At 44.5% G+C, this 71,129-nt stretch overlaps 2 protein-coding genes and 1 pseudogene across 6 annotated transcripts; 2 read left to right on the forward strand and 1 right to left on the reverse strand.

The window, feature by feature from the left end:
* Window positions 1–4,153: 4,153 nt before the first annotated feature.
* Window positions 4,154–15,174, forward strand: AEN (apoptosis enhancing nuclease). 4 transcript variants are annotated; one of them, XM_081289107.1, is made up of 5 exons: window positions 4,278–4,458; window positions 4,799–5,010; window positions 7,339–7,945; window positions 12,414–12,614; window positions 13,183–15,174. In XM_081289107.1, the coding sequence occupies exons 3-5, from the start codon at window positions 7,403–7,405 to the stop codon at window positions 13,417–13,419; spliced, it is 981 nt and encodes a 326-aa protein (XP_081145233.1). In that variant the 5' UTR covers window positions 4,278–4,458; window positions 4,799–5,010; window positions 7,339–7,402; the 3' UTR covers window positions 13,420–15,174. The 4 variants fall into 4 exon arrangements, with proteins under 4 accessions (XP_081145234.1, XP_081145233.1, XP_081145232.1 ...); XM_081289108.1 differs by lacking the exons at window positions 4,278–4,458; window positions 4,799–5,010 and adding an exon at window positions 4,154–4,269; XM_081289106.1 differs by lacking the exon at window positions 4,799–5,010 and having other exon boundaries at window positions 4,278–4,542.
* A 5,557-nt stretch (window positions 15,175–20,731) lies between these two features.
* Window positions 20,732–39,699, forward strand: ISG20 (interferon stimulated exonuclease gene 20). The gene is made up of 4 exons (XM_081289109.1): window positions 20,732–21,139; window positions 21,406–21,657; window positions 37,783–37,983; window positions 39,479–39,699. Exons 2-4 carry the CDS (start codon window positions 21,430–21,432, stop codon window positions 39,593–39,595), a joined length of 546 nt encoding a protein of 181 aa, XP_081145235.1. The 5' UTR covers window positions 20,732–21,139; window positions 21,406–21,429; the 3' UTR covers window positions 39,596–39,699.
* Window positions 39,700–51,745: 12,046 nt separating this feature from the next.
* LOC308648558 (heme oxygenase 1-like) lies at window positions 51,746–58,872 on the reverse strand (annotated as a pseudogene). The gene is made up of 2 exons: window positions 58,547–58,872; window positions 51,746–52,180 (listed from the first exon to the last, which is right to left on the reverse strand). The product of its transcript is annotated as a heme oxygenase 1-like (transcript).
* Window positions 58,873–71,129: the final 12,257 nt, after the last annotated feature.

Genomic DNA, 71,129 nt, shown 5'->3' on the forward strand with positions numbered 1-71,129 from the left:
TTCCTTAAATCAGCATCTTGTCCATTTCAAGGTGTTCAATATACAATGAAAGAAGGAAGGGAGGCCAAATCCCTTCCCATCTTAAAAACACAGAAATCAAGGACTAGAGAGGTCTCGACTTGCCTCTCAGTCATTCAGCAAAGTAACTTTCTAGGAGTCCCAGAACACAAAAGGGTCGGGGGACTCCAGGGTCAGGGCAGGAGTTTCTAGCCTTAACCGCAGCGATGCGGCAGCCTGGTCCTTTACTGCAGCTGTCAGGTTTCCCCAGATAAGCATGGACGTGACGCCCTCTGCTGGATTCTCTAGGTAACTTCTTTAGTCGCAGTTCTGTCATCAATGCAACAGAACGGACCAGCTTTGAAAATTTCCCTGTTCAGGCTCCACCCCAAACCGATTAAAACAGAACCTTGGGGTGTGACCCGAGCTCCAGTAATTTTTAAAGCTCCTCACGTTCAGTTGAGACTGAGGACCACTGATTGAAGGAGTAATTTTTATATGTGGGGAAACTAGCATAGAAATTTCCCTGGGTTGAATCTGTCCGATTTCCATTAAAAAATTAACAATTCGAGATTCACCTGGGTCTAAGAATCTTGAGACTTTTCAAGAGTTGAGTGTATAAAAGTGGCACAGTTGTTTTGTTGACAGGTTATGCCCAAAATCTGGCCACTGTTGGGTCAAGAGAGCTAAGAAAGGGGAAATTGCTTGGATAAAATGAGTGCTTTACATTTAGCTCCCGGAGTTTAGTTAGCTTCATACCCTGTAACACAAAGGATCTTTTTCTTTCTTTTTGGGTGGGGAAGATATTAAGGATTAAACTCAGAGGTGCTCTACTACTGAGCCACATCCACAGCCCTTCTTATTTTTTGAGATAGGGTCTCTCTAAGTTGCCCAGGCTGGCCTCAAACTTGAAATCCTCCTACCCCAGCCTCCTGAGTCACTGGCATTACAGGTGTGTGCCACCATGCCTGGCTAACACAATGATCTTAAATGCATCAGAATCAGCTGTTAGATTGATCAAAGACAGATTGCTAGGCCCCACCTCCTGATTTTCCAACGAATTCCCATGTCAAGCCTATGATGTTGGTTTAGGACCACACTTAGAAAACTGTTGCTCTAAAAATACCAGACCACTAGGTATATGTATGAAGACATGAATGGTGTGACTCTACTTTCTGTACAACCAGAGAAATGAAAAATTGTGCTCTGTATATTATGAATCAAAATGCATTCTGCTGTCATGGATAACAAATTAGAATAATTGAATAATTTTTAAAAAAAGAAATTTAAAAAATCAAAAACAAAACAAAAAAGCCCCCAGACTAGATCAACTAATTTCAGGTCTGCATTTGGTCCAGCACCATGGGGATCCCCACAGTGCCCAGAATAGTTCTCACAATAGGTATACATAGCAGCAAGAATAGCAGTTCATGCATAATGTTTTATAAGTAAACAGATCAAGTCTTACCTCTCAAGTGTTTCCAGATTGTAAGGTCCCTAGAGAAGTGGAAGGAAGGGATATTTCCAGTACAGGAGTGGGCATTTGAGATCAGTGGTTTTCCTAAGGAAGCAGGACTAGGAGCACTGCCATCAACAGTCAAGATAACATCCTTATTGAACACCTGAGGTTTCAAACTTTTTGCTTGATAATATTATTATCATAATTGAGTAGTTATGAAGGTGTCATTATTATTACTATTTGCGGCACTGGGAATTGAACCCAAGAACTATATTCCCAGTTCTATTTTATTTTGAGAAAGGATCTAAGTTGCCCAGGCTGGTCTTGAACTTGCACTCCTACTATTTTCTGAGTGGCTGGGATCATAGGCATGTGCCACCACACCCAGTTAAATATTGACCTCTTAAGAAATACATCAAAGGAATGCAACCACCTCTAAATTAGGCAGTGATTTGATACCGCTGGGGTAAACACTAGTCAGTGCCCAAGAAGGTTTGTTGTTTCTGAAGGTGAACTAAGAAGGACCTCCAAGAATGTGTTGTGAGGGGCAAGAAGGAAGGAAGCTGACCGCTTCCTTCATCTCCAGTCTTTAGTGGGGATTGAAGCAGAATGATCTTGGTTATGAAACAGAATCACATACTCATAAAACATATGAAGAAACCCATGTGTGCAGTAGGCATGCAATCTCTCGTGTAGATATATTCTCCTGCTTGTATGTGCAGCCTTCCATTGTATCCAGGCCTTCTACTTCCAAAGAGCACATAAGTAATAAAATGTCCAGAAGTTCTTTCTTTGTGATCAAAAATCATACATTGGGGCCTTTGCAGCCCTAGTTTTGCACATATACTAACATTATCCTTTTTTAAAGTACATGAAATAACTGTTCTTACTGACAATGTTAATTTTACCCAAAGACCTGTGCTCCTCAAAAACAGCAATGGTTAAGAAACCCACCCCTCACCCTTTTGTGTTAGCAATGAATTACTACAAAGAAACACCCTTCTCCAACTAAGATAAAACTCATGGATTCCCCACTGTGTCCTCTGATGATGCTGAGCACATTTCAAGACCTATTTTATTTTGAAACAGGATCTAAGTTGCCCAGGCTGGTCTTGAACTTGCACTCCTACTATTTTCTGAGTGCCTGGGATCCCATTCTTGACTTCATCAGTGATCTCATGAACTGCTTGGCCCACTGAATAACTGAAACAATATGGATGACTAAACTTTAATTAAGCTTTTGGCTCCCTCCCTTCCCCATGTTCCCAATTTTGGCCCTCTCTCAGCCTAAACCACTATACAATCCCTCCTTAACGGCCTCCTAAGAATAGTATGGTCCCAAAATAAAACATTTTCCTGTCTACTATCCCATCATGCCACTTCTATTCATCCCATTTCTAGCTTATGTTTACACTTCCCTAAAAAAAAAGAAATGCTTTTTGTCTAATCCTTGGGAACATGGAGAGGTCATGGCCAGAATGCTCAGCTCACCATTCCCCATTCCATGCCCAAAATAATACTTTCAAATAAATCTGGATTTGTTTCTGACTTGACATTAGATGCAAAATGTTTTTTTTTCTCCTCGAATTTACATTCGACTTCTGTTATGAAGTTTAATCCAACCATAATATATTTTCATGCTTGGCAATATTTTATGATGCATTCACTCATTTCTCCCACAAAATTATGTCAATAAATTTAAATTTGCTAACTGAAAAAAACTTTGTGAACATAAGGTTCGATGTTCATTTTTTTCCCTTCCAGATTGAGATGTATTGCAATTATTAGTGGTAGACAAGATCAAAATAAACATACAGCATTTCATTGTATGAGAGAATTGGGGTGATTGTGGAAATTTGAAAAATTCTGTCACATGAATGTTTGAAAAGCCATCCTTTTGTAAAAGAAATTTACATTTATCAATATTAGTAAATAAGGTATTCAGACGGAGGCATTCCTATCGGATATTCCACTTTCTACCTAGGAGGGATCTTTCCACAGGAAGACTGGGGCAAGGGAAGGGATAGGGGTTAAGCAGGAACTGGTGGCTCTAACCAGTTTTTCTGCATAACAGGAAAACAGTTGCTTGCTGTGCATATCTTTCCTCCCCTGAAACTTTCATACCACCTTCCTTCCCCCTGGTGCACAAACCCTCATCCACAGGAGCGCCACATAGGGTTCAGTCATCTTGTATTTTCAGGATTCCCTGTCTCAGGCAAAAAATACGATTTGTAGGTTCTTCCTGCTGTACCTATTTTCAGTTTTTTTCCACACGTATACTTACTGAAGCTACAGAAGGAAAAGAGTAAATTTAAGTCTTCCCTACACGAGTGAAATTACAAAAGAATAAATGAAAAAGTAGTGCACAGAAACCATCGGTGTACTTTTGTGATCTCACTCAATCTCCGTAATTCTGGAGGAGGCAGTGGCTGCTGCTCTCATTCTGCAGATGTGGGTGTACACTGTAATTTACTCGGCCTTGGGTGGAACGAGGCTGGCTCACAGAAACACCATCTCCACTCTAGCAGCAAGGCGGGTTGGAACCGGGAGCTGAAGCACGCTCCGCCGGGTTCTCTTTAAAACTGCCCTCCCACCCGGCGGCTCGGACACGCCCTCTCCGCGAGCTCCCGCCCTTCGACTCGCGAACACCTACCGCATCTGGGCAGGCTCAACCAATCAGAAGAGGTCTTAGGCGGGCGCTGCGTCCAGCGAGCCAATGGGCGGGCAGCCGTAGCCGGGCTTGCCCGGGCTTGCGGGAGCTGCCAGCTGCCTGGGCGCCACGTGCTCGCCGGAAGAGACGTCTGCGGTTTCAGGTGAGCACTAGGACCCTGGTCAGCGTTGCCGGTTCGGGCGGGCTGGCGCGGCGTGTCCAGGGCCGCTGGCGGTCGCCGTGGGGTAGGGGCGCCTAGCCTCCGCCGACCACACGCTTTGGGCGGGCAGGTACGGGGGCCGGGCCTGGGTACCGCCTCCCTCATCCCGGCTCGGCCTGGACGCCGCGGCCAGTAAGTGCCCAACGCCCGAGCCCTTCCCGGTATGGCCGGGCCTCCCTCGCGTCTTGCCGCGGAGAACGCCCAGCGGGCGGCGAGGTCGTGTGGTGTTTCTTTCGCCTTGTTTTTCTTGATCCCGAGAAGTTTGTAGTAATGCGAGGAACCTTAGTGAGCCAGGCTTTCTCAAATTTGGCGATTTTGGGAATCATAGCTTGGGGGGTGGGGTCAGGCGGTTTTAAAAAACAGATTCTCGGTCCCTGGTCGCCAAAGGGCAGTTCAGACTGGGTGGGAATAGGCCTGAGAATCGGCAGCGTAACAAACCTCATGTTTCGAGTAATTAACTGTCTTTCCGAAGCCTTAACCTAGTAAGAAGCCCTGGGTTTGCCCGAGGTCATGTAGTCCTAGACCCAAGGCAGGGTCTAGGACTGCTCGCTCCTTCCTGATCTGCCCGCTGATGATTCTGACTCTGGTTCCTATGGGGCCTGTACTAAGAGGACTCTGCGCTGAGGCCCTTCCCTTAGACTTGGGACTCCTAATCGGAGAGCCAGGTGTCTGCGCTGGATCCAGGTTGGAAAACGAATTTGTATTTGTCTTTGCTGAAGGATTATTCCATTTGAGCGAAACTTATCCCCAGCTATAAACATCTGGGGTCCCAAGATGTGCCCATGATAATTGTTGGTTGTGACGTGTCATCAAGACCAGGATATATGGAAAAGGACTGTTGTTTTCTCTTGGAACAAGGCCATAGAGACCTTTTCTTAGGGAATCGAATTTTGACTTCTTTAAAACCTTGCCAGCAGGATCAAGAAAGCTACTCACTCTAACCACGGTCTCAGCTCCTGACCCACAGAGCTTTCAACCCCAAGTAGAGGAGGGGAAAGCTCCTCACTTCCACCCAGAAGTCAGTTACTGGTGTAGGTCTCATTAGGCCAGGTTTTCTTGCATTGCCAGGCTAAGGCAAATTGAGGTTCTGAATTCTAAGGTGTGTTTTGTCAGTATGAGGGAGTTGCTTACAGTTAAAAGCCTTTTTTTTTAAAAGGAGAGCGCTTCTTGTGGAAGCCATGAACAGCTGAGGATAGATGAGTCAGGATGGGGTCACCAAGCCTCGCCCTGGCTTAGGTGCCAGGAATCCTCATGCAAATGCAGGCATCAGCAAACTTGGCACTTCACTTCACTTCCTGCCCCCTTCCCATTTCTTTAAACCTTTGCTCTTAATCAATACAGGCTTTTTTTTTCCTGTAAGGCAGGTGTGTTTCTTTCCCCCTCTCTCTAAAACCCTCAGTGGTTCCCCATCAATTTTTTATTAAGCCCAAACTTGTACTCACTCTCCAGGAACAGTTCTCTTGCCATCCCCACTCACTTTTCTCCTGGCTGTCTACCTCCTGGCTTTTTAGTTGTTGCACTGAACCCTTTGCCTTCCCTCAGTGGGTGTGCTTTGGCTCTGGGCTTTGTGCCTGTGATTTCTCTTTCTGAATGTCCTTCCATTCCTGAGTTCCTTGGATGACTTGTCTAAAACACTGCAGAGTGTCCCCTCCACTGCCAGGCATTCCCTACTCCAGGTCTTCTGCTTGTTTTGTGCTTGCCTAAGCTACCAGGTACCCTTCCTTTTCAACTCATCACTCCCATCCTGAGCATGCCCTTATAACTTTTGAACTCTCTATCCCTACCAAGCCACGAATTCCCTAGAGGTGATTGTGTCCTAGGGAACTTAGTCACCTCCAGCTCTCTAGTCTCCACAGTCTGGCTAATAGGCCCAGCTTGAGCTTCCTTCAAGGAAGCTTCTGAAGATGGTGGCCTATAACAAGCCAGGTTTCAGGCTGACTTGTTAGAGAAGGGACAGAGACAAACAGGGCTCTGTCCCTACCTTCAGAGAGCCCTGAGGTAGACCATGTAACTTACTGAGGAGTAAAGTAATTTCCCCATGCAGCCAGCACAGGGCACAGGGTGAATTTTTTTGCTCCTCAACTAGACAGTTAATGCTGTGGGTCAGGGATACTGAGCAACATTTCAGTAACTTTTCTAGGTGCCTCTGGGGCTCTTTCATTCTCTTAACCAGCAGAAAACAGCCTGGGGACACCAGCCTGGCGTAGGGATGCTTTGTGGAAGGGCCACCAAAGTTGGAGGCAGAAGATAAAATGGTAAAAAGGAGTAGTGCACTCAGCTACCACCATTTATGCTTTACACTCCAGTGGCATCAAGTGGCTGGTGGGTCCCTCAGCCTCACCTGTGGGCTACTCCATTGTCAAGCCTTTGCCCTCCACTTAGTCCTCTCCCTTCTACTTGGAGGGTTACTACTGTTCATCACATGGATATAACCTCTTCCAGGAAGCCATCCATGGATCCTCCTTCTGCCTGTTGTCAGTTTTATAAAGATCCAGGTTAAATCCTGTTGTGCCTTATTCACAGTATAATTGTCAGTGATCAAAAAGTTTCAGATTTTGGATTTTGCATTAGGGATGCTCAACTTGAATACTTTTTTATGAATTTTATTTCCCTATAACTGGACCTCTAAAATTCTTGGGTAAAATAATATGGAGGTGAGCTGTGGCTTGAGGTTGAGAATATAGATTTGGGATTCTCATTAGCCTGTATGTCTTACTAAATTCCTTAACCTTTATGCTTCAGATTTTGTTTTTTATTTCCTATAAAACAAGGGTAATAATACTTTGCCCAGTCATTGGAGAGATGGAGCGAGTCCATGCAGTACTTAGAGCAGTGATTTGCACCTGGTATTTGTTTACATAAGAGTACAGTTTTTAATAAAGTAGGTCCTGGACTTGATGAGGTGCCTTGAGCTCTCCACTCTAGGGCAGCTCAGCTATGCAGCACTGCAGGGTAGAGGAAGAACTGCGTGGTACACTCTTCACACACCTCCTCTGCTTATGTGTTCTCCAGGCTGCCACCCGGTTGAAAGATTGCTTCCCAGGCTTCCCTTGCTCTGAGCTCAGAGCTGACTGGCATGGTACCTGAGGAAGCCCCTGAGTCTGCTCAGTGCCCATGCTTGTCCCTTACCAACCCCAGTGCCAGGGATGTGGTTCGAAGAAGGCACAAGAGGAGGAGCCGACAGCACCAACGCTTCATGGCCCGGAAGGCCTTGCTACAGGAGCAGGGGCTGCTGACCATGCCACCGGAACAAGGCTCCTCCCTGCTGCCTGCCCCTTTGGAGGTGCCGTCAGGTGCTGAAGCTGCTGGCAGTGGGAGGCAGCATCCCAGGGCTGAATTTGGCAGTGGTGGCCCATATAGCAAAAGGCTCACCTCCAGGGAAGCTTCAGGGCCCTTGCCCAGCAAGTGTGTAGCTATTGACTGTGAGATGGTGGGCACAGGACCCCGTGGGCGGGTGAGTGAGCTTGCCCGCTGCTCTGTGGTGAGTTACCATGGTGACGTCCTCTATGACAAGTACATTCGGCCTGAGATGCCCATCGTTGACTACCGCACTCGCTGGAGCGGCATCACTCGGCAGCACATGCGCAAGGCCATCCCCTTCCAGGTGGCCCAGAAAGAGGTGAGGACAGGGTTGGGGGTTTGTGGGTCTATGCAAAGAGTTGGGCAGGGCAGCCCTGACTTTGAGTTACCACCTTGCCTCTGTGAGAGACCTTGAAAAAATCACCTCACTTTTCCAAATAGTAGGTTCCTTTTCCATTGAATAGGGTAAGTGAAAAATTCTGACTCTGCCTCCAGAAAGGATTGGGGGTTGGTGTTTGTGGGAGGGCTGTGGGGATGGTGGCTACATAAGCAGCTTCCATGTTGAATTTTGCTGTTATTTTTATTTGTTTATTTATTTGGTATTAGAGATTGAATCCAGAGGTGCTCTACCACTAAGCTATACTATTTTTTATTTCGAGACAGGTCTCTCTAAGTTGCCCAGGCTGGCCTCACCCTTGCTATCCTCTGGCCACAACCTCCCAAGTCACTAGAATTTTAGGTGTGCACCACTGTGCCTTTCTTGAATTCTGTTATGAGAGTGCTATGTGCCTGTGTAAAATTATCAAGGCCCGCAGTTCTATTGCCTTAGGTGTTGATATTCTGACATACTTCCTTATGTTAGTTTTTAAGTGCTTTGAACAGAATTGATTAGTTTTGGGACCACTCTAACAGGAATTATCAGATACCTTTGACCATAGGAAATAGCTAAAGCCTTATTAACAATCTAGATCCTTGCCACCTGGTTCCTCCATGAAGATTCTGATTTAGGATATCTCAAATCTAGGGAGGGCTCCAATGTGCATTTCTACAAACAATCATACTAAGGAAACCTGTGTCGTAAAAATCATAGCATCTCTGGGGAAATGGTGTTGGTATACAATATTCAAAAGAACTGGTCAGCAATATCACAGAAATGTAAGCAAAATCTAATAATAAATGATAACACAGTTTTGCACATGTTAAATGGTTAAGAAATGCATAACGCACCAATAAGTTGGGCACTTTATCTTGACAGAGACCTGAAGTTTTGCTTATGGAAACAGGTGTCAGGAGGGTTGCTGTTTGGGTTAATTGTAAGTTGGTGTGTGGAAGAAGAGTTTTCTCAGAAAGTGCTACAAGAAAGTGAGGCTGGTGGCACACGTCCATAATCCCTGAAACTCTGAAGGCTGAGGTAGGAGGATCAAAAGCTTAAAGCCAGCCTAGGCAACTTAGCAAGACCCTTTCTCATAAAAAGGGCAGGGATGTAGCTCAGTGGTAGAGCACCCCTGGGTTCAGGCTGCAATACCATGCACATACACAAAAAAAAACTGGTACAAATAGAAATAGATTTGAAGAGGTATGGGACATCACACAAGTGAACAAAGTTGCTGATAGCTATTTGAGGTTTGCATATATTGTGCCTTTATACTGATCCAGTTCAGCTGGCTAGTTTTTCCTGCTTATATTTAGTGTTTCTCAAGGATAAAATTATGCATAAGCCAAGGTGAAATTCACATTCTTAGGCTGTGCTCTATTACATCAGTAATATAATTGATATATTTGATAGATTGATCTAATATAAGAACAAATTTAGGCTGCGCAAGGTGGCACTCACCTATAATACCAGCAGCTTGGGAGGCTGAGGCAGGAGAATTTCGAATTCAAAGCCAGCCTCAGCAAAAGTGAGGCACTAAACAACTCAGTGAGACCCTGTCTCTAAATAAAATACAAAATAGGGCTGGGGATGTGGCTTGGTAGTCGAGTGCCCCTGAGTTCAATCCCTGGTATCTCCCCAAAAATAATAAATTTGCATTTTTAAAACAAGCATTACAACTGCTATTTAATGATTCTGGGTTATTTGAATTAGGCAGGTTTGGAAAATATTGGTATACTTCATCTTTGTCTTCCTTTTCCATACATCTATGGCCCAAATGTTTCTTTGAAAAGATTATTATTTATCAATCAGGTGGAGCAGGAATAGAAGCAGTAGGAAGGTAGATTTATGGCCACGGGTGGTGGCACAAACCTGTAATCCCAGTGACTTGGGAGGCTAAGGAATGAGAATTCCAAATTTGAGCTAACAAGTAACTTTATGAGATCCTCAGCAACTTAGTGAGACCCTGTCTCAAAATAAATAAAAAGGGCTAGGGATGTAGCCAGTGGTAAAACTCCTATGGGTTCAGTTCCCAGTACTTTAAAAATAAAAAAGGAAGGTGGACCTGTGATGAGCCTTCAAGCTCCTTGGTCCCTTCCATTTACTCAGGAGCAGAACCACTTTCTGTCCAGACTGAGCTAGCCTGGGGTGGGCTTGATCTCATTTTATGACTGGTGGTTGGGTGGAGGTTATGGTGTGAGACTAGTGTGGTAATGCACCCCACCATAAAGTCTAAGTGTGTCTTATCCATCTGCCACGAAAGTAGTTTATTGCCAGCAGAGTTAGACCTTGGGAGACAAGCAGCTGGTGATAAGGAGAGACCACGCCCATGACCCTGGACACAGCCTCCCTGGGTATGAGGAGATTTTTGACCAGGGAGGAAAGAAGCACACTCTTCCCTTTGCAGGCAGCCAGAGCTGCAAAGAAAAGCAGGTGTAGAGGGTGAGAAGGAAGTTAGTGCACAGAGAGGCAAGGTGACAATATCCTGAAAAAAAGGACTGTGTCCTTTAATACTCACAAGAGTTTCCATTTATGGTATGTCTGCTTGTGCCAGATACTGTTATGTTGAATTCACCCAAATAATGGTATTTTTGTTTTTGTTGTTGTTTTGGGTACCAGGGATTGAACTCAGGCACTCGACCACTGAGCCACATCCCATGCCCTATTTTGTATTCTATTTAGAGACAGGGGTCTCACTGAATTGTTTAGTGCCTCACTTATTGCTGAGACTGGCTTTAAACATCATGATCCTTCTGCCTCAGCCTTCCAAGCTGCTGGGATTACAAGCATGTGCCACCACACCCTGCCAAATAACAGGTCTTTATTGATCAATAATTAATAATAAATAAATGGAATGCTTTCATCAAAGCATTACTAGTCAAATCAAGTAGGGTCCCTGTACTCCTGGGAATTACAGGGAGAAAGAGGTGGTTAGATCATCTTGAGAGCTAAATATGTGATTAGAAAATGTGTCCCCTGAAGGAGAGAATAGTGGTAGTGGGAAATCATGGGAAGGCCTCCTGAGGACGGCATTGAAGCTGAGATTTGCAGCCTGAGAGAAGTTGGGGAGGAGCCAGCTGGGGTGAGAAGGCTGATGGTGAAGTCTTTAGGTGGAGAGCAAAGCCTGTGCCAGTAGTGAAGAGTTGCTTGTAGTTGGAGACTAGAAGACTTGACCCCTCCATGACTCCCCATAATCCTGACAACCACCCCATGGAATGCTATTGGTAGTGTTCCCCTTGTACAGTGCAGAGAACTGAAGTGTACCACTAATTTACTCAGAAGAAGGGCCTGGTTTCAAACTTGGGGTAGCATGGTCTCCCTCTTCTGTACTGCCTCCCTCCAAATGCTGCGGTCCATGCACATGTTGTTTTTTTTTTTTTTTTTTTTTTTTTTTACTTCTTTTTTTTTTTTATTGGTTGTTCACAACATTACAAAGCTCTTGACATATCATACTTCATACATTAGATTGAAGTGGGTTATGAACCCCCAATTTTACCCCAAATGCAGATTGCAGAATCACGTCGGTTACACATCCACAATTTTACATAATGCCCTATTAGTAATTGTTGTATTCTGCTACCTTTCCTATCCCCTACTATCCCCCCTCCCCTCCCCTCCCATCTTCTCTCTCTACCCCATCTACTGTAATTCATTTCTCTCCTTGTTTATTTTCCCATTCCCCTCACAACCTCTTATATGTAATTTTGTATAGCTATGAGGGTCTCCCTTCATTTCCATGCAATTTTCCTCTTCTGTCCCTTTCCCTCCCATTTCATGTCACTGATTAATGTTACTCTTTTCTTCCTGCTCTGTTCATATTTGCTCTCATTATATCAAAGAAGACATTTGGTATTTGTTTTTTAGGGATTGGCTAGCTTCACTAAGCATAATCTGCTCTAGTGCCGTCCATTTCCCTGCAAATTCTATGATTTTGTCATTTTTTATTGCTGCATAGTACTCCATTGTGTATAGATGCCACATTTTTTTTATCCATTCATCTATTGAGGGGCATCTGGGTTGGTTCCACAGTCTAGCAATTGTGAATTGTGCTGCTATGAACATCGATGTGGCAGTATCCCTGTAGCATGCTCTTTTAAGGTCTTCAGGGAATAGTCCGAGAAGGGCAATAGCAGGGTCAAATGGTGGTTCCATTCCCAGCATTCCCAGGAATCTCCAAACTGCTTTCCAAATTGGCCGCACCAATTTGCAGTCCCACCAGCAATGTACAAGTGTACCCTTTTCTCCACATCCTCGCCAGCACTTGTTGTTGTTTGACTTCATAGTGGCTGCCAATCTTACTGGAGTGAAATGGTATCTTAGGGTGGTCCATGCACATGTTGTTGAGGGGCCCTCCAGGGTATGTCTGCTACTAGCCTGACAGTGGGGCCTTCATGCCTCCTCTCTCCATTTACAGATCCTTAAGCTCCTGAAGGGCAAGGTGGTAGTGGGCCACGCTCTGCACAATGACTTCCAGGCCCTCAAGTACGTCCACCCTCGGAGCCAGACCCGTGATACCACTTATGTCCCAAACCTGCTCAGTCAGCCTGACCTCCACACCCGAGCCAGAGTCTCTCTTAAGGACCTGGCCCTGCAGTTGCTGCGTAAGAAGATCCAGGTGTGTGGTACAGGGGTGGTTGGGAGGGAGCAAGGCCCACTTGGCCTCTATGCCTGCTGGGCCACAGGAGTACCTTGCCATTCTTCCTTCTCTGGTCCAGGTCATGTTGCATGAAGCATGGGTCTCCCACTTACACAGGCTGCCCTCGTGTTTCTACAACCTTTCCCAGTGTCACTATGATAGCCACATTCTTCCAGATCTCTTCCAGGTCTGTCCCCTACCCAAGTCCTGGCTCTGTCCTTGTATCCCCATAGGTTGCTCTCTTTTCTCCTACTATCAGACATAGAACCTTTGATCAGGGGTCTGGTAACTCTTGCTCCCACTGTGCTTCATATTCATTATCCATCTGGTCTTATAGCACTTGAATCAGACTTTTTACCATGTCTTATATTCATGGAAAACAGGCTTGGAGAAGCTAGGTGGCCTGTGGTAGGCAGCTAAGGTTCCAACTCTTCTCTGAACACATTCTGGGGTATGTGTTCTTGGATCCCTACAAAAAGCCCTGGGAGTGGGCATTGCTTCTCAGGCCTGTGTCACCATGCATTGATGTAGTGGCTCTCATCCACAGGTGGGCCAGCATGGGCACTCATCCGTGGAAGATGCCACAACAGCCATGGAGCTGTACCGGCTGGTGGAGGCGCAGTGGGAACAGCAGGCGGCCAGTAGCTTCTGGGCCCATCCTGAGGACAGAGAGCCTGATAGCAGCACTGACATGGAGCAGTATATGGAGGACCAATACTGGCCTGATGACCTGGCCCAGGACACCACAGGAGGCACCGGGGGAGTACAGGATGGAAGGGAATGAGACAAAGGAGTGTGGTGGGTGGGAAGTAGGGTTCAGGGCAGCACTGGGCTGTCTATCCTGGGCAGGACTAGCAGGATGCAGCCTACCTGTCCCAAGGTCACAGCAGCTAGGATCTTTGTCCTCTACACCCTCTGCCTACAGAACTGCCCTCTGTCCCTGAGGGCTGTTGTAGTTCTTTCTCCTGACTCCTGTGATTTTGCTGATGGCACTTTATAGATTCCATGGAAATGGCAGGTGGACTGTCACTGGCTTTCTCCATCTCCATGTGTCCTGGACCATGCTGTGCTAGCTACAGGGATAACATCTCCCTGGGGTGGGGGTGGGGTGGGGGGATGGGGTTCAGTCCCCGGAGTTCCCTTATGTTAATTTATGTGACAAAATTTTATTTAGTTTTTGTTGCTGCCCCTTCCTCCATAGTCATGTTCAGATTCAGAATAAATATGTTCTGAAGTTAAAAGAATTAAGGCCTCTAAAGGGGACATTTCTTCTCATCTCTGAGTTGGAACCCTGGTTACAGCCATTGTAAGAAGTTTTATGTCCCATGGTGCCTGTCCCCTGCCTCCTAGGCTGCAGTAGAATAGGAGAGCCCACAGCCTCCCTTGGCCCCTTCACAAGCGTGACATCAGAATCACAGGTCACAGCTCACAAGGGAGAGCAGAGAAGCTTTGGATAAGAATTGGCATATTTATTTATTATCCCAAATCAGGAATTCTTTGCCCATCCAGCACTAGGCTCCTTTACACAAAGCCTGAGAAACAGTATGGTTTAATTTTGCCCCCCCCTACCCCCTGAGGAGTTGTGTCTGCCCTTACATAGAGCAAGTGCCAGCCTTGGAAACAGTCTACATAGTTGCTGGGGCAGGTATGGCAGCTATAAAGTGTCCCTGTACCTGGTGCCTTTCAGCTTTATAATTAACAGTTACACTGTGGTTTGGGAGGGGGGTTAATTCCTATAAAAATGTTTTCTGAGGGGAAATTTGGGGTTACTAGGACAACCAAGGGCTCAGGTGACACAGACCTCCAAACTCCATTTTTATTGCCACTTACAGTCCCCATCTTTACTGCCACTTAGCTTTGAGACTTCAGACAAGTCTGTGACTTTACCCTTGAGCCTGTTTCCTCATCTGTAAAATGGGCAGAGTGATAAAGCCTACGGGTGGTTAGGAGGATTCATTGTTAGGTGCCTTGCACATGTCCTGAGTGAATGGGCTACTTACTGTTCATTCAGGACAATGCCCAGACACTGAATCCTAGATGGAACAGTAGTGGCTCAGAGAGAGCTGTCTTTGCTTGCCTGTTCCAGCAGGTGGGGCCTGGGCCCATGCAGGCTGGGATGAGGGCAGGGCATGGAGCTTCAGTGTATCTTGTCTAATGCTATCAATTGCTGGTTTCTTGTCAGCATCCTGTCACTGTGTGCAGGAAGTGATGACAGAGCAAGGCAACACAGGGTCAGGGAGGAGGGACACTACTGAAACCACACCACCCACTCGTCAGCCGAGGCTCCACTGCACAAACCCAGGTCAGAGACTGTGTGGTCACCAGCTCCTCCCTATCAGCAGAGGAGGAAGCTGGCCAGCCACCTCTAGGACTGACATCTGAATTCTTTGAAAACCTTGCTAAACACATAGCTAAATAGCATTTTTAATTAGTTTGTGGATTGAAGGAAAATGGAGCTATTATAGTGGGGAAATGTATTGTTGAAAATTGTTTTGTTGTAGAACCATTTGTTCTAGAATAAAACACAATTGGAAAAGTGGGTGAAATGGTTCTTTCCATCAGTTCTCAACCTAGGGTGGTTGGGGATTTGGGGTGGGCACTAGACTTTGCTGAGTGCTTGTTCTCAAAGAAGGACATCTTTCAAGATGATGCACTGGAATGTAGCAGAAAATTTTTAGAGCTAAAGAACTTACAATTTTATTTTATAGCTGCCCTGTTTAGAGCACAAGTTTAATTTCTCACTGAAACTATGTACTTACTTTAAAATATTTTTAATTGATAAAATATACTTAAAATTTACTATTTTAACCAGTTTTAAGTGTACAGTTAAATAGTGTTAAATACATACACATTGTTGTGCAGTAGATCTCCAGAACTTTTTTCCTGTTGCAAAACAAAGTCTCCCCATTAAGTAGTTACTCCCATTCCCACCCCCACAACCTCTGGCAACCACCACCCTACATTCTGTTTCTCTGAATTTGACTAGATATTTCTCATAAGGGGAATCATACAATATTTGTCTTTGTCACTGGATTATTTCACTTAGCATAATACTCAAGAAAAGGTTTATCCATGTTATAGCATACATCAGAATTTCTAAGGTTGAATAATTTGCACATACCATGTTAATCCATTTATCTGTCCGTGAGCGACACTTGGGTTGTTTATCCCTCTTGGCTATTATTGTGAAAATGTCAGCTGTGAACATGGGTGTGTAAATATCCCTTTGCTATCCTCTTAAATTTTTTTGAACATACACCCAGTAGGGAAATTGCTGAATCTTGTGGTAATTTTTTAATTCAGTGGCTGAGCCATTTTACATTCTCACCCAACAGGGTTTCATTTCTCTACATGTTAGCACCTGTTGTTTTTGTTTTATTTTTTAAATAATAGTTGTTCTAATGAGTGTGAGATGATAGGGTTTTATATTTTGTGATGTTGAGTGCTTATTTGTACATAGTTCATTTAAAAAATTTTTTTTGATCATAGGTAGACACGATACCTTTATTCTATTTATTTATTTTTATGTGGTGCTGAGGATCGAACCCAGTGCTTCACACATGCTAGGCAAGCGCTCTACCACTGAGCCACAACCATAGCCCCACACAGTTAGTTTTTAAGTCACTTCATCTTTTTTTATGTGTATGGATTAGCGCAGTCTTTTCTTTTTTCATATGGTGCTAGGGGTTGAATTCAGGCCTTGGGCATGCTAGGCAAGCACTCTGCCAACTGAGCTATATTCCCAACCTCTCTGTTTTGGCCCAGTCTTAGATATATTAAGTTGAACCACATGATTTTGATTATTGCTGAAGTTTTCATTTCATGTGACTCAACCTATAATATATAGTTTAGATATCCATGTGTACATTTTAGAGGTACATGTTCAGCCAGGTTGGAGAGGGCAGAGCTACCTCTAGGGAAAAGTGCCTCTGACCCTCCATTGTGTATTTTCTTAGCCTATTTTGTTACTATAACAAAATACCCAAGTCTTTATAAAAAGAGGTTTATTTAGTTGAGTTATGGAGATTCAAGATTTTGTCATTGGCATCTGATTAGCTTTGTGGTGCGCCTCATGACAGATGGTAGCACCATGGCAGGATTGCATGTAGAATGGATCACATGGTAAGACAGGAAGCAGAACAATGAGCTTGAGTTAGGACAGATAAAGCTGGACACCTGTGGGATTTTCAGGAATCAGATATATTTAATCTACAGTGGTCCAAAGGGGCTAATGTCTAAAATTTCTGGACCTTGGGGTCTGGAAATTCTTAGATTTATACTCAGTCGGGTGGTTACATGAGGGTGTGTATGTAACAGCTACACTTTGTCCCATATTTTAGATCAGACAGATTTCACAAGTTTTTACCAAGAAAAACAGTAACTTTTGCACAGCAAACTCTCTTGAGACAGTCTGTCACACCTTTTGTGTGCAAACTTGGCATTTACAAGGGAGAGGAAGCTTCAAACCACAATGAACTCTGCATAAATCCTGTTGACATTCTTTGTAAGAATCTTATTGACTAGGGGAGAAGCTTATATGGTACAATTATGATGGGGGTACCTGGTGGCTGCATCTAACCTAGTCTCACGTGACCTTGAATTCCCTAGAAACATTAATCCATTTGTGAAAGAGGTGCTTGCAAGGCTGTATTACCGCTGGCTAGACTGTACCTCTCTAAGTGCCACCTCAACAGCATTATGCTAGGGACCAAGCTTCCAGCACATGAACTTTTGGGGACACAAACTACTTCCAAACCATAGTACAAACCATTTGCTTGGCTTGTACCCTGGGGATTCTGAGTGGTAGGAATTGCAGAGAGGGCCACGCAGTGACAGCCTTCTACCTGCTACAGTTGTGACAAGTGGGCAGCTGTTCCAAGATGTGTGTTTTGTAAGGCTGACAAGTTTGCTGAGTGACTCACTCTCCTGCTACCTGATCCAACAAGATTTGGGAACATCCACAACAGGGAGCACCCTGACTACTGGGGTTGATGTTTGCCCCTAAAGTGCTGCTAATCACCAGCAGTTGGGTCCAACATCAGAGCACGCAGGACATTTGAACAAAAATTTAGCCTGAGCCAGTTAAAGTTCCAGGTTCTAGGGGCCCAGCAGTGAACCAAAGAGAGGGCAAATGGAATTAAATGAACAAGTAGAATGCATGGTGTTTCTGGGGGGTGCTCATTCTAGTAGAAAAACCAGGAAGAGATTAGGAAGTGCATTTTTTAAAAAATATCTATTTTTTAGTTGTAGTTGGACACAATACCTTTATTTTATTTATTTATATGTGATGCTGAGGATCAAACCCAGGGCCTCACATATGCTAGGCGAGTGCTATACCACGGAGTCACAGCCCCAGCCCCATGGAAGTACATTTTTAAATAAGAGATCAGGGATGGTTCCATGAAGAGACCTGCCAGAGAAGAGGTAAGCTAGGCAGATGACCTGGGGGAGGAACTTTCCAGAAGAGGTGACAGCAAATGCCCAGGCCCTGAGAAAGGAGTGTGCCCAAATGAACACACCCTTCTGAAGCAGACCTGATTTTATTGGTTCTTCTAGCCATTCTCACACTGGGGCAGCGACCAGCATCTTTCAAGGAGGTGACAAGACCTGCATGTGGCTTGGGAGGTGTCAACACTTGTATGAACAGCAACCCTGAGAGTGGGTTTAAACCTAGAGGTTGTAGATCAGAGCCTGGTACAAAACGAGATTGGAAAGGGCTCAAGGGGCACTTGAGACTTGAGGGAGGGCCTGAAAACTGCCTGAGAGTTGAGGTATGAGGGTTTTTGAACAGTAGGAAATTCCTAAATTTTTAAGCAGAAAAGAGCTGTGACACAGTACATGAGATTAGACTTTGGAAAACTTGATCAGGTAGGGCTCAAAGGACAATTTAAAGCAGGACCTGAAGATGGAGAATATCCATTTGCAGCAACATGGGAAGATGAGGACTGATGAGTAAAACAAGCCCAGAGAAAGAGAAAAAGCCAAACCTGGAGGCCATGTGGGAAAGCACTTGAAGATGCAGATCAGGAGCAAGTTGCACAGACCATGTACAGGACCACTGGGAGAAGAATGTGCTCTGGGACCAGGTGAAGCACAGGGTCTGCAGCAGGATGTTGATGTCTAAAGATCACCACTGGCTGCTTGGGGTCCAATGGGAATTTGAAGAAACAAATCTCCAAGAGAATCTTTAGGGGCTTACTGTTTGGGGGAGTTTGGGGGTGTTTTTGTTTTAGGGGGACTCTTATTTTGGTACTGAGGATTAAACCCAGGGCTGCTTTACTGAAAGCAAAATGAAAGAAGAAGAAATGAAGATAGACCTCAACAGATCAGCAATGCTTTATCAAACACTGGAGGGGTACATTTTCAAGGGAGAATATGGCAATGGTTACTGAAAGCACATGAAAATGAATACAAAAAGAAAATAGAGGCAGACCTCAATGGACCAGCAATGCTTTATTCAGCACCCCAGGGGCACATCTTCAGGGGGAAAATGGCAGAAGGCCACCACGTGGGTTTGCGTTTTATAGGGTCTTAGCAGAGCCTGGTCATGGGAGGAGTTAGTTCCTTTTGGTGGCCCTATTTGGCAGCACTGCCAAGTCATGGGAGTTTTTGGTGGTAGGCTTATTTAGGGAGGGGTAGTAGGACAATAAGGGGAACAGTTAGGGAAGTTCCTTGGGGCCTATTGTCCGTGTCCTTCAGTTTCAATAGGGGTCTGAATTTTATAGGGTTTAGTTAGACTGAATCATGAAGAATGCATCTGTTGGGCAGTCAGGGGGAACAATTGTGAAAGTCAGGAGCCCATTGTTTTCCTTCTCTCCCTGGGACTCATTGTTCTTGTCCCCCCCCCCCCCCCCCACACACACACACCCCTGAGGGTTGTTGTTTTTCATATCCTTCATTTATCACTGAGCTACATTCCCAGCCCTTTTTATTTTTTGTTTTGAGAAAGGGTCTCACTAAATTGCCCGGGCTTGAACTTGTGATCCTTCTGCCTCAGCCACAGGAGTCTCTGGGATTACAGGCTGAGCCACAACAGCTGACAGGGGTTACTTTTTAAATGCACATTCTTATAAAGTAACAAGAGTTTTGTCTCCTGTTTATGCCGCTTCACTTCTCCCTAAATCAGCATAACAACCTTTATGCCTTTGAAAAGCAGAAAGTCCCCAAACTGAATCCAAGCAAGAGTTGCTCACTCAGATGGGAACCAAAAGTACTTTTTTTGGTTCAGACTTGAATCAACAACGCAACAAACAGAAACAATGCTGTATCATTGAGACATACTTCCTATTTGGTTTATTTTTGAAGTCAAAGTCAGACATCTGGCTTGGTTTAAAAAAAAAAAAAAAACACCATGAAACTAGGGAAGTCCCCTTACAAATCACAAATCTTTGTTGAAAATGAGGGCAACCAGATCAGACTGATGGGTGTTTATTCTGTATAGATGTGAGGTAGGAGGTGAGCATGGTGGCTCTAATCAGTCAACAGCATAGTGTATGGTGCAATGCATGTGTTTCTCATAGAAAACTGAGTCTGACGTTGGGTGCAGTGGTGCACACCTGTAATCCCAGGCACTCTGGAGGCTGAGGCAAGGAGGCTTGCAAGTTTGAATACAGCCTCAACAATTTAGCAAGACCCTGTCTCAAAATAAAATAAAATAAAGCACCCCTGGGTTCAATCTCCAGTACCGCAAAGAAACAAGCAAAAAAACAAAACAAACTGAGTTTTGGACCCAGTTGTAGCTCATTCATTTATTCAGTAAATACAGAGTGCTCTTTACATGCCAGGCACTCCTGTAAGAATTAGATGTTCTGGCCTGGATGAGTGTGGCTCCAAAGAAGCATGGCTGGGCTGGTGGTACTCCCTGGATGCCTGCTTCTGGTCCTCAAACAACATCAACCCAGCTGAAGACAGAGCCCACGGAGGGTGGACAGAAGCACCCCTGAACCAATGGAGTCCCAATGCTGCTTCCTTGCGTTCCCTGGTGGAGGGTGGGGACTAGCCCCTTTCCACCCCTACCTCCTCCCACCCTTCCCAAGTAGTGGCCTCCACAACTCAAGAACAGTTTGCCCTGCCCTCATAAAAGACCAACAGAATATCATTCTGGTAACGGGCCCCAGAAGTTGCGGGACATTCCCCAGGCTCCAATGCTGGGGATGTTTATTTTCTGGGTGGAGGGTGAGAAAGCAAAGAAAGATGTTGCAATCCACTCCATCCACGTCAGATGCTTCATCTGAGAGGGGGAGGGCAGGGGCAGAGGAGGGACGTCCAGATCGACCAGCCCTGACTCAGTCTGCCAGCTCCCCACCTGTCAGCAGCTGAGGAGAAGGAGCAGCCCAGCCCACATGCTGCCTCCCGCCCCTGACTTCCCTTGATAACACTAGAAACTGAAACGGGTCGGGATGCCCTGCTTGGAGTTGGAGATGAGTCACCGTTCAGAGCAACTGTAGTAGCTGTGAAGTTGCAGCAGAGAGGCAGACGTGAGCGGAGGGTGGAGAGGCAGGCAGGTAAGAAGGGGACACTGAGCGGCCACAGTGGCCTGGGAGGTGGTGAGAGGGGGCCTTCTAGTTCCCAGCCTCTTGGGCAAGATAGGGGCCTGGGACCCGCAGGCCAGGGGAACTGGGCAGGGTGGCAAGAGGCCAGCTTCCTCTGTTGCCAGGTAGCTGTGGAGATAGGGCAGGACAGATGGTGCAGGCAAGCTGGGTGGTGGCCTAGGACACCAAGAGACTTGTTGGCCCCATGTGATAGCTCTTCCATACCCGTGCCCCTGTAGCACATCTGAGAGACCCCACGGAGCATGGCAGGCAGCCCCGAGGTCGTGGCCATGGACTGTGAGATGGTGGGGCTGGGTCCTCACCGGGAGAGTGGCCTGGCTCGCTGCAGCCTTGTGAACTTCTATGGCGTTGTGCTGTACGACAAGTTCATCCAGCCAGAGGGAGAGATCACAGATTACAGAACCCGGGTCAGCGGGATCACACCTCAGAACATGGCAAGGGCCACCCCGTTTGCCGAGGCCAGAAAAGAGGTGAGTGAATGGCCAGGAGCCAGCCAAACCAAGTGTCTGCAACTCCATCCCACTTCCCTAGCTCCTCCCCTGCCATCTGTAGTCTGTGACCCCACCACGGAGGATTCCCCGCATTGCTGAGGAGACAAACTTGGGAGGGGTCTCCATCCTAGTCTTGAGAAGTTTCCAACCAACAGAGAACCTTAGACTCACATCTGGGAGCTGCTCACATCTGGTTCCACTTCCTAGTCTTGTGATATGGAAACTGAGTCCCACCTGACATTCCCTACACAATGACCTGGCTACATTCCCCATTCTTTACTCTATGCCAGGCTGCCATGGATGAGCCCTGGATGGCTGCATAGGCTCCTGTGTTGAGCCTGTTTTGGAGAAGAGATCGGAGCTCCCTGGGCTGAGAGGGGTCTTGTTCCTGATGCGACACTGTGGCCCACCACAGACTGTCCACTAAGTTTGAAGCTCAAGTTTGTGGTCCCAAGATTTCCCACCCTCTTGCCCTTTAGTTAGTGGTAATAGCTTTTCCAGGAATGACTGTGCTCTCTGAATTACAAAAGGGAAAATAAAACTTAACCAGTGTAGGAGTTTCCCCGGGGCAAGTGAGCTCATCAGCATCTGTGGGGCTTGGGGGAATCCAGGAACACTTGACTGAGGTTTATCTCAACTGCACACATGCAGTGCATGCCAGGTTTTGGGCACTGGAGATAAGATCACAGTAACTACTATTTACTGAACACTCGCTATATGTTGGGTGCTCTCTTGCAGTCACCCTCTGCAAGCTTCACTGTGCACCACCAGTCCTGCCAGGTGGGCTTTCAGCCATTAACAATTCCAGAGTTCAGAGGGCCAATTTGAATCCCAGCTCTGTTGCTTACCAGGTAAGAGTGACCTTGGGCAAGTTATTCATCCTCTCTGTACCCACTTCGCTCATTCCTAAAAGGCATTGGGGGTGATAATAATAGCAGCATCATGGGGTTGTGACGAAGACAAGTGCCCAAGTGAGTCCACTTGGTTCTCAGTATCTGCAGATTCCACATTGGTGGATTCAACAAACCATGGATTGAAAATTTTGGAAAGAAAATTGTAAGTGTACTGAACAAATATAGACACTTTTTTTGTCCTTATTCCCTGAACAATACAGTATGACAACTATCGACAGCATTTACATTGTATTAGGTATCATAAGCTATTAGAGATGATTTCAAGGGCGTGTGATGATATGTATAGATTACATGTAAATATGACACCATTTTACATAAGGAACTTGAGCTTCTGTGGATTTTGGTATCTAAAGAGGGTCCTGGAATCATTGCCCCTTGGATAACAAGGGCAAACTCTACTAAAAAAATGTTAGCTATTATGATTGTTTAACTTTTTATTCCCTTATAATAATAGATGGGTGTCTCAACACACAACTAAATGGAATCAGGGTCACTCCAAGTGAATTTGGGCTGACTAGATAAAGACACAGACACAGAAAGTAACTTTTCTTTGGGTTCAGTGACCACTCCTCAGTCAGAGCTCCCTCAAGGAGGGCAAGGCAAGCAAGAAAGAGAGGGAGCGCACCTCAAACCTCAGTTTTATTGGGGAGGAGCCATTCAAATGAGGCAAGAGGTAGGGTTACAACAACAAGTGGGTGTAATCCAACCCCATTGGGTGATGCCCACTCCTGGAGCTGCATCTCTCTTATCTGAGCAGAGGTAAGGCCCAAACGCATTGCAATGGGTGCAATACCAGTTCAGTACCTCTTTACTCGGGACTTAGAGGTGTGTACTTAGCTCCTGTCCAGAGTGGCTTCCAACATATCCCCCCTTTCTTAATATAAAAGGGAAATTGGGGAATTATATCTTCAAGTCACTGGATTCTTGGTTCGAGGTTGTCATGACCTACTATTGAGACACAAAGGGAATTAGTAGAAAACATATCATTCCAATAACATCATATAGAATGTTTTAATATATTTTTAGGATTAAAGTCATTTAATTAGCTTTGAAAGATTCATGTTATCATATTACTCTGCCAAACAGTCATCAGAAGATTCTTAGTGTTTTCCTAATTTTATTGGGACCATTGTGTTTGGCCATAGTAACACAGACATATTCAATTGGCATGACATTTAAGCCTTTCCTCAAACCATAAGCAGAGGGCTCATTTGCATTATTCATTATAGTGGCTTCTAGAATGTTCGACTTAGTTCCAATTCTTTCATCAGCACTTACCAGACTGTGGAGGATCTTGGAAGTAGTTTAAGTCAAATTATTAAGAAAATTCACATGTTGTAAGTTTTAAGACATAGCCACAAAGGCTGTAATCGTAGAAAAAATGAATAATATTCAAAGTAGCCACTTCAAGGATCATGAGATCAAGAGCTTGCCCAGGTCTGGTAAATTGGCATGCACCTGTTTCAAAGCGTGAATGTTAACTTCAGCGCGTCAGCTGGTAATAGGACAAAGGAACGTTGATGAAGGATCAGTGCCCTTTTCCTCTATCATAACTAGTGATAAAATTAGGCAAGTTGTATTTTTTTTTTAAAGAGAGAGGAGAGGGGGAGGGAGAGAGAGAGAGAGAGAAAGAGAGAATTTATTTATTTATTTTCTATTTTAGTTCTCGGCGGACACAACATCTTTGTTGGTATGTGGTGCTGAGGATCGAACCTGGGCCGCAAGCATGCTAGGCGAGCGCGCTACCGCTTGAGCCACAGCCCCAGCCCCGCAAGTTGTATTTTTTATAGGTTACAGGATATTTGATCATTCTTTCTCTTAGTTCTCACATTTAAGGAGTCTTTTAGGCCTGTCAGTAAAAATTCTGGATGCAGAATTGGACCTATTATCCATAAAACATCTTTTTGGATGCCATCTGGCTGAGGGTTAAAACTTATGCAATTGTCCTTGTCAATTCTAGGAGGCTAGTCTGTAAATAACTGGCCTATATAAGAAAATTATATTTCAACAATCTTTCTATTTTGATAATTGTCCAGATATATAGTCTTAATTTCTAAGGACCAGCATGATTGGCTGGCATAGGTTTTTCATATATTGTTTTTTTCCTCAAAAGATATTTCCAGACAGCATGTTTACCTTAAGATCAACATATAGGTATAACTGACCATTATAGTCAGTATAATTAATCTAGTTACATGGGCGGACTTTCTAGTCCACACTGCAAAGCACATTAAAGGTGGACCTGAGAGATGGGTCCACAGAAGTCTCTTCATAATTTTTTACTTACCTGACAAGCTTGTGAAGCTGTATGGCTGTAATCTCTGAAGCTGGAAACTTAACTTCCCGTGCCAGGTTTTTCAGTCATTTACATGATTACAGGTTTAAACTTTCCTTTGAAATCTGATTTAACTATCTAAATCATGTTCAGCAGCAGTAAGACTTTTAATATTACAAATTTAAGAAAATTTTTGAAATATTTGTATGATCCAGTATGTGCATATTGGGTCCTGTTTTCCCCCTTTCTTTATTCAATAAAATTTAATAGACCCATATTATCATTAGTTTAAGTTACAGACAATAGTATAGTCAAGTATTTAAATAATAAGAAAGGATTTATTATCTCTAGCTGGTCATAACACTTGACAAAGGTGATCTACTAGTTATGTCAAGTTTAATGTTAATGAGTTGGAAAGGAACCATGTTAAATAGAAGGTTAGCCTTTTCTAATTATATGACTTGGTTTTGACTTTAACAGAATTGCCAAAAATGAAGAATATAATAAGCTGTATATAAAATTTTATATTTTGAAATTAGACCTAGATAAACTTAATTATCTTAATTTGGGATGAGGCTAGTGACAGAGTTTTAAAGTTAGAAGTGGTAGTCTTTACTAGGGGCATGAGAAAAATATAGACATCTATCCAAGATAGGAAGTACACATGCTAAATAAACCTAGAGAAGATGTTTTGTTTTTTACCATTAATAAAAGATGAAATAGAGAAATGAACAGCTCTTTATTTACCAATCTGTAAAAAAACTATTATTATCGTTATCAAACTTAGTGTTGACCTAAGTATGGGGAATTAGTATCTCAAATATTAATGAGTAAAAACAAGAAGTCAACAGTATGGTTTAAGACAGTGATTTAATTTAAAATTTGTATGACATTGAGCTAGCAATGACATTTTGAGGGATTTATGTCAAAATAATTTTTACGTATAAAGAAACAATTGTATGAACATCTTAATGTAGCAAGAGTTGCTCTAATAATTATGTATGATTTATGGCTTTACTAATTTTAAAAATATTGATGTATGTAGGGCATTGTCTCATATTATTAAAGTTAAGAAAAGGTCTATAATGTTAAATTTCTTATTGAAATAAGCTATTGGCTGTTGAGCTGATTTGTTTATGGCTGTCTGTCTAATATTTTAGGGATAATAATTTCCAGAGTAATTTTTCTCAGTGATAAACTGTTGACAGGGGCTAGAAGTAAGGCCCTGTTTTAATGTTTAGAAGCTTCCAAATCTGTTTATAACTTAAACAAGGAGTAAAATTTTTACCCAGGTAGCTTATTTTTCTTTGAGCTAGGATTTGCATTTTAATCTCTTTTTGTCTGTAAGGTTTTTTTAAAAATTTCTTTTATTTCATATCTGTACAAATTGTGGGGTAACAGCTAAATTTGGTTAGGATCATGCCAATTTCTGAAATCCTTTGAAATTGGGTGACCCTCTATAAATTTAGGGTGGTGTGTATTGTCTTTTTGAGTCTATGAAACAGTAGGATTTTTCTAGAGGCTTACTAAAATTATTTTTTAAGCATCTATTTACCTGTTGGATATCTGTTTTGGGGGTTGTCTGTGCTTCAGACAGACTATCAGGTTTGTCCCTATTCTGTGTTATTGGGACATGGTTAATATAAAAATCTCCAAAATTGTTTTTTGGGTGATATTTTACCTTAAAACTTAGCTGAGTACTAGCATAATATTTCTCCAGGTGAGGTCAGACATCTGGTATAAATTTTAAAATATTACAATACATGAATTTGGATTTCTTAAAAACTCCCTGATTTTTTTTTTTGGCCCATATTAAGTTTGAGAGGTTCCCTTTTTATTTTCCAGTAGGCAATTTTTTTAAGGCTTTGTCTCATGAGTGATTGAGGCTAGATCTAACAATATATGAAAATAAGATATCGTTATTAATCCTTATATTTTCCCAGTATGTAGACTAGCTGATCCACCTTGATGTGACATGTAAATGGACAATTCAAGAGAAACCTTCAATCTCTTTTTGAGAGAAGGTCTCAAAATATCCTTATAGCTTAGAATATTATCCTTTAAATAGGTGTCTCTTATCTTTTTAAAAATATATGATTAAGGTTACTTCTCAGTGTAGGGAGTAATATACATGTCTTACCACATATTTTATGGATAATAGGTCCAGTCAGAGAACTTGTATAATACCAATGAATTTCCAACAAAGTTTGTAAGCTTCCTTGCTCAAAATCAACATATGACTTTAATTTGGAGAACATCAGCCCCAATAAAATTCTCTCCTAAATCCCATAAATATCTAACAAACAGAAGTAATATGTAGGAATTAGCAGTATAATCATAATAAATGATGTATTTATATTAATCAATTTTAATTTCTAAAGAGATATTTCAAAATTGGAACTCAAGGTAATATTCAAAGATATTTATTGTTTAATCAAGGATGTGTGAATTGGATTCACTAAAAATGGTCCTCGTCTTAAACAGTAAGAATCACTAGGTAAATAATAACCTTATTTAATGAAAATAAACTTAATGTTTCAATAGGTTTTTATCGTGTCAAAATATGGAGAAAATCTTGGTTCATATCAGTATAACAAAATCAGGGGAAAAAGCTGAAACATCTTAGGACTGATCTGTCCAAATATTTATAATTAGTCCAGTTATATATAAATTTGTTTCTCTGGGCTGGGGATGTGGATCAAGTGGTAGCGCGCTCGCCTGGCATGCGTGCAGCCCAGGTTCGATCCTCAGCACCACATACAAACAAAGATGCTGTGTCCCCCGATAACTAAAAAAAAAAATAAATATTAAAATTCTCTCTCTCTCTCTCTCTTTAAAAAAAAATTTAAAAAATTTGTTTCTCAATTAGTTTTCTATATCATCTGTCTAGATAACTATATAAAGATTTCTCTATTTAGGAAAATCTTTTTATCATTAAAATCTAGAATATATAAAGACCTCTTCTTTTATCCAAAGATGATTTCTTTCTTATGACTCTCCAATGGGTGCTTTCTCTCTGTAGAAGTATCCTTTTCTCCTTCTAAAATTCTTCCTTGGTTATATTTGGAATAACTCCTGTAAATCTTAGAATCAAAATAACTGTTGTTTTTTAATACAAAGAGATACTTAAGCCTGATCAATGATTTAGGAATTAGAGATCATATGATGGGTCCCTTGAAATAAGTATTTTATAGTAAATTACATTTATCTTAATTATTACTTTTTTATGATGCTGGGGGTTGAACCTAGGGCCTTGTGCATGTGAGGCAAGCATTCTACCAACTGAGCTATATCCCTAGCCTTTAATTATTTTTAACTACAAAAACCAGAGCATCAGATAAATGCATGTATAAAAGGTATAAGTTATGTGTTTTCTGTTGAAGAAAAACTATTAGAAGCAAATAGACACATTAATTAAACAAATAGACAAATATGTTAACTATTTTATGAATTAAAGAGTATAGATTAGTTAAATACTTGGAAAAATATGCATTAAGAATAAAGGTACAGCTTATAATTATGAAACCATATGGTTCTCAAAATATTTGGATCCATTTTAACTTATTTTGGATCATGAGTGCATTTTTTATATCTCTACGACATCACATGATTTAGTGAAAATAAGATCCTTGTGGAATTTTATTTATTTTTTGTATTTATATAGTCAGAAATGAGAAGGATAAGGATTTTTTGGTCATTATGGGAATATTGTGAGAAAATTGTCTCAGGTTGCAGGCTTTTGTTCCTGTGATGAGCAAAATGTATCCTCATAATGTCCAAAAATAAAAGCAAAATACAAAGAAGCATATGTAATACAACTTTTGTCAAGGTAACATTTTTTGGTAACACAACCATAGAGACCAAAAGGAAGGAATTTAAAGGAACCTGTTGAAGGATTAAAAAAAAATCAGATTCTTTAGCTTTGAGAACAGGCTGATGGCTGCAATAAAGAAGTTTGTCAAATCAAATTGTACCTGGAAAGGAAGTATTTTGTTAGTATTGAAGATCTATGGGGGAAAGATTTTGACCAGTTATATTTGGATATACACGCAGGCTGTGCACAGCTCAGGCAGCGGCCTGTGTGAAACAGGAAGTGCAGGTTAACAGTTGGGAGGCCAGGCCGAAAGCCCGTTGAGTGACAGTGGAAGAACCAATGGGAAGCCCGGGAAAAATACGGAAGGTGGGACTCATCTACCATGTTGCTGTCTCCATGGGCGCCTCTGCAGTGCGGGTCTCTCACCTCCCTTGCTGTTACCCACGCACCTCTTAGCCTGCCTGTCCACTCTTATCTATGTAGAGTCACAGCTCTCGCTGTATTTGCCTGCATCCAAATGGGAAGCTGTGCTTGGCACTCAGAAGGGACCCTGAGAATATTTGTGGGATGGGAGTTAAACTGATTTTCAAAAACAGAAGTTCTGGCCGTCATGTGCAATAAGGTTCCTCTGCCCAGGTGTTCAGTTTTGCTCTCTACGCTTTTGTTGAGTCGTAGCAATACTCACACAGTCATAGGAAGCATGCTTTCTTTAGACTTGACTGGACATGAGTACAATTTCAACTCTGCCACCTGTCTTTTGGCTTGTTGCTCACCCTGTGTTTCCCTCTGTAGGACCTTCTGTGCAATAAGAATGATGCATTAGCACAGGTGTATCCAGCACTATGTCCCAGGCACAGCTCTGGGCATTTTCCACACACCACTTCCTTTATTTCCCACAACACGGTGGAAGGGAGTTAACTAGGATCGTCCCCATTTTTCAGATAAGGAAACTGAGGTGCAAGGTTGAGTCTACTGTCTACTGTGAAGCAGAGATTCTAATTCTGGCTCTAGAGTTGGAGCTTTGCTTTTCAAACCTCAAGTTCAACGATTGCCAGTGCCTTCTATAAATGTGAAGTGCCGGACATCTGTAGGGGACAGGATCCAGTATGGCCTGTGAGTGAAGAGGTGGTGCCAGGTCATGGCCATCGAGGACACCTGTGAGACAGCCAAGGCCCCTGAGGTGGCTTGATCTACCTCATCATCATGTTTCAGACAGATTAGGCATGCAGGTGCCAAACCGTACTGGGACACCCCAGAGGGCAAAAGCTTAAAGTCCCTTTTCAGCCCCACAGGCTCCTCTCAGGCGAATCCAGGGCTGGCCAGGCAACCAGGAAGGCTCTGGGGTACCCCTGAGCCCCTCTCCCTAAGTGGGGCCCCTGCTATCTTCTTGCTTCTTTGTTTTTTGTAATGTGATTGTCACTTTTATAATGTAAAGAAATTGTTCTTGCCGGCTGTGGTGGGGCACGTCTGCAATCTCAGCAACCCAGCAGGCTGAGGCCAGTTTGAGGCCAGCCTCATCAACTCAGCAAGACCCTGTCTCAAAAAATAAAAAGGGTCGGGGATGTAGCTCAGTGCTAGAGCACCCCTGGGTTCAATCCCTAGTCCCCACCCCACCAAAAACAAAACAAAACAAAGCAAAAAAACCCAGAAAGCAATAAAAAGGAAAGTGTTCCTTATCTTCAGACATCGCTAGGTCCAGCCATCATCCAGAGCAGGGGTTCTCATTGAGGTGGGGTTTTGCTCCCCATGGCTAACCGAGGGATTCTGGGACCACTTGGTTGTCACCACATGGGAAGTGGGGGCTGCTACTGACATCTGGTAGTGAAGGCCAAGGACGCTGCTGGACAGCCCCCTCCCCTGCCACACACAGCAAGGATGTGTCTGGTCCTGATTGTTTCTGGTGCTGAGGTTGGGAACCCCGGTCTATAGAGAGCCCTAGAAATCAGGAGACTGAGGTTCAGAGAGGAGCGGAGACTGGTCTAAGGACACACAGGAAGCTGTGATACAAGAAAGTGCTCAGACTCAGGCTCCCATCTGGCAGGTTAATCTTGTTCTTTTAAACTAACAGTAATTTTTCCAGTACTGGGGATGGAACCCGGCGGTGTTCTATCACTGAAGTCTATCCCAGCTTTTTAAATTTTTTATTTTGAAACAGTGTCTCATTGAGTTGCTTGAGGGTCTTGCTAAATTGTTGAGGCTGGCCTCAAATTTGTGATCCTCCTGTCTCAGCCTCTCAAGTAGCTGGGATTACAGGCATATCCCACTGTGCTCGGCATTATCTAACAGTAACTTTTAATAGATTGTAACGCACAAAAGTGATTTAATACTTTTTATGCCAACTGGGCATGATGAGCGGCACTTCCCCTGGGGCTTAGGAGGGAATCTCACAAGGGGAGGACTTGGTGGCTTGTGAAGGGGGAGTGAGCTCAGTAACAGTGACTTTTGCACGGGTCAGGGTGTCCTGCTGGGGCTCTGCCACCTGCTGGGTCTCTTGGCAGATGGAGGAAGAAGACCTTATTGTCCAGGTTGACCCCAGGGTAAGTGGCACGAACTGAGGGCAGGGGAACTGGGCAGCTTGGCAGGAAACAAGGAAAGAGGGGCACGGGGTCCCCCCAGGCCAGCTCTCCTGGCAGCCAGGAGAGCATGAATGGACACGGGAACTACTGACGGGAAGGCTGAGTCTCCAAGAGCCCACAGGCTCCTGCAGAGGTCTCCGTACTGGTCAAAGATTGCCAGACTTGGCAGTAGGAAGAACCCCCTGGAACGGCAGCCACCAACCGTTCCCCAGGGACGGTGATGCAGACAGTGTGGCCCAGTGATTGGGATGGCTTGGGTCAGGCCTGCCTGGGGAATGCTTGGAAGGAGCATGGAACCACAGAGGGAGTATAAGGCAGATAGCAGAACATGGCCTGTCACTCCCCGGCCATGTGGCTTGGATATACACCCCTCTGCACCCTGTCGCCACTGGGTCAGATGACAGGCAAGCCCTGTCTCATAGGGGCTGTTATTCCTGATTCCAGAAATCCTCAGTGAATGCCATTATGGGCCTGGATGTGCTCTTTGTCCCAAAGCACTCAGTAGTGGTAATAATAACAACGACAATAAAAATGACAGTGATAGGTGGATTCAGATACTGCATCTCAGCTTTCCACTTATAAGCTGTGTCACTTGGACAAGCCCCTTAACTTCTCTGATCCTCACCTCCTTCCTGGAATGAAGAATAATCTTGCTGAGGACGCTTGTGGTTAGTTAAGCAAAGAGCTGGCACAGTGCCTGGCTGATAAGAAGAGATCAACAAATGTCCCTTACCCCACTGCACTTCAGTTCTTTCTAGGAATTTGAGAGTCTCCACTCCCTGTGTTTGGCAGTAAAGTCTGGCATGCCTGCCTTGTGACAGGTCCGACCTCCTGGTCGACCCCTCCCCCAATCCTTCCCTGGGCTCTAGCTGGTCCCCTCACCTCATCCCTCCCTAGTCCAGCCTCAGGAAATCACAGAACCCTGGTTGCTTACAAATGGAAAATCTGAGGACCAGAGAGGGTTCCTAACATCCTGAAGCCACACAGCAAATCTGGCCCTCTGTCCCTGACCAGGTCCCAGCATGGTTGTGCCGAGAATTATAGGTATCTCTCTAACAGCTAGACTGTTTTCTTCTCCTTCTTTTTCTTCCTTCTTCTGCTTATCTCACCCCTCTTATTTTGTGGCTTGGATATACACCCCTCATGATGAGTCCCGTGGTGCCAGGGAACCCCCCCTCAAGCCCAACCCGGGGAGACTTTGGGTCCAGGAAGTGATGAATTTCCCAGGAATCCACATCACCATGACTTGGGCCTCTTAGTCTGGGACCGGCTGTAGCTGTCTCTGGGATGGAGACGATTTCCTTCGGGGCTTTGTGTGAACTGGGCCTGAGCCAAGCTGCTAGACGGGAAAACAGGCCACATTGTTCAGCAACATAAAGGATGTCAGCAAGCAAAAGCAGTGACCTCAGCTGCCGGCAGCATCCCCCTCTGCGGATTCCGGATTCCGGTGCCGCCCCATTCCCCCCACAGGATTCCCCTCCAGCGCTGCTTTGAGGTCTTATGGGTCCCCGAGTCGTCTTTGAGAGCCTCACGATGACCTCCAGACCAGCAGCGTCATATCTGGCCGGTTAGACGTGCAGAATCCAGGCCCTGCGCAGACCCCCTGAACCTCAGCCTGTGCAGTGGGCCCTCTGCTCCCGGTGCCACGCCTGTGGACTCAACCAACCATGCGTGGAAAATAATTGGGAAAAAAAAATCGTGTCTGTACCGAACCTGAACAGACTCATTCTTCTTGTCCTGCTTGCCTAACAATATGGCATGACAACTTTTTAAAAAAAATAGCTTAAGTATTTTATTTGCAACTAAGCTTGTTAACACTATAGAATGAAAATGTGCAAGGAATAATGTTGCAGTTTTTGGTTAGATTTAAGTCAGACATTCATTAATAAGGAATCTTCAAATGTGAATATTCCAGAAATTTCTCTAAGCCATATGATCAGAACAGCTGTCTCTGGATATTACCTTACTTTGGAAGGTACTGGCATACATTTGAATTAAACTCAAAAATTTTCAAAATAAGCCATAATTTTAAAAAATGATTCCATGTTCAAACTAAAACGATTTTAATAGAACTTTCCTTTCCAGAAATAATAATAAGGAAATAAGGAATTTTGTAAAATGTGGTCCTGAACAAGTCACAGTCAAAAAATAAATGTTTACTTAACTCCTCCTCCTCAAAACAGGGGCTACTTTCTGCTCTGCAGCCTTGGAAACAAGGTGAAGAACAGCCTATAAGCAACTTCGGGTGTGGGGTTGCCAAAACAAAGCTCAAGCAATTGAACATGGAATTTGGGGGAACCTGACTAAAGAATTTGAATTGTATTTTTAATAACTAATACAAAGATGAAGTGGTTCCTCCCAAGTGTCTGCTGCTGGGGCCTGGCCCAGTCCCTTGCTCACCTATACTCTGCTCCTGAGCAAACCCCAGTGCTTCTGCTCCAGGAGAGACTTGTCTCCCTTTAGAGGCTCAGTGTTCAGGGAGCTCTTTGATTATATGAATGAGGTGAGCGCCGACTCCACGGGGTATTTTAAGGCTTGGAGTCAAGATTTTTTTTTTTTTCTAACATGACTAGGTAGAGTCCATGTGTCAATGGCTTGTCTCTTGTTCTAATTTCTTACCTCACATTTGTAGATCTAGGACTGCAGACCTTTGCTATATTATCATAATCACATCTAATGTCCATCCTAATTTAGGATTTATATTCTATGCCTGGAAACAGTCCCTGTATTTAACAATAATACCTACACATAAACAATCCACTATTACAACTTATATGGTCAGGAAACCTCAATGATTAGTCTATAGACCAAGCAAATGTTTTTCTTCCTTTCTTTCTTTGCTGGGGATTGAACCCAGGGCCTTGTGCATACCAGGCAAGCACTCTACTGACTGAGCTATATCCCCAGCCCCACAAGCAAGTGTTTTTAACCATAATTGTTGTGCATCAAATTCACAGCCAGAATCCCAGAGATCAAAACAAAATTTTTTTGCACAATACAAATAAAAACTTAAAATACACATACACACATATACATACTCTCACACACACACTTCTTACAGAACTGTGCTTGGGGGAACTCCATTTGTTGGGTGCCACTGAAGGCATATTTTGCTAAACTGATGCTCCAGGTATTTTTGTTTGGAAACTGTGTCCCAGTAGGGCACAGCTGTTTATTGGATGAGCAGAAAAGAAAGATATGCTTGTGGCAACCAGAAAGGTGTTTCAAGTTGTATAAAATGGACCTCAGAAACGTTCATGTGTTCTCAGGATGCAAAGTTTTGGAGCTGAAATGTGATATCAGGCCAGTTGCAAAAAGTGTACAGGGCCATCTCTTGAGGTCAAACCTGGTGCACAGATAATGCAAGAAAGCTTCAGAGACCCAGCTTATGGGTCTTGTTCCGTGTCTCTGCGTAATCGGATCATGTGTGAATTCACAAAAGATTGCTACTGCCCTGCTAGTTTGGTATTGAGGATCTGCTCATACTCCTCCCGTATTTATCTCCCTTGTCTTTTAAAAGCCTCTCGCATATTATTACAAGTTGTCAAGGGCGAAGGCGGGCTGGTCCTTCTTCATCAGGAGGACCTGGGCATCAGTGCTGTGAGTGCTGGGAGCGAGGCCGGCCTTCTGAAGTGCAAGCTGTACTCTGAGAACGACTTCTAAACGTCTCCACCTCTGATGACCACTATATTCTTGCTTTATGTTCTGAAGATTTTACTCTGGAGTTGGAAGGCGCCGCTCGCTCGCCACTGGGCTGGGCGGGCGCTGTAGAGTCCGTTGCTCCGCACGTCAAGCCACTGAGGGGCCAGGGACCAGGGACCAGTGACCAGCATGACAACTTTTGACCCAGCATTTCCATTGTATTAGCTGTTAGGATTTAGAGGCAATTTCACCTACACGGGAGGGTGGCGTTGGCTGTTTGCAAACACTGCCTCATTTTAAATAAGGGACTTGAGCATCCTCAGGTTCTGTATCTATGAGGGTCCCTGAGCCACTCCCTTACAGCTGCCAAGGGACGACTTTATTGTAGTGACAATCCACAGGTGACTCCCAAGTTCTCCAGTTGAAGCGGTACCGGCATGGCCCAGGGGCAGTGTTCCTAGTTCTTCTGGCCTGCTTTCCACCGTCCCCCAAGTTGAGTCCCCTCCTCTGTTCAGAGGAGACTCCAACAGAGCCATGTGAACAGCAGAGTGGGCTGGTGACAGTAAATGGACAGGCCTGCTTCTAATTGTCACTGTAGACAAGTCATGAGCCGTCTGAGCTTGGGCTTCCTGTGGTCACCAAGAGAGTATGTTTATAAAGGAACTCCTTGGTGTCCTCAGTCACTAGCCAGTTAGCAGGAGAAGTAGGAGATGGGAAGGTGTCAGACGCCCGAGGTACCTTCTTGGGGCACAGGCTAAGGGGGGGGGGGCTCCATACAGAGAAAAGATGAAAGGTGATAGAACTGTCCACACTGGGCCTGAAGAGCCAGAGCTGCCCTTCAGCCCAGTTGATACAGCCACCTTCTGCTCTTAGGTGCCCTTTGCCATCCTCTCCAATGCAGCCACGTTGGACAGCCAACCTGGTGTGGCTGGAGCCCTGCAGGCTGTCCACATGGGAGAGGAGGCTGGAGCAGAGGCTTGGACACTTGCATAGGACAGGACTGGGGTGCTCTTAGGGCGTCCCTGCCCTGGCAGCTGGGCCACTGGGCTGTTGGAGGCCTGGAGCAGGCCTGCTTGATCTTCTCACTGTGACGGTGACAAGCAGGTGCCTGGTTCTGCCACTATCTAGCTGTACACTGTGCTAGTTCTCTAATGGTGCTTAGCAAGTCACCCAGCACTGAGTGGTTCAAACAGTGTCCATATTTATTTCTCTCATGCACCTGCAATCAATCTGGGGAGAGCAGGGTAGGAATGGCATAGTGAAGGCAGGGGCTGGAGTCCCAGGAAAGTTTGCTCAGGGGAACTGTCTGGTAACAATGCTGGGGTTCCCTGGGCATGTCTCTGTGTAGCCTCTCCCTATCCATGGTGTCTCTAGCATGGTGGCTTCTGGGTGGCTGAACTTACATTCCTTACTCTCAAGATTCTGCTGGGAGTGATGGTGCCTGCTTGTCATCCCAGCAACTAGGGAGGCTGGAACAAGTGGATCACAAGCTCAAGGTCAGCCTGGGCAATTTAGTGAGGTCCTGATTCAAAACAATAAATAAAAAGGGCTGAGGTCATAGTGTAGTCGTAGAGCACCCCTGGAGTCAATTCACAGAATTGGCAAAAAAAAAAAAAAAAAAAAAAGGCCCTCAGGATTTCAGCTCCAGAGCAGAAGTCACATGGGCAGCCGGATGTGAGGGGATTTAGAGTTCATCTTTTTGAGAGGAGAGTTTAAACTAATTTAAAAATCATCAGAGGAACTTTGGGCAAATGCCTTCAAATCTCTATGCTCCCATTCTTTGTTTGTTTTGTTTCTGTTTTTTCATTTGTAAAATCCAGATAAATGCAGCACCCCCTCCTGGCTGAGCAGCTTTCTCTGGCTGATGAACAAAGCCATCAACTTCATGGTTCAAAACAACACAAATTTATTATCTCACAGTTTTGCAGTTCCAAAGTCCAACGTGGGTTTCTCTGGGATAAAATTAAGGTGCTCAGGTCTGGAGTCCTCAGGACTCTGGGGGAGAAGCCACTTGCTTGCCCTTTCCAGCTTCCAGAGGCTGCCTGACACCTTCCTCCATCCTCAAGGCCAGCAACATGCGAGTTCTTCTTAGAAGGAATCTCGCTGACCTCCACAATAAGGACTTTTCCATTGTGTTGGTCCCACCTGGATAATTCAAAAGTTTTCTTTTTTTAAAAGTCATATGATTAGAGATCTAAGTTCTACCCATGATTTTAATTCCTTTTGCCTGTGGAACGTATTTTCAGATTCTGGGGATTAGGGCATACCTTTCTTTGGGAGGCCATTATTCTGCCTGCCACAGTAGGGTTGTTGAGGATATCAAAAGATGTGACCATTGAGCATGGTGGTGCTTGTCTGTTATCCCAGCAACCCAGGAGGCTGAGGCAGGAGGATCAAATGTTAGGGGTCAGCCTCAGCAATTTAGTAAGACCCTCAGCAACTTAATGAGGCCCTGTCTCATAATTTTAAAAAAGGACTGGGGATGTGGCTCTGTGGTAAACTGCCTCTGGGTTCCATCCCCAGTGGGCGTGCACACACACACACACACACACACACACACACACACACACAAAGGTGATCTAGGTGATGCATCTTGATATATGCCAGCACATGGGAAACAGTAGGTACCAGCCACTGCCCTTATGCATCTGAGCCACTGGACAAGTCCCTTTGGCACTGCCTGGCATGGCATATAACAAGGGACCTGGTCCAATCTCTTCCTAGATATGTTTGAGCTCAGAGAGGGATGATGATTTGCCCAAGGTCACACAGCAAGTGGAGGTGGGGCTGCTCCCTGCCAGCCCCCTAACTGTAGCAAGTTGTCCCCCACCTACCTGGAGGACCCAGGATGGATAAGTGTGGGGCTTGTGTCTTCCTGGGCAGATCCTGTCCATCCTGAAAGGCAAGCTGGTGGTGGGTCATGACCTGAAGCATGACTTCAAGGCCCTGAAGGAGGACATGAGCAGCTACACCATCTATGACACATCCACAGACAGGCTGCTGTGGCACGAGGCCAAGCTGGACCACTGCATGCGGGTCTCTCTGCGGGTGCTGAGCGAACGTCTCCTCCACAGGCTCATCCAGGTGAGGACTCCTCCTGCTCCTCAGGGTGGGGCCACCCAGGACAAGCCAGGCAGCCTGTCTGAGGCGTTGCTCCAAGGGCTGGGCCCCTCCCTCCAGGCTTTGTGCACAACCCCGACGGCTTCAGTACAAATATTTGCACCCAAGACTCTGTTCCCTCTACTCCTGAGAGGTGTGTGCTTGTGAGAGGGGGAGAGTGTTTTGTTTGGGCTTCCCGAAGCAAGGATGGGGATGCCAGAGGTTGACTTGAGAGGTGGCCCGGGAGGTGCTGGGAGAGAGCAAATGAGGCAGGGGTGGGGCGAGGGGTACCCAACAGGCATTTGCTTTTGCTGGTTCAAATCAAGCCAGTTTCCCTGTGGGCAACAAAGCTTATGCCACCACAGAACTCTGGGAAATGGTATCAGGCCAGCACCTCTGAAGTACCCCAGGGTGGGGTTCAGGAGTTGGGGTACTTACCCCCTAGTTCCCATCAGGCATTGCTCCAATTCCCCAGCCTTTCTGGCTGGTGGGCAAAGCTGGCCCCAGCAGAGCCAGCAGGTGAAGCCACGCGGATGTGGGGTGGGAATTCCTGGAGGGAGGGACTCAGGGAGACCGCCAGATGCTAACAGCCAGCAGTGCACCCTGGGGCCCTCCATCCAGGTCAGCAGCTCTTTAAGGAGCACATACTCCTTGCCAGATGCAAGGGATGGATGCAGGGGTGAGCAAGACCTTTCTCTGTCCTGGAGGCACCCTTGGTTGGAGGGGAGGTGGCACCGAGACCAATCATCAGCCCACAATGCGAGGAACACCAGGTGGAAGGAAGAACAGTCCTCTGGGAGCAGGAAGGAAGGGTGGGATTGGCCGGCCGGAGACCAGGTGTGGACAGAGTTGGATGAGTCCTAGTCTCAGAGAACAGGAGCATGGAGTGTGAACCAAGTCCGCAATGGAGACTGCTTGGCTGGGTGTGGGAGCACGAAACCCTCGCCCTCCTTTCGGGAATTGGGTTGGAAGCAGGGGTTGGCTTCTCATTAGCTCCATGGCACCAAGGACCAACCCTGGTGGCTCTGGCTGGCAGAGGGGTGCCGTCCACACGTGGGTATTAGGTGTACTCTGTGGATCTCTGCGCACCTGCTCCGGTGCCACACGCTGTGGCTGTCAGTCTGAACCTGACCCTAACCCCGTCTCAGCTCTGTCTGCTTGTCCCTGGGCTCATGAAGCCTGGTTGTTCCCCAGACTCAGCCGGCTCCTGCCTGCACCGATGCCTCCTCTCCCTCACCAGATGTTAGGTGGTAGGGCACAGCCTGATTCTCAGGATGCTGGGTTTTGTCTTGGAATGCCTGGTCCTAGTGCCTGGTGACCCCAGAGGGTGAAGTCAGGCCAGTTCCTGTCACCCACTGACACTCTTCCAAACCCAGGGAGTCAGAGACTCAGGGAGACTCACCACAGATCACCCCAGGAATTGGGATGTTGGGGTGTGACACTGGGACCCCAAGTCCTCACTGTGTGCCTCTGTCTTCAGAACAACCATCTGGGACACAGCTCAGTGGAAGATGCGCGGGCAGCGATGGAACTCTACAAGATCTCCCAGGGAATCCGAGCTCGAAAAGGGTTGCCCCGTGTGGCTGTGCCATACTGAAGCTCCACCAGTCCCCTCCCCAGAGGCTTTCTTATCTTCAAGATGGCATCTCTTGCTTTTGGAAAATGCATCTTTGGCAGTAAAATGGCTGTATATTTTGTCTATTCCATGAGTGGATCCTGTTCTTTCTCGCTTCTCTCTGAGCCAGGTTAACTGTGCCAGGACCCAGGCTGGGCGCTGTTCGAAGGGAATGAAGACACATGTCCTGGATGTGCGCAAGGGTCAAAATCCATCATACTTTCAATCCTGGGTATCAAGAAGCCACCTGGGAATCTAAGTGACCTGTGCCTCAGTGGATTCCTCTACTCCCTATTCCCTTTCAGTTTGTAAGTAGAGGGGTAGCATTCTTTCCTGAGGTGGCACCCTGTGCAGGGATCCAGGATCCGCCTATCTCATCTGGAGACTAGATCCACAGCTTTGAAGCAAAGGTTCCATGAGTGCGAAGGGTGCCACCCTGTGTCTCCTTTGTAAAACAAGGAAGTGAAGGTAGTGAACTCTGGGATCAGAAAGAACTAGTTCAGAATCCTGACGTTGCCATTTTGTAGCAATGTGACGACTGCTCCCTGTCTCTTCATCTGTAAGGCACAGATGATAACAAGTCATTGGCACCACACCTGTCCTAGCTTAAGCACCCACCAAATGTGAATAACTGTGGTTATTCCCTGGACCACTGCAGATGGGTGGGTGGGGGAACCTAAGGAAGGGAGCTCACTGTGTTCCAAGGACCCAGCTCTCTGGGGAAGGGCATAGTGTATGTGCAGAGGATCTGAACTCATTAGAGTTGACTGGGAAATGTTTATTTAAGTCTTGGTTGCCCCTTCAGATCCACTAAACCAGGATCACTGGGGTGGGATCTGGCATCAGTTTTTTAATGTCCACAGGTGATCCTAATCTTAAGCCATTTGAGCCCCTGAGGTGTACTTTCTAACGATCCCAAGACCAGAGCACATTGTATTCACACTCCAGCTCATCAGCATCCCCTGTGATTTCTGACTCAGTGGATCTGGGGTATGGAGTCAGAGAAATTGTGTGTGTGTGTGTGTGTGTGTGTGTGTGTGTGTGTTACTGAGGATTGAACCCAGGTGCGCTCTACCACTGAACCACATCTATGGTCGTTTTAATTTTAAAATTTTGAAGCAGGGTCTCACTAAGTTGTTGAGACTGGCCTCAGACTTGCAATACTCCTCCCAGACTCCTAACTCACAGGGATCACAGGCTTATACCACAGCACCCCGCGTGGGGCCCAAGAATTTCTGACAAGGTCCCTATCAATACTGATGCTTCTTCTGAGAAGCACTGCCTAAGCATCAGGTGATCCAAATGTGCAGCAACAGTTGAGAGCTGGCCCAAAGAGCTGGGCGCCACTCGGGTAGAATCAGCATCTTCTTCCTTGACTGCTTGCTCATGCAGAGAGGTCTGCTGCCCTGTAAGATGATCCTAGGTAGCCCTCCTGCACAGAGGAGGAACTCAAGGTAAGATTAAGGACTCATAGGGATTCAGATGCAGACCTGCCCAACCCCAAACCATAGTTCTTTCCTCTCAGTTGCTTAATGATTGCAGCGCCTCCCATCTGCACTGCTGACCTCTGGGAGCCTGGAAGAATCCCTCCTACTTCTAAGAGGGTGCCATTTGCTCTCCTGCCCTATTCCCTGAGTTCCAGAGTCATGACCAAGGTCTGCTGGTCTATGGCTTCTTATGAAGCCTCAGAGCTGGGTGTACCAACATTTTCTGGCCACCAGGTGGTGCCCTTGGGCCATCTGTCTGCCAAGCTGCCTTGCCTGCAGAACCAGCCTGAGGGCACTTGGGGATGAGAGCTAGGGACAGTGCCTTCAAAAATGCCTTGAGGGTTGCTTGAATGAGCGCACTAGTCTGTCCTCCCTTAGCCACAGATGCTGAGGCTCAGAGAGGGGCTGGGACGTGCCCCAGGGCATACCATGATGCAGTTTGTCCTGGGAGACCACCCGGCTCCTATGACTCCCAGCCCAAAGTTGTTTCCGAAACTTCAGGTACACTTGAAGGTTGGGACAAGATGAGATTCCCAAAGGCAGAACAGTTCTTAGGGAAATCTCTATCTGGACTTCCTCCTTCAGGCTGTGACTTCATGCCCTGAGGAAGAGAAACCTGGGGAGCCCTCTGCTCCACCTCCCATGGGGGTCACTGAGGTCAGAGTCAGGACCCCAGAGGACAGCAGTTGACTCTGATTCCACTCACAGGGCGCCTGACCTCCTGTGTTTTACCCACGCAATCGCACACAGTCCTACAGGAACCCCACGTGGGATAATTTCCCATCTTTGGACACGGAAACCAAGCCCAGCTCAAAGCAAGCCCAAACCCAAGCTCAGTCGTCCCAGCAGACCAGCTTATGGACGGCCTAGAGTAGCGCCTCAGGAAGTAAACCAGAATCCCCAGGAGCCCAGCTGGTGACTAGGCTTGTCCCTATTTACCTTCCACCCCCACCTCCTCATGCAAAATGGGAATGTTAGCCTAAAAATGGAGCCCAGGGAAGCAGAACCACTTTAAGACCTGCCTTGGCCTGTATACTATCAGGTGAAATCATGCTCCCTGGGGATGCTGCTCCCTCTTGGTTCTGTCCTCCGAAAAGTGCCCATCAAGGTCCACCCAGCCACACAGGGAGGAGGCAGGACTGGGCTCCTCAGAGCTACTTTGTTCTGGGCTCTTCTCTCCCCACCCTTCAGTGTCCCCAGATTAGTTTCCACCTCCCCTAGCCCCACCCCCCCTTCCCCTCTGTGACTGGCATCCTGCTCTGGGCCCAGCCCCTCTCTTTCTCTTGTCCCTTTTCTTCCATGCACAGTGCCCCTATCTTGGGTCCTTTCTCCAGGCTCTAGACTGAGGAGGGGGCATCTCTTCTCCCAGCAGGAAGGCCAGGAGAGTGATTGCTGTCCTTGGTAGTAAGAGCCTGTCTCTGGAGGCCATGACAGATCTGGCCTGATGGAGGCATGGGGTCAGAGGTGGTGGTTCCAAGTCCAGGTGAGCTCTATCTGGTTTCCCAGCTGGAGTCAGACAAATGGATGGCTCACACTGTGTGGTGTTACCTGAGCCCATAGCAAGCATATCAGTGTATTAGGAGACTCTGACTCCCCTCCTCCTGCTCAGTCGGGTAAGAAGGGTGTGTGATCAGCCCCTCTTCTCCAAGGGCATGTGTGTAAATACCTCAGGAGCCAGTTCTGCAAAAAGAAAAAGAAAAAGAAAAGAAAAAAGCAAATAGGATTGTCTGTGCTGTGGAGAACTGGGGGGCCTGCCCTGTTGCAGTGGGCAGTTGCCCTTAAACCCCAATAGATGATGGCCACGCAGAAAGGCTGGCCAGAGGCACATCTTAAGGACCCTGTCTTGCCTATAGGCAACCAGCGTGAGACCTAAGCTGCACTCCAACTCCCAGGTGACACCTGCCTCTTTTTGCCTGGATCCATCAACTTGTGGCCCAGATGTATCCAATGACAAATGTTAATCACCTTAAAAGTGAGCAGGGCACACAGCTGTCATTCCAGGAGTTGGGAGTCTGATGCGGGAGGATTGAAAGATGGAGACCAGCCTCAGCAACTTAGCAAGACCCTATTTCAAAATGGAAAATGAAAAGGGCTGGGGATATAACTCAATGGTAGAGCGCCCCTGGGAAAAATATAAATATAAATATAAATCCTCCTTGGAGTGCTTCTGGGTTTATGGACAGCAGGGTCTGCTCCCCTGAAGTTCCACCCAGGATAAAGGTAATCCTACTTTGACTGGATGACCTGTCACATACCTTCAGGTGGTTTTCTGTGCTATTCCTCTCCCCTGAGTCCTTGACTTTAGTTCAAGGTCCCAGATTTCTTCATTGCTTTCTGTGGAGACTCTCCCCAATTCCCTTCTTCCCCACCACCGGTGGACCCCCACCTCCCAGGCCAACGCCCTGGCTCCCCTGGCCCATTCCCCAGCCCAATTCCCCCAACTCTACTCTCAGTGGATCCTTAACAAATGGGGAAAAGGTGGGAAAGAAAATAAAAAACCAAAAAACAGAGTCAGCAGAACTAAGGCAGAGCAGCCTCCTCCCTCCAGCCCAGGGCCGGTGGATCCTGCAGCACTGGCAGAATGAGCGAGGGTTCAGGGGACAAGAGCCATCTCCTGCCACCTCACCCTGAAGCATCGAGGAAAATTGGGGGGTGGCTGGAAATAACCTTGTAAAACTGACCGCGGCTGGAACACACCTGAGTCACTTCTGACTCAGACCCAGACTCTCCCGGGCGGAATGAGGGGCCAGGAAAGGCTGCTGGCCCCTCTTAAACCCCTGTCTCCCTCCTCCTCCTCCCACCCAGCCCCAGTCCCAGTGGAGAAAAGTTCTCCCACTTCAAGGAAAAGATCCTGCAGCGTCCCTGTGCCCCCCTGGCCCTGGACTGCTGTGTCTCTGGGCACACCGTTACCCTGCTCCCTCCCGGCCCCCAGCCCCATCCCAGGCTAGCTGCCGAGGGTCTGTCGGCCAGCGAGGTCCCCGTTCCAGGAGCTGCCCTGCTTCCTGTGGGCCCCACGGCCAAGAGGCTTACTCACAAATGGAACAATTTCTTCTCTATATGGAAAGAACATATGCTCTTCCTGCTGGGGCATGAGAGGGTTTTGAGTAGCTTTGCCCAGACTTGGAGGAAAAGGCAAGGGCTGGCGGGGTCCCAGCACCCTCATTTCAAGTCCTGTGTGTTCCTCGGCAGAGCCAGGAGGCCTCAGCTCCAGGCAAAAGGAGGTCCCAGGGAACGGGGATGGGGACGCTTGGCTGAGCTGGTCCCCTTTCTCAGGGCTGGATATCCTCCTGGGCACCACATCGTCCTATGCCACTCCTGGAGTTTAGGGCTGGGACAGGGAATGGGGGAGGGGGTGGATTCAGCTTTCCGCCAGCCTGTCCCAGCCTAGTCCCTGCAGCTGTGTCCCTGAGGAGGGGCTGGAGCAGCTCTGCTTGACTGACCCCCATGCAAGACCCTGGGTCTGGCACAGGAGCTGGGGTGGAAAGGGAGGCTGGGAGGGCCCCAGGGAGGAGCGGATTAAAATAAACTTTTCCCCTGCTGCACTAGCATCTTTCCCTAAGGGATGGGAAGAGGCTGGAATTCTGCAGAGAAGGCTCTTCTGAAATAGGAAACCTCAGGAGCCTGGATTAAGGTGCAGCCAGAGAAAGGGCCGGGCCCACCAGGAGCAGGCTGCAGTCTGGTGGCCCTGGGTTGCTTCCTGGCTGAGTGATCCTGAGCTGGAGCCCCTGTGGGCCTCTGATTCCTGAGCCTTAGATTGGAGCTAATACTCCCTGTCCTCAGGGATTAATGGGAGGGTCAGAGACAATGATGCCAAATGCTGGGGCCCTGGAGACTCAACAAAGGGGGGCTCTTTGCAAAGATACAACAGGGTTTGCTCTGGGTGGGAGGCTGGCTGCTGGTGAGGGAGGCCGAGTCAGGAGCCTGGAATCATCTGGCATAGGCTGGCTGTTTCTTGGCCTTCCAGGAGGGCAACACCCTGTCAAATTCCCCCCAGGCTGTAATTAGAAGACACATTTCACCCAACAATTGTGTGTCCTGGTGTGTGGTGAGGGACCTAGCACCGAGTTTGTAGTTCTCTTAGAAAACCTCTTAAACTTCCCTTCTGTTTTAACTTACCAGTCCAGAGGTTCAGTTATGAACCAAAAAGAATCTGGTTCTCCCGGCAGATTTCTCTCCCTCTCTTTTTTTTTTTTAAATACTGCTTTTTAGTTGTTGTTGGACACAATATATTTATTTTATTTTTATGTGGTGCTGAGAATCAAACCCAGGACCTTGCACGTGCTAGGCGAGCACTCCACCACTGAGCCACAACTCCAAGCCCCCCCACTCCGGCAGATTTCTCCAAAAAATAAAAAAAGAAAAAGAAAAAGAAAAAGAAAAACTGCTGGACCTCAGGCAAGTTGGTCTATCTCTCTGAGTCCAACTCAGGCAAGCTGAATGTCTGAGAGCCTCCCACCTTCTCCTCCCCACCACCACCAAATGGGGACATTAATGGTCACTTCAGAGGGTGACTGTGAAAATGAGCTGACGTCACACAGTGCCTGTCACATAGCAGGCACACGAAGTAAAACGGCCATAGGTGTTATTATTTATTCCATGATTTTTGGAGCTCTAGTTACACATAGTAGAGGGATTTATTATTACATGCACATGATACAACAATAGAATTTGTTCGACATCATTCCCTCCTCTTTCCCCCTCCCTTTCTACTCTCTTTTCCTCTACTGGTCTCCCTTCAATTTTCATGAGATCCATCCCCCACCTTTCTTTTCCTTTTTCCTCTCTAGCTTCCAATATATGAGAGAGAAGATAAGACCCTTGGCTTTCTGAATTTAGCTTATTTCACTTATTAACATAATGATCCCAACTCCCATCCATTTTCCTGCAAATGACATAATTTCATTCTTTTTTTTAACATTTTTTTTCTTGTTGTAGTTGGACATGATACCTTTATTTTATTTATTTATTTTTATGTGGTGCTGAGGATGGAACCCAGGGCCTCGTACATGCTAGGCGAGCGCTATACCACTGAGCCACAACCCCAGCCCTCATTCTTCTTTATGGCTGAGGAAAATTCCATTGTGTCCATACACCACATTTTCTTTATCCATTCATCCATTGACAGACACCTAGGCTGGTTCCACAGTGTGGCTCTTGGGAATTGTGCTGAGATAAATATGTTTTTATCACTGGAGTCTGATAACTTTAATTCTTCAGGATAAATACCGAGGAATGGTATAGCGGGGTCGTACAGTGGTTCCATGCCTGATCTTTTGCAGAACCTCCATATTGATTTCCATGGTGGTCGTACTAACTTACCATCCCACTCACAGTATGTTCGTGGCACCATCATTGATGCTGTTTTGTGCTGCTGCAGCTGCTCTGAGCCCTGGGGTGGAGAAGGAGGAAGAACAGCTGCTGTTCCATGCTGCTCAGGCACCTCTGGGCCCCAGGTGAACTGCCTTGCACCCGCAGTTGTAGGGATGGGGTTTCTTGCGTCTCCTCTGCTCTCCTGTGACATGGAGGGTTGGAGCACTACGCCATCATCTCACTCTCTCCAGCCTGTATCCCTGGCCCTGGTACTCCACCAATGAGTGGATGAAGAGAGAGAGATGGATGGAGTGATGGAGGGAAGGCAGGAAGGAGGGATGAACTCATTCCTACCTAGAATTGGGCTAACAGGTCTTGGGTTTGATCCAAACATTTGTTCTCCTTAAATTTTTCCCCATCTAACCAAGTTCTTTTTCTTCTCTAAGCATGTTCATGTGCACACATCAGCGTAGGCACAAATGACGCACTGCTCAACCTTTATTAAGGGCTTACTATGCACCATCTCTAGATCTAAATGCTGTATATGTCTTATCCCATGTATGCTAGGGACTGTGGTTATGCTCATTGTATGAATAGGGAAGCTGAGGCACAGAGAGGTTAATCAACTTGTCTAAAGTCATGCAGGGATTAAATGGAATATTCAGGATTTTAATTGATATTAAGACAGAGGACACATAAGGGATTCCTCTCCTATGTCAGGGAACTGACAAATTAAACCCTTTTCCCTCTAGAGCAGCTCAAGTCCCCATTCTGGCTTTAAGACAAAAGTATCCCAGGCCAGTGACAGCCAAGCCAATGATAGATAGATAGATAGGGGTCTTGGCTTTCAGCACCAGATGGTAAAAAAAATGGAATGTGGCCAATGTTTTTGGCATCTGTGCCTACTATGCGTAAGGCAGGCTGCAGCATCTCCAATCTTAAAAGAAAACTATGGTTCCTACAATCTCCCAGCTGTCACCCTACTCCTCCCCTTTCTCCACCACGTGCCCTAACACAATCTACACCCAGCCTCTCCATTGTCTTGCCTTGGTCCACTCTAAACCACAGCTCTTGCTCCTCAGTCCACCCTTCCCTGCAACTCTGCTCACCAGTAAGCTCCAAATGGGCTGTACATTTAAGTCCCCATCTGTCAACACAATTCAACAGGGCAGGAAAACTCTTCTCCAGAGTGATTGTCCTCTTACTGTCCTGCTTCTCTCTCCCCTGCCTCTCCTGCATCCTCTGAGCATTGCAGCTCTTTAGGGCTTGGGCCTGGACCGCCTCTTCTCTGAGCAGCCTCCCTCCAAATAGCTTTATGATTGCACTCAGTCAATGAATATTTATTGTATGTGTGCTATGCACCAGGTACTGTTCTAGGCACTGGAAAGGATAGAAAAAAAACCCACATGTCTCTCATGGTGATATAAAGTATGCAAGTAAATATAGACTATCATACCAGATAGATAGTATGAGTAAAGCAGATAAAGAAAGAGAGAAAGATCTACACTGGGCATGGAGGTGCATACCTATAATCCCAGCCACTTGGGAGGCTGAGGCAGGAAGATTGCAAATTCAAAGGACCCTGTCTCAAAACAAAACAAAACAAACAAAAAAGCTGGGGATATAACCAGAGTCTCTCTGTGTTCAATCCCAATACTGTAAAAATAAAAGGGAGGGAGGGAAGGAGAGAGAGGCTCTTTCAGATGTGTGAACATGATGGGCAGGTGAGGAGATGCCTGAGTCCCCTCTCCCACCAGTGCTCTGATCCTTCCTTCTCTTCCCCCCTCAGGGGCATCACCTCCACTGATACTCATCTCCATTTCTAGAGCCTCCTCCTCTGTGCAGGTCCAGCATGTGTCTGGCCTGGACTCTTGCCATGACCTTTTAAGGGATTTCTCTATTTCCATTCTTGCCTGTTTCCGCCCATCCTCTGCACTGGAGCCAGACTACTTTTTATTTTTTAAACACCGGTGGCATTGCATCATCCACCTGTCTAAAATGCTTTGTGGAAATGCTGTTACTGCCTCATTCAAACCCTTCAGGTTGCAGGGGTGCCAATTGCCAGCACCTGCATCTTTTTGTCTGAGGGTTTTCTCTGGTTTCCCTTCTTCTCCACCCAGGAGCAGTCCCCAGCCAATGACTAACCATAGGTGGTGGATCAGTCCCCCAGCTCCCTCAGCCCTTGGGTGGGACAGTCTGGACATATATGTACTGAGTGGCTCCCCAGTGGGACTGAGCTTAAGTTACAGGTGACCATAATGGTTTGATGGCTTTGTTTGATGACTGGCTTTTCTGTGGTTCTCTTTACCTCCCACACTTCCCTCTATGGCTCCAACACATGCCCCAAAGTGCATGCCTTGGAAACATACAACACAATGCAGCGGTGCCGAGGGTGTTGGGGTGGGGTACTGGGTTGGGGGGTCTTTAATGGGTGATGAGGGTGCGAGGCCTCTGCCATCGATCAGATTGACGCCATTCTCCTGGGGGTGGCTTTGTTGTTGCTGGGCATCCTGAGAAATGGACAGGTACAGCCTCCTTCCCTCTCTCTTGCTCCTGCACTCCTGCCTTTCTGCCTTCTGCCATGGGATGATGCGGCAAGAAGGCCCTCACCAGATACTAACGTGGTGACTTCGGAGGCTGGGTGATCTCCCAGCCTCCAGAGCTGGGAGGAAATAAATTTATGTTCTTTTTCTATCACCAAATCTGTGGTATTCTATGAGAGCAGCATAAAACAGACTATGGTGCTTCCCTATCTCCTTACTGCTCTTTCCAAGGACTATTTTTCAAATAAATCATTTCCACTCAGATTCTTGTCCCAAAGAATTCAAACTAAGACCTTTTACTTCTCTTTGGTCACTTGGGACACACAGAGAACTCTGAAACCTGGTCCACGTGACTCTGCAAGCTCAAAACACTTTCTATCTCTCTACCTTCATTGCCTCCCTCTCTGTAGCCACTGAGAACCCTGTCCAAGTCCTCTTTGTCATCTTAGAGCCTTTGCAAAATGGGATTTCCACTGCCTGAAATGTTCTTCCCCCAACTCCTCACTTGCGTAGGTCATTCTTTAGGTAACTTGTTCAAAGAGGCCTTACCTGACCACAGGTTGAAATGACATAGTTATTTGTTGGTGACGATAGGGACCAAGTGTGTTTTCTTCACCTCTTTATCCTCCAGGACACCTACCCAGATGGTATCAGGTGGAGTAAACAAGTCAAAGGAATGAAAAAATGATTGAGCTATGAATAACCCTGTTGGTGACGGGAGAACCTAGTCCCGAAATGGTATTACTCTAGAACTTTCTTCTAATAGTGTATCATGTTCCTCTATCTCCAACCTTTCTCTGCTGCATTGATTTATAAACATGATCAAATCTTGCTTGTCTTAAAAAATAAAGCAAATAAAAATCATCTCCTACCCAGCATAAGTTGTTAAAAGGATGGGGATTGAATAATCACCTGGAGGGAACTTTGGATTTCAGAAAAGATGGCAGACTGACATGAGGTCCTGCAATTTTCCTCAGATTCCAATCCTAGTTGGTATCTCAGGAGATGTAGGAAGGTTAATGGATTTTAAAACTGCACTTAGCAGATAACTTCCACACTGAGATATCCCTGGTAAGACCAGAGAAGAGTGGGTCCCAACGTGTGAAGTCTAGAGGGGCAACGAAAATAGGCTGAGAGGACTTTCGAGGGTTTCCTTCTTTTCTTTCTTTATTTCTTTCTTTCTTTTTTTTAATTTTTGAGGCGGGGTCTCACTAAGTTGCTTAAGGTCTTGCTATATTGCTAATTCTTGCCTTGAATGTGTGATCTTCCTGTCTCAGTCTCCTGAGCGGCTGGGATGACAGACATGTGCCACTGCACCCGGCCAGTAGTGTCCTTCTTCTTTCTACACCCTGGGTGCATCGCTGCTCATCCACCTCATCATTGTAAGAAGGCAGGAAAACAGAGTAGCCAGAGAGAACTCCACCCTCAGAACTCCACCAGGGCAGGGACCCTCTACAAAGAGGAGAGGATGGCTGAAGCTCACTGGGCAAAAATTTATCCTAGACTCAGGAATTGCTGGAGGGAAAAGGTGTGGAAATGAGGGGACAGGGAGTAATGGAACCCAGTAATGCTAGAGACTCCATTCTCGGGTGTGCCCCCTCCTGGCTCACTTTAAGTGCTGTGTGCTGGGGACTGGGCTTCTGCTCTGTCCACAGAAAGACACACCCAGCCAAGGTGCTGATGCTTCCCAAGAACATAAAAGACGAGTTTGCAGGGAGAAACCCTGAGATCCCTGAGGAGCATGAGCCCAGAAGGTAATAAGGAAATTTTCTTTACCAGAAAAATATAACTAATGGAAAGACTAAATGGGAAATCTAAATAATCATTATATAATCTTAGAGATAAGAGGGTTACAGAACATGTGAATCAGGAGCAATTAATTACAGATAACCAATTGGAGATATTTAGTATAAAATAAAATTTTTACAATAAAGAGCTCAGGATGAATTGAGTAGCAGAGAGAATACAGGTGAAAGAGAAATTTCTGAGCTGATGGATTTGGTTGAGCACTGACCAAAAGATATCAGGAAGGATGAGATAAACACGAAAGGCAGGTTGTCAAATAAGGGAGAATAAGAAGGTTGGACCTGATCTATGGTAGCAGGCTTCACAGGTGGCCCTCAATGGTCCCTGTTCCCTAGTATTCACCTCCTTGTATAGAAATTGTCCCCCTTCCAAATGAACAGTTCTGACCTGTATAATGTGATATTGAAAAACAGACTGTGTAGTTTCCAATATTAGGTAATAAAGTCATTGTGGCTTTCTTCTTATTCTCTGGAATCACCTTCCAGGGGAAAGCCAGCTGCTGTTGTGAGGACCCTCAACTAACCTTATGAACTGTTCCCAGCCAAAAGCCTGCCCTCAATTTCTGACCTAAAGAAATAGTAAGCGATAATAGAGACTTAATTATTATTTTTTTTTTGTAAATTAGTGACACATTTTATTAATGATTCTGTACCCTTAATAATTGATAACTAAAGATCACATCCTGGAAAAATGTAAGTTGATGTTATATTTTTCTATACTCCTAATGATGGTTAAGGAAATGTCAGCCTTGGCAAAGTTTTGAAATTGTATAATCAATGATGTATTCTGAATCCATAATGATGAGAAAAATTGCAATAAAAGATGACCCAGAGAAAGCTGCATTAGAGCGCTCTCTCTTTCTCTCTCTCTCTCTCTCTGGAGATTGCTCCAACGGAATGACTCCTGTCTCATCCTTTTCGACGACGCCACTCATCCTTCAGGACTCCCTGGACCCCGTTAGGGCAGGACCCAGCACTTCGTCCCTTTCAATGGGAGCCCAGGAGCCCCCCACCTTGCACCTGGCTGCTGGCTGGTGGCGAAGGCCTGCTGTCTGTGAGGGGCGCTGGTCCTCGGGGTCCTGGGTCAGCAGCTCCTGCAACTCCTCAAACAGCTGAATGTTGAGCAGAAACGCGGTCTTGGCCTCTTCGAACCCTCTGCCTGACCTCGGGGGTCATCTCCAGAGTGTTCAGGCGTGAGCGGTAGACCTGCTTGAACTTGGTGGTGCTGGCGATGTTGGGGAAGGTGAAGAAGGCCAGGCCCTTTCCGAAGCTGGGCAGGTCCAGGGCCTTCTGCGCGATCTTCTTGAGGACCTGGTCCCTGGACTGGTCGCCCAGGTAGCGAGTGTAGGCGTGGGCCACCAGCAGCTCGGGCTCCCTGCGACCCACCTGCTGGAGCCGCCCCATGTAGCGGTGTGCCGCAGTCTGGCTGGGCACAATTCAGGAGCCACTTGTCAAAAGAAACTAACTTTATTTTTAGAACTACAAACGCCAAACAAAACAGCTCCTCAGGAAAAAACCCTCAGAGCCCAACTGCCACCACCGACTTCCCACAAGCCTCTCACCCCCACACAAACCTCACCACCTCCCACAATCCTCCTGCTCTTGAGGCTGATTGGCTGGGTCGTGTGGGCAGAGCCAAAGAAGTCCCCCAATGAGCAGCTCCGTGGAGGAGCCAATCAGCTAGATGTTGCTGGGGCCACTGTGAGCCAATCATCAGCTGGCAGTCTGAAGGGCAGGGAAACAGCCCAATGAACATCACCGCAGAGGAGCCAATCAGCTAGATGTTGCTGGGGCTGCTGTGAGCCAATCATCAGCTGGCAGTCTGAAGGGCAGGGAAACAGCCCAATGAACATCATCACAGAGAAGCCAATCGGCTAGATGTTGCTGGGGCCGCTGTGAGCCAATCATCAGCTGGCAGTCTGAAGTTTGCTGGCAGCTGGAAGTTTCCTGGGGCCCCTTTGGCTGTGGCTCTCAACATCTCCCCCTCTCTGTTTAAACAACAAGCATGTGGCTTAGGGACCGTGCCTGCCTTAGGTTGTCCAATACTACATATGGTCCTTACCTGTCTTCGGATGAGCTGACCTCAGGGCGTCAGCCTCCTGTCTTAGGTTGGTACCATTGTAATTGGATCTTACCCGTCATTGACTACCGGTCCAGTACAGCCACACCTGTGGAGAGGTCTTTGTCATGACAAGCAGAAGGGAGGAAGATACACCAAGCCAATTGATGGCTCTTGTTGGAAAAATTGTACCACCGATGACATCATCAGCAAAAATACCCCAACACTACCACAAGTCGCTGCACCAACAGATAGTTCACAATGCATACAAGTGAGTTCACAATGCATACAAGTGACACATAGTTTAGGCAAGTTCTGCAAGCAGTTCAGTGATGGCTATTGCAGAAACTGTAGATTAGTTTTATCTTTGTCTTCACCGGCACTGGGATGAAGATAGGAATTCTGGCAATAATGGCTAAAGAAAAAATTATGTAACATTCCAGAAGGCACTAAAAGAAAACAATTTTCTTAACAATTTACATTATCTTGAAGAGAATTATTAAATATAATGAAAAGGAAAGGTGAAAGTAAACAAACAGATCTGTTAACCTTCTTTTTTGTTTACATATTAAAACAATTCTTAATAGTTATTTACCCAATTTAAATTAAACAATTTAAATCACGTGAATAAAAAAAAATATTTGGATCCATTTTTTCATGAGCGCTCCTCATATATGATATATGGACATACGTACATTCAAACATATAACACAAAACACAAGTGTGCACACATAATACAATACATACAACACATAACATAATAGTAAAGGCCTTATAACTTTTTACAGGTGAAATCTCCATTGCAATGTTTAAAAACTCTATAGTCAAAAAAAAAAATAGAACTGATCAGCAAAACATTAACCTAGGTCTGTATGAGCTCAAAAAACAAAATAGAACTTCATGATATGGGAAAGGGCAATAATAAAATAGATATTGAAAAAAGCATCCTGGTTCTGTCACAGATGTAAGGATAGCCAAATTGGAGTTTTGGATATCAGCTGTTATGGATTTGAGCCAAATCATCTTCTTTTTCGTCTGTAGAAATCGCTTTAGTTAATCTCTCTGGAATCCAAATCGGCTGCTGTTCTCCCTGTGGAAATACACAAACAGGCCCCCGACTCCAGACAATCACTGGGTCAGGACTTTAGTTAATCTCTCCGGGATCCAAATCGGCTGCTGTTCTTCCTGTGGAAACACACAAACAGACCCCCGACTCCAGACAATTACTGGGTCAGGACCTTTCCATTGTCCTGTTAGAATATCTTTCCAAAGTACCTTGGGCTTATGTACATTTTTTGGACACATATGCCTTTCTGCAGCACTAAGTCCTGATGAATCCAAATTTAAAAAGTTTAGAGTAAAAAGGGTTATTTTAAGTTTATCTTTGGGGAATATATACCCCTTCCCAATTCCGTCTTTTTGCTTTAATAAGTACATTTTAATAGTTTGATGAGCTCTTTCAACTATGCCTTGTCCCTGTGGATTGTATGGGATTCCTGTTATATGAGTAATGCCAAATGATGAGCAAAATTGTTTAAAAGAGGTAGAAGTATAACCAGGGGCATTATCTGTTTTTAACTGTTTTGGAATGCCCACAGTGGCAAAATTTTGTAAGCAATGAGCTATAACATCTTTAGTTTTTTCTCCGGCATGAAGGGAGCCCATCAAAAATCCAGAAGAAGTATCAACTGTAACATGCAAATATTTTAATTTTCCAAATTCTGGCAAGTGTGTGACATCCATCTGCCAAATATGGTTAGGTATCAATCCTCTAGGATTGACTCCAAGATTAACTTGTGGTAAAAAGGTCACACAATTTTGACATTGTTTTATTATTTGTCTAGCTTGTTCCTTAGTTATTTTAAAACGCTTTTGTAAAGTATTAGCATTGACATGGAACCTTTTATGAAAATTTATAGCTTCTTCTAGTGTAGAGAAAATATGTATGTCATGTGTAGTTTTATCTGCTAAATCATTGCCCAAACTAAGGGCTCCAGGCAATCCTGTATGTGCCCTGATATGTCCTATAAAGAATGGATCTTTTCTGTCCCAGATTAAACTTTGTATAGTGGAAAACAAAGAGAAAACAGTAGAAGAAGGGGAAATCCTACCAGCATCTTCAAGGGATACTATAGCATTAACTATATACAATACAACAATGTAGCCCATGGCTTTTTAAGGAAGAGTTGTTAGATATATCACAATGGAACCATCATGGTGAAGATTTAAAAAGAATAGAAAAGAACAACCCAGGGACTCTGCTAGTTGGCACATTGCCATTGTGGGCGTTGGTATCTGGTTTGCTTAGTCCAAAGCCTTCAGTTCAGACAAAGGTAGAGGAAGAAGAAGACATATTGATTCAAGTAAAAGAGAAGGTCTCTCAAGTTAGTCAGAAAGAGGAAAAGATTCAAGTAAAAGAGAAGGTCTTTCAAGCTAGTGAGACAGAGGAAGGAAGTTTAGAGCAGAAAAAGCCATCAGGGGAAAAGTTACAACAGGAGACTGCTAATAACACCTTTCTATCAGAGAGCGTAAGTGTCCAACCAACAGCACCACCTCTACAGGAGACTGCTACTAACAGCATTCTATCACCAGAGGGCATAAGTGTCCAATCAACAGCACCACCTCCATATGCTAGGAGACTCCCAACCCCCGCAGTTGATAGTTGGGATCCTGAGACAGGATCTCAAGTATGCCCTGTATTTGAGGTAGGAGGGCAGCGAATTTACCAGGGTTTAAATTTCAAAACAGTGAAGGAGCTAAAAGAGGCTGTAACAACCTATGGTCCTCAAGCACCCTTCACTGTAAGCTTGGTCGAATCCATTACCAACTTAAACACGACGCCAGCAGATTGGACTAATATTTGTAAAGCTGTGCTAAATGGAGGACAATACCTGTTATGGAAGGTTGCCAATGAGGAATTTTGCAAGGAGACGGCTAGGCGAAATGCAGCAGCTGGTTATTCTCAGAGAAATCTAGATATGTTGTTAGGAAAGGGACCTTATGAGGATCGGCAGCAACAAATTGCATATGATCCTGGTGTATATTTACAAATTGCTGTAGATGCAGTTAAGGCATGGAAGACTTTACAAGGACATGGAGGTTTACAAGGTCAATTATCTAAGATAATACAAGGAGCTAATGAACCTTATGCTGAATTTGTAGATAGGCTTATTCAAACAGCTACCAGAGTTTTTGGGAATACAGAACAAGCAATGCCATTAATAAAACAACTGGCTTATGACCAAGCGAATTGTTGGTGCAGAGATATCATTAGACCATGGAAACAGGAAGATTTAAACACATATATTAAATTATGTAGAGACATTAATGAACAAGAGCAAGTCATGGCAGCTGCAGTAAAACAGGCTTTAGATGCCAGAGACATTAATGAACAAGGGCAAATTGTGGCAGCTGCAGTAAAACAGGCTTTATATACCAGGCCAAGAACATGCTACAATTGTCAACAAACAGGACATTTTAAAAGGAATTGCCCCATAGGAGGAGGGTTTAACAAAACTAGGTATCAAAGGAGTAGAATACCGGGTATTTGCCCACGATGCCGTAGAGGGAGACATTGGGCTAATGAATGCCGTTCTCAAACCACCATAGAGGGTACTCCATTACATTGGGCTAATGAATGCCGTTCTCAAACCACCATAGAGGGTACTCCATTATCAAAAAACGAACAAGGACAAGGTGTTTATCCACAATATCGTGGACAAAGGCATCGGGTTCCATTGCCAAAAAATGGACAGGGGGCCCCAATGCTCCGGGGCCCCAAACCACAAATATACGGAGCACTGGAGGAACCCAGCAACCCCATCAGGGTAGTGACCAGGACACATTGTCCATCAGATCCCTCATCAGACAAACCAGAGGGAGCACAGGGTTGGACATCTGCGCCTCCGCCAGATCAGTACTAACTCCAGAGATGGGAGTTCAAATCATTCCCACAGGGGTAAAAGGACCTCTTCCCAAAGGAACAGTAGGCTTATTATTGGGACGCAGCTCTTCTACTCTAAAAGGACTTTTGATAAGTCCTGGGGTAATTGATCCCGATTATGAAGGTGAAATAAAAATTATAGCCAGTTCTCCAAAGGGTATGTCAGTAATTTCACCAGGAGATAGAATAGCACAGTTACTAATAATACCAAGCCTACATGATAAATTTTCCAGTCATGCTGTAGAAAGAGGTTTCAAGGGATTAGGCTCCACAGGTGTAGATTGGGCTATGCTTTCTTTAAATTTAGATTCTCGCCCCATGCTAAAACTAAATATTCAAGGACATGAATTTAATGGGCTACTGGATACAGGTGCAGACCTTAGCATCATCTCTCATCAAGAATGGCCAAAACATTGGCCATTACAACAAGCCACTCAAATGCTTCGAGGCCTAGGAGTGGTGACTAATCCCGATAGAAGCGCAATGGTATTAGATTGGAAGGATCCTGAAGGATGTGAAGGAACTATACAGCCATATGTATTGGATCATCTTCCCGTAAATTTATGGGGACGAGATGTCTTAGATCAATTAGGTTTGACATTAACAAATAACACCAATCAAAATGCACCCACTATTATGGCTAGACAAGGTTTTAGGAAAGGAAAAAGATTAGAAAAACAAGAACAAGGTATAGTAGCACCAATATAAATAGATCAAGGAACAGACAGACATGGGTTGGATTTTCAGAAAGGGCCACTGAGACAATAAAAATTACATGGAAATCACTGCTCTTGATTTTACTGGGATGCCTCCTTCCTCTAACAATTTTCTTAACAGTCTTTCAGTTTGTTTTTTATTAATTGCTGATCCCGTATTTCTACTATAATACAACCCAACAAGATGACGCCAAACAAAACCGAGACAGAATGCAATAAAAATGGAACAACACAAAATCATTATATCAGCCTTTCTATCCTCCTGAAATGTGCATCCGTCCTTTCTCCCTATCTGTTCCTCAGACGCAAATAGTTTTTCCTCAGATGTGAGCGGTTTTTCTTCCGTCTCACTCATCTCCAGGGACAGGCAACTTAAAACAAAAATGAAGCAAAACAAAAGAGGAAACTTAGAATGGCTACCCATCCTCTCGCCCTGCCCTCAGGGGCGAGCAGTTTACTTACCCTCAGTCGCTCCCCGTGCGAGCCACCAAATGCCGCAGTCTGGCTGGGCACAATTCAGGAGCCACTTGTCAAAAGAAACTAACTTTATTTTTAGAACTACAAACGCCAAATAAAACAGCTCCTCAGGAAAAAACCCTCAGAGCCCAACTGCCACCACCGACTTCCCACAAGCCTCTCACCCCCACACAAACCTCACCACCTCCCACAATCCTCCTGCTCTTGAGGCTGATTGGCTGGGTCGTGTGGGCGGAGCCAAAGAAGTCCCCCAATGAGCAGCTCCGTGGAGGAGCCAATCAGCTAGATGTTGCTGGGGCCACTGTGAGCCAATCATCAGCTGGCAGTCTGAAGGGCAGGGAAACAGCCCAATGAACATCACCACAGAGGAGCCAATCAGCTAGATGTTGCTGGGGCCGCTGTGAGCCAATCATCAGCTGGCAGTCTGAAGGGCAGGGAAACAGCCCAATGAACATCACCACAGAGAAGCCAATCAGCTAGATGTTGCTGGGGCCGCTGTGAGTCAATCATCAGCTGGCAGTCTGAAGTTTTCTGGCAGCTGGAAGTTTGCTGGGGCCCCTTTGGCTGTGGCTCTCAACAGCGGTGCTGGCTGCCGTGTAGGGGACCGCCTCCTGCCAGCGTGGCCCTTACCAGAAGGCCATGTCCTGCTCCAGTGCGGCCCTGCGGTGCAGTTCCTCGGGAAGTAGAGGGGGGCGAATACAGGGTTGTCCTTGTTGCGCTCTATCGATCTCCTCCTCCGCGGCCACGTAGACTGGTACAGGGATGCCATCACCAGCTTCAAGCCCTTTCGGGTCACCTGGCCCTTCTGGAAGTTCCTCATGAACTCCGCATTCTCTTCCTGGGTGTGCACCTCCTTGGTGGCCTCGTTCAAGGCCTCGGTCAGATCCTGGGACAAGCTGTCGCGCTGTGGGCGGTCCATGGCCGGGGCTGGCTGGCTGACGCTGGTGGCTCTGGCTGCGGCAGTGGCTGTGCGAGACTTAATTGTATGTTAAGCCCTTAAGTTTTTAAAAATTTAATTTATAATTTATATATTTTTAAAATTAGCGTCCCATTCTTGGAGTTGAACACAATGTGGAGTTACAGTGGTTGTATATTCATATATGAATATAGGAAAGTTATGTCAGATTCATTCTACTGTCTTTCCTGAACCCATGTCCCCTCCCTTATACCATTAAGTTTTAAGGCAACTTTTTATGCAACAATTGATAAGTAATATACCATTCATATGCCAGGAATTCCAAAAGACTAAACAGAATAGAGAAATGTTTGAAAAAAAATAAGGACCTAGAGTTTTCCAGAACACAAAAGAATGAGAGCGTATATGGAAAGAATTCATTGCATTCCCAACTAAGTATGCAAGTAAGAATTCACACCTAGACACATTTCAGTGGAATATTTAAAAATTTCAAAGTAAAAAAAAATAAAGACCTATAAAGCTTCCAGAGAGGAAAAGTTCAATAGCAAAGAAATAAAAACGAGATGGATATCCAACCTTGCAACAGAGATGTAGACTGCAAGAAAATGGAATAATATCTTCAAAGAGTAAGAGGAAAATAGTTTTCATTTAAAATTCAAGGATGATCACACTGGAAAAAAGCAGTTTCTTTAGAAACTTAACATGCAACTACCACACAAACCAGCAATTGCATTATTGGGCATTTAACTCAGAAGCAAAAGCACTCGTTCACATGAAACCTGGACATGAATGTTGTTTTTGTTTATTTTTTTAGGTGTAGATGGATACAACACAATGCCTTTATTTTTTTATGTGGTGCTGAGGATCGAACCTGGGTCCTGCCTGTGTAGGGCGAGTACTCTACCGCTGAGCCACAATCCCAGCCCTGGACATGAATGTTTGTAGCAGCTTTACTCATAATAGTGTTGAACTGGAAGCAACCTGGATATCTTTCAATGACTGAACAGTTGGGTTCAGTGCAATGTGTCCAGGCCATGAACTTCTACTCAGAAGAGAAAGGGACAAACTGCTGGTATCCTCAACACTTGGATGAATCTCCAGAGAATTATGTCCAGTGAAAAAGTCAACCCCAACTGGTACACACAGTATGATTCTGTTATAAAACTGTCTGGAAATGATAAAATTACAAAAATGGAGAACAATCTCTTAATCAACAAGGGTTAGGTCTGGGAGAGGAGATTGTAGGGGAAGGCATGGCATTCTGAATAGAATACCAAACAACTTGCCCACTGTTTCCAGAAACCAATCTCTCAGCCTCCTGCCATGATGTTAAAGGATTTCTCTCTGAGGAAACTGACTAAGCCAAGGACAAAGACCCACAGATAATGTCATCTCAGAGTACTGTTGTCTGCTCAAAGCTCTGTGTGCTAAAGGCTTGGTCACCAGCCTGTGGTGTTCTGGGAAGAAGTGGAATATTTAGGAGATAGGGCCTAGTGAGAAGTTAGGTCACGTGGGTCATGTCCTTGAAAGGGACATTGTGACTTTGGCCCCTTTCCCTTTCTTTTTGCTTCCTGGCTGCCATGAGGTGAACAGACCTTCTCCACCATGGACTCCTGCCATGATATAGTGTGCTGCCACAGGTGCAAAGTGACAGGGCCAAGCCACCATGGACTGAGATCTCTGAAACCATGAGCTAAAATAAATATTTCCTCTTTAAAGTTAATTATCTCAGGATTTTTGTCGCCATGACATACAGCTGATTAACATACTTCCAGATAAATCACTCTCCAGGGAGGCCCACAGTCAACAAACAGGTACCACAATAAGAAAGCTCTTCCAGTCAGGCTCACAAGTGCTTCACTCTCCGATATGAACAGTCAGAAAAGGGTCAGCAGGTCTTTGAGGAACGTTTCTACCTGACAGTTACATAATGGGTGGAAGCCAAGAAGGAAGAGATGCAATGTGGGGAGAAATTAAAGAAAAAGAAAAAGCATAGGAGTCTCGGAAAATCAGCAAAAGATACCACACCCAAAAGGTAAGGAAGACTATTTAGAATAGAATCTTTAAAGAACAACAAAAATGTTTTTCACAATTAAAGATTGTACAGCATAAATTTTAAATTCAATGAAAATATTAGAATATCGAGTTTTGTAAATCTTCCACAAAACAGGCCAAAAAATTAGAGATAGAAAGGAGGATCTATCTAGAAATTTAATATGTAACTAATAGGAGTTCTAGAAAGATAGAAGAAATGAAAAAAGAAGAAGAAAAAAATCTCTCAGAATTGAAGGGTATGATGATCACCTAAGAAAAAGGGCCTGTGAGATGCTCCGCAAGGTGACTAAAGGAAGACCCACCCCAAGGCTCACACTGTGGATAAAGCACTGGAGATAAAGAAAACACCCTGTAAGCCTTAGAGAGGAAGTTTTGTGTGACTCTTATTTCCTTCTTAGTATATTTTTATTTCATCCCTGAGTTATTCTGTTATCCATTGGTCACTCAATATCATATTATTTAATCTTCAATTGTTAGAGTAGCTTCTATTTTTTATTTTATTGTTGATTTCTAATTTCATTCCATTATGATCTGATAGAATGCAAGGTATTATCTTTTTATTTATTTATTTATTTTATATTTGCTAAAAGTTGCTTTGTGGCCTAAGATATGGTCTATTTTAGAGAAGGAGCCATGTGCTGCTAAGAAGAAAATGTATTTAATAACTGATGGATAAAATAGTCTATATATGTCTGTTAAGTCTAAATTATTAATTGTATTTTTTTTAGTTCTATAGCTTCTTTATTTAGTTTTTGTTTGAAGGATATATCCAGTGATGAGAGAGTTTCTGTCTTTCTTTCTTTTTTAGTTGTTGATAGACCTTTATTTAATTCATTTATTTTTTTGTGGTGCTGTGGATCGAACCCAGTGCCTCACACATGCTAGGAAAGTTCTCTACCACTGAGCCACAACCCCAGCTCCAGGAAGGGTTTTTGATGTATGTAAATGCTCCATTGTTTGGGGCATAAATATTTATGATTGTTATATCTTATTGATGTATAATTCCCTTAAGCATTATGAAATGATGTTCTTTATCCCCTCTGATTAACTTTGGTTTGAAGTTCACTTTATCTGATATGAGGATGGAAACCCCTGCTTGTTTACAAGATCCATATGAATGATATGGTGTTTTTTTTTTTCCCAACCATTTTACCTTCAACCTGTGATGTCTTAGTCTATCTTGAGTCTTGTGGAGACAGCATATTGTTAGGTTTTATTTTTTATTTTTAAAGAGAGAGTGAGAGAGGAGAGAGAATTTTTAATATTTATTTTTTAGTTCTCGGCGGACACAACATCTTTGTTGGTATGTGGTGCTGAGGATCAAACCCGGGCCGCACGCATGCCAGGCGAGCGCGCTACCACTTGAGCCACATCCCCAGCCCCAGGTTTTATTTTTTTAATACAATCTGCCAGACTGTGTCTTTTGATTGACGAGTTTAGGCCATTTCCATTCAATGTTATGTTGAGAAATGATTTTTATTCCCTGTCACTTTTATTTATTTTTGGTTTTTAATTTGAATTAGTTCCTCCTTTGATTGACTATTATTCTTCTAGGATAGTTCCTCCTTTTGCTGGTTTTCAATTTTATTTTTAATTTCTTCTTCATGAAATATTTTATGACTATTTTGTAGTGCAGGATTTCTAGTTATGAATTCCTTTAATTTTTGTTTATCATGGAAGGTTTTTATTTTATTGTCAATTTTTTTCTGAGGTTTTTAAATTGATTTTTTAAAATAAATGACAGCAGAATGCATTACAATTCATATTACACACATAGAGTACAATTTTTCATATCTCTGTGTACAAAGTATATTTATACCAATTTGTGTCTTCATACATGCACTTTGGATAATGATGTCCATCACATTTTACCATCATTGCTAACCTCCTGCCCACTTCTGTCCCCTCCTACCCCTCTGCCCTATCTAGAGTTCGTCTATTCCTCCCATGCTCCCTCTCCCTACCCCACTATGAATCAGTCTCCTTATATCAGAGAAAACATTCTGCATTTATTTTTTGGGGGATTGGCTAACTTCACTTAGCATTGTCTTCCCCAACTCCATCCATTTACCTGCAAATGCCATGATTTCATTCTGTTTTATTGCTGAGTAATATTCCATTGTGTATATATGCCACATTTTTTAAATCCATTTATTTACTGAAGTTCAGCTATTGTGAATTGTGCTGCTATAAACATTGATGTGACTGTGTCCCTGTAGTATGCTGTTTTTAAGTCCTTTGGGTATAGACCAAGGAGAGGGATAGCTGTGTCAAAAAGTGGTTCCATTCCCAGTTTTCCAAGGAGTTTCCATACTGCTTCCATATTGGCTGCACCAATTTGCAGCCCCACCAGCAGTGTATGAGTGTGCCTTTTCCCCGCATCCTCGCTAACACTTATTGTTTGTCTTCATAATAGCTGCCATTCTGACAGGAATGAGATGAAATCTTAAAGTAGTTTTGATTTGCATTTCTCTAACTGCTAAAGATGATGAACATTTTTTCATGTATCTCATGATTGATTGTATATCATCTTCTGAGAAGTGTCTGTTCAGGTCCTTGGCCCATTTATTAATTGGGTTATTTGTTTTTTTTGATGTTTAGCTTTTTGAGTTCTTTATGTACCTTAGAGATTAGTGCTCTATCTGATGTGCAAGGGGTAAAAGTTTGCTCCCAGGATGTAGGCTCTCTATTCACCTCACAGATTGTTTGTTTTGCTGAGAAGAAACTTTTTAGTTTGAATCCATCCCATTTATTGATTCTTGATTTAAATTCTTGCACTATAGGAGTCTTATTAAGGAAGTTGGGGCCTAATTCGACATGATGAAGATTAGGGCCTATTTTTTTTTTTCTATTAGACTCAGGGTCTCTTGTTTAATTCCAAGGTCCTTGATTCACTTTTAATTGAGTTTTGTGCATGGTGAGAGATAGGAGTTTAATTTCATTTTATTGCATATGGATTTCCAGTTTTCCCAGCACCATTTGTTGAAGAAGCTATCTTTTCTTGGCACTTTGTGTCCTCTATTCTGTACTATTGGTCTACCAGTCTGTTTTGGTGCCAATACCATGCTGTTTTTGTTTCTATTGCTCTGTAGTATAGTTTAGGGTCTAGTATAGTGATGCCACATGATTCACTCTTCCTGCTAAGGATTGCTTTAGCTATTCTGGGTCTCTTATTTTTCCAGATGAATTTCATGATTGATTTTTCTGTATCTATGAGGAATGGCATTGGGATTTTGATCAGAATTGCATTGAATCTGTATAGTGCTTTTGGTAGTATGGTCATTTTGATAATATTAATTCTGCCTTTGAAAGAGCAAGGTAGATATTTCCATCTTCTAAGGTCTTCTTTGATTTCTTTATTTAGGAGTCTGTCATTTTCATTGTATAGATCTTTCACCTATTTCATTAAGTTGATTCCCAAGTATTTCATTTTTTTTTTTTGAGGATATTGTAAATGGGGTAGTATTCTTCATTTTTCTTTCAGAGGATTTGTCCCTGATATACAGAAATGCCTTTGATTTATGTGTTAATTTTATATCCTGCTACTTTGCTGAATTCATTTATTAGTTCTAGAAGTTTCCTGGTGGAACTTTTTGGGTCTTCTAGGTATAGCATCTTATCATCAGCAAATAATGCTAATTTAAGTTCTTCTTTTCCTATATGTATTCCTTTAATTTCTTTCATCTGTCCAATTGCGCTGGCCAGTGTTTCAAGAACTATGCTAAATAGAAGTGGTGAAAGAGGGCATCCCTGTCTTGTTCCAGTTTTTAGAGGGAATGCCTTCAATTTTTCTCCATTTAGAATGATGTCAGCCTGGGACTTAGTGTAGATAGCCTTTACAATGTTGAGGTATGTTCCTGTTATCCTTAATTTTTCTAGAGTTTCATTTCAATGTCAATTCTGAAGCTTAAATTTGCTGGGTATGGTATTCTTGACTGGCATCCACTTTCCTTCAGAGCATGTGTATATTATTCCAAGACCTTCTAACTTTTAAGGTCTGGGTTGAGCAAATAGTTGAGATCCAGTTTGTTTTCCCTCTAAATGTCACACATCATTTTTCCCTCTTTAAAATTCTATTCTTATTCTGTATGTTAGGCATTTTCATAATAATGTGCCTTGGTGTAGATCTGTTGTAATTTTGTATATTTGGGGTCCTGTAAGCCTCCTGTATTTGATTTTCCATTTCAATCTTTAGATTTGGGAAGTTTTCTGATATTATTTCATTGAAAAGATTTAGCAATCCTTTGGTTTGTGTCCCCAAGCCTTCATCTATCCTAATAAAGCTTATATTTGGTCTTTTCATGTTATCCCATAATTCTTGGAAGTTCTGTTCATGGTTTCTTACCATCTTCTCTGTATGGTTGACATTATATTCAAGAGTATATATTTTGTCTTCATTGTCTAGTCTGCTGGTGATACTGTCCATTGAATTTCTAATTTGGTTTATTGAATCCTTCATTTTTTGATGATTTCTACTTGATTTTTTTCTCTATCTCTTTATTGAAGTGATCTTTCACTTCCTATATTTTTTCTCTCTGGTCTCACTCTTTATATCATCCTTTACCTCACAGATCAGTTTAAGTATGAATATTCTAAATTCCTTCTCTAATATTTCTTCCACTGTGAGTATGGATGGATTCTGTTATTGAAGTATTTTGGTTTGCTTGAGGCAATTTGTTTCCTTGCTGTTTATGTGTCTACCCACCTAACAGTATGGATCTGAGGCAGCAGAGTTTCTACCTTGTGGACTTATAGTGTCTCTGAAGGTTTCCAGTATCTCACAGTTTAGGGAGAGACAAATAATAATAGCAACGAATGCAAACAATATATAGCAGTAAACCAAATAGTTCCTGCTATGACATCTACACTGTTTGTTAATTGTCACAATAAACAGAAATGATATGATCCGTTATTGCCCCCAGTAAAAAAGAGTAAGTTTGCAAAAGAGTTCACAATTTCAAATTGTGGACAGGAAAAGAACAGAAATGATGTATAATGTGATGATTATGAGGGAAGAGGAGAGAAAATAGAAATAAAAAATTAAAGGAAGAGTGAAATATAGAACAAAAGAGTTTGTCTGGTAGCAGAAGAAAAGAGAGAAAGAGAATCAAGGGAAATAGATAAGTTATAGAACAAAAATACATAAATAAAAATTAAAAATAAAAATAAAAGGATATAAATCAAAGCCAAAATATATCAATCAAATATCCTAGTTCTAAAAATACTGATCAATGAAAAATATCTGCCTTTAAAAAATGTTAGAAATGAGAAAAAAGAAACAAATATGTATAAGTGTCCACGAACCATTCAGGTCACAATTAAACAGAGAAAAGAAAATGATGGTGTGTGGGGGGAATCTCAATGAAAAATTAAAGAATTGTGTCTGTTGGAATTCAAAAAAATCTCAGCTTCCCCTTCAGCAGCATTATGGGGTGGGCTGGAGTGTCATGTCTACTCTACCCTCAGGGTGGGGTTGCTGTAGTGTTCAGGGAGACAACATCCCATATGCAGAGCTCCTGGAGGTGGGGTTTAAGCTCAGGTAGGCTCTACATTCTTCATTCCTCATTGAATGGTGATTGGTCTGAAGATTTTAAGTCAGTGCCCCTCTAGGGCCCAGCAATTGCCTGTCCACGCTGGGAGACTTCACCTAAGGGATCTCCCCAGGTTCCATTCATGTGGTGGAAGAGTCAATCTTTAGTCTCCTCCAGAACCTGAAGACCCCACATTTCCCGTCTCTTGGTTCAGTCTCCAAACTCAATCACTCCTTCCTCCACTCTTTTGAATTCCTGGCTGACAGAGTCTCTTCTAGCTAGTCCTGTGAGCCATTGCACTCAAAGGGGAGGGTGGGAGCCAGGTGGGTTTCCATGACCTGTATTGCCCTGTGTAAACCCTCTCCATGTTTGATTTTCTCCTGGTTACTTAGGCACTCTCTATATCATGTAGTGTGGGTTTGCCTGGCCTGTATTTGGGGACCAGCTTGGGTTTGCCAGGAATCAGCTCTCCCAGTTGTTGGCCCCTGAAAAATGGCTCCTCCCTCTGTCCTTTGTGGGCAGCTGGGAGAGATGTGGCTTCTTACCCACACAAGGATATTGTGCAATGCACCTTTCAGGTTAGTCGGGTGGTGTCTTTAATCTTTGATCTCTCTGTAACCAGACAGGCCGCAGGCCTCCTAAAAACCAAATCTGGGTTCCTTTAATTCTCTTTTTTTAAAATATTTTTTTTAAAGAGAGAGAGAATTTTTAAAAATATTTATTTATTTTTTAGTTTTCAGCGGACACAACATCTTTGTTGTATGTGGTGCTGAGGATCGAACCCGGGCCGCACGCATGCCAGGCGAGCCGCAACCGATTGAGCCACATCCCCAGCCCTCCTTTAATTCTCTTACACTCCACTTTGCTTGCAGTAGGTGAGGTGCCATGCTAGGTAGTGCTGCTGGGCAGTGGCAGCAGTAGTGCTGGGGATTTCTTCCTTATCTTATTGTATCCAACCTCCTGAATCCCATTGCTTTGAATGTCAAGTATTAATTCCCAGTAAAGCTCCCCCACTTTTTTTTTTTTTTGCCCACCTTGCTGAGAAGCTTCCTATCTGCTTTCTTGTTTTCATGCTAAGGAACAGCCAGGAAAGCCACTTTCTCTATTCTGTCTTCTTGAAAAAACCTCTGTCTGTGTCCTTTGAACAAAGACAATAGGCTCAATTTTGTGTCAAATACCTCCTTATTTTAATTCCATTATTACTTTGATTAGTAAGAAATTTGAAACATAGTGTATAGGTTTTAGGTGTGTCAGAAAAAACATGGAAGAAGATAGTTTGGGTAAACGTAAATCAAATAAAATCTGGGTTGCAAATTGAAATTCTGACAAATACAATTTGAGGCAGCAAACACAAAAATTTTATAAATTACTAAAAGGAATAACAATCAAGAGGAAATAACAAACATGAACATATGTGCATCTAACAATGTAGCCTTAAATTATAGAAAGCAGGGCAGTCCAATAGAATTTTCTGCAACAAAATTAATGCTCTATATCTGCACTGTTCAATTCAGTAACCACTAGCAATGTGTAACTGTTGAACACTTGAAATTGGCTAGCATGACTGAAAAATTAATTTTATTTAATTTCAGTAAATTAAAATTTAAACAGCTGACTATGATTACCAGCTACTATATTCTACATTGGACAACATGTAAAACAACAACTAAAAGAATTATAAGGAGAAATAAATAAAGCAATGATAACAGGAGACAGCAATGCCTCCTCTTAGGAATAAATTAGCTGGGTGCAATGGTGCACCCCTATAACCCAGCTACTCAGGAGGCTTTGGCAGGAGGATGGCAAGTCCAGGTCAGCCTGGGCAACTTAGTGAGACCCTATCTCAAAATGAAAAAATAAAGAAGATCTAGCTCAATTGAAGAGCACCAGTACTCAGGCAGGGAGGAAGGATTGATGAAGAAAGCAAGAATGTTAACACTGAGTTGGATTTCTCCACAATAACCTTTATCATTTCAATTTTGACTTCCTGTTCTGACCCCCCAAAAGGCAGACTATTTACCCAGTTTGATAACAAATAGTCATATTCCACTATTTATGTAACTGATTCCATCCTCTGTCATCCTGATTCATGGTTTATCATGATTTAGGCATTTAAAAAATATTTTCCTCCTTTGGAACCTTGGGTCAATATTTGGATGTCCCATTGGATGGGAGTCAAGAAACAGCAGTACCACTCTGCACACTCTCCCTTGTGCCCATGACAACCCTGGGCTCCTCTCCAACCAGGGCCCTATCTCTCCTCCCCCTCACAGCCAGCCTGTGCCCCAGGAGAAGCCTGTACTTCCTGTCTTCCCTTCTGCTAGTCCCTTTCCAATGTGCTGGCTCTGTCCTCAGGACTTCATTGAACTCTAACAAGGCTCTCAGTGACCTTCTGATGGTCAGTTCCAATGGACACCTTCCACTGCTTAAAGACTTCCCACAGCACTTAAAGATGTTGACCTACTCTCCTGGGGCTCTCTTCCCTGTCATCAGTAATTATTATGAACAGAGCCTTTCCCGGTTCCTTCCACCTCACTGTCTCCTTCTTTGTAGATTGCTCTTCTCCCTGCCACTTAAATAGGGGGGTTCCCCCAGCACTTCCTCTGCAGCTAACTTTGCTTCTTGCTCTCTGCCTTGCCTCTGTGAGGGTTTTGCTTAAATCTGTGACTTCAATTGTTCTATTAGTAGCTGACTCTCCAGCCGCTTTCTTAAGCAGCTGTTCAACTGGATCCACAGGTTCCTCAAACTGTGGGCCTGCCCCCATAGTTCTACCTAGCACCTTCATCTCCATCTTACCTTTCCCATGCATTTCTGCCTTGGTTTTGTGACTCCCTCATCTACTCAGTCTCTCAAGCTGGAAACCAGAGTTTTCTTTCACTCTCCTCTCTTTCACTTCCCACATCCAATAATTCTCTGAATCCTAATGATTGCACTTTCTAAATATCTCCTGCATTTGCCTCTATCATCTTCATTGCTTCAAATCATGACCTCAGCATCTCTCTCTCTCTTTCTTCCACTAGCCTCCTACCCACAATCTTGCCATCCCTCACTCTTCAAAAGTTTGACATTCACCTGTTCAAAATATCTTTCATAATAAAGCCTGGTGGCTACTTGTTGTGTAGTATTATATCCTCCTTCTTTTGGAAATAGCTCATCAATATTTGAAACCTCCTCCTTTCCCATAATGTGCAGAATTCAAAGGATCATAAATCAAGACTTACTGACCTTCCCAAAATTGACTGATTGGTCTCTGTTTTCAAGAACCCTCAGTCTTGTGTGGATTGATTCAAGGATGCAAAAACTGCCCTCTGACATGCAGTCTCACTAACCAAGCCTCTGGCACTTCCATGGTTCCTGGTTTTTTGGTACTGGGGATTGAATCCAAGGGTGCTTTACCACTGAGCAACATCCCCATTCTCTCCCCACTTTTTATTTCTTTATTTTGAGACAGGGTCTCACCAAGTTGCCCAGGCTGGCCTTGAACTTGGGATCCTCCTGTCTCAGCTTCTGAGATTACATGTGGCAACACTACACCTATCTCTGATTCCTGTTCTTTTCTAAACCCTACTCATGAGATGCTCCCCCACCCCACTCCCAATTCTGTGAATTATCAGTTTTTCTTTAAAAAAAAAAGTTCCTGAAGATTTTTTAGGGAAAATTAGCCAAAAATTTATTTCTGATGCTTGCAACTTGGAAGCCTGTTGCAAAATCCAAATCCATTGCTCAGACAGGCAATCCCCCCAGTGAGTGGCCACCCACTGCTCCTCCAGCATAGTGTATAGTCATATCTTCCTGCACCTAGAAAAACAGGCCACATCCCAACACAACACACCTAGAAAATTCCTTCCTTTCCTCCTTCAAAACTCAACGTGTGCCACTGCCGTGCAGGCCCCCTGGCACATTCTACTGAAATTGCCTCTTTAAATGTCTAATCCTGCCCCCAGCATGGCACACAGTAGGTGCTCAGTTTCCTCATCTAGAAAATAGGGTAATAGCATCCACTTTTATATATCAAGATCCTTGATTATAACCTACAGAAAGCCTAAAGCATCTCCACCAACTCAAGCAGAAAACAAGTCTACTGGAAGGATACTGGGGAACTGGAGGGAGCCCCGAGGGACAGGTTCAGGTAGGGAAGAGGGTGCTGGGCAGCAAGCACCCAGCTGTGGGAAGGCTGGTTCAGGAACATGGCCATTGGCAGTGCATGCTGAATGCCACTGTGACCTGACCTGGTGTCTGAGTGTCACTCTGATGTGTGTCCAGGCTGCACTTCCAGGGGGAAGTCCCACATTGACCTGGCTTTTTAAGCTTCTGTATTGAGAGTGAGAACGAGTCTTTTACTTACACTTCCTTGGTGGGGACATCTTCCAATATGGAGGAGGACAATTCAGATGCCCAGTTGATCTCCTCCATGAAGATGACCATTACACTGGCCATTGGATTGTCAGGAGTAGTGAATGAGCCGGTGCGTGGCCCAGTGAGCCTCACACATTTCTGCTGAAGGCAGAGGGATGGAATGTACATTTGTCAGGATATTCAGCCGGAGCCTCAGGCTGCAAGCTCCTGTTATAGTCATTCAACAAACACTTAGTAAGCCACGTGGCAGGCCTTCTTCCCTGCACCAGGAATACATTGATGAGCAAAATAGACAAAACCGCTACTCTGGTGAATCTA

The sequence above is a fragment of the Spermophilus citellus genome (genome assembly GCF_964194105.1).
Source record: "Spermophilus citellus genome assembly, chromosome: 4".
Classification (NCBI taxonomy): domain Eukaryota; kingdom Metazoa; phylum Chordata; class Mammalia; order Rodentia; family Sciuridae; genus Spermophilus; species Spermophilus citellus.

What these genes read in the sequence shown, in the direction of transcription:
- AEN (XM_081289108.1), top strand. Translation starts at nt 7,403, where the DNA reads ATGGTACCTGAGGAAGCCCCTGAGTCTGCTCAGTGCCCATGCTTGTCC. An exon ending in TCCAGGTGGCCCAGAAAGAG is followed by an intron (nt 7,946 to 12,413) that starts GTGAGGACAGGG and finishes CTCCATTTACAG; the next exon opens with ATCCTTAAGCTCCTGAAGGG. An exon ending in TGCTGCGTAAGAAGATCCAG is followed by an intron (nt 12,615 to 13,182) that starts GTGTGTGGTACA and finishes TCTCATCCACAG; the next exon opens with GTGGGCCAGCATGGGCACTC.
- ISG20 (XM_081289109.1), top strand. Translation starts at nt 21,430, where the DNA reads ATGGCAGGCAGCCCCGAGGTCGTGGCCATGGACTGTGAGATGGTGGGG. An exon ending in TTGCCGAGGCCAGAAAAGAG is followed by an intron (nt 21,658 to 37,782) that starts GTGAGTGAATGG and finishes CTTCCTGGGCAG; the next exon opens with ATCCTGTCCATCCTGAAAGG. An exon ending in TCCTCCACAGGCTCATCCAG is followed by an intron (nt 37,984 to 39,478) that starts GTGAGGACTCCT and finishes CTCTGTCTTCAG; the next exon opens with AACAACCATCTGGGACACAG.